Source organism: Vulpes lagopus, chromosome 3 (genome assembly GCF_018345385.1).
Source record: "Vulpes lagopus strain Blue_001 chromosome 3, ASM1834538v1, whole genome shotgun sequence".
NCBI classification, from domain to species: domain Eukaryota; kingdom Metazoa; phylum Chordata; class Mammalia; order Carnivora; family Canidae; genus Vulpes; species Vulpes lagopus.
This window is the reverse complement of record NC_054826.1, coordinates 122,166,726-122,238,053: the sequence shown is the minus strand read 5'-3', so window position 1 is coordinate 122,238,053 and position 71,328 is coordinate 122,166,726. Positions and strand designations below refer to the sequence as shown.

Sequence of the window (71,328 nt, the reverse complement as noted above, 5' to 3'; positions counted from 1 at the left end):
CTCTACTGCTACCCTGCTTGTACTCTCTCTCACTCTATCTGTCAAAATAAAATTTTAATTTTTTTTTAGATTTTATTTATTTATTTATTCATGGAAGATACAAAAAGAAAGGCAGAGATGTAGGCAGAGGGAGAAGCAGACTCCCCGCAGGAGCTTAATGTGGGACTCCATCCCCGGACTGGGATCACGCCTTAAGCCAAAGTCCGACACTCAACCGCTGAGCCACCCAGGCATCCGAAATTAAATAAAATTTAAAAAAAATAAAAATAAAAATAAAGTGGAAATGGTGATCACAGGAGCTTTGCTCTTTTTATTTTTATTCTCTTATAAAGATTTTTATTTATTTATTTATGAGAGACACAAAGAGAGGCAGAGACATAAGCAGGGGTGAAGCAGGCTCCCTGGGGGGAGCCCGATGTGGGACTCGACTCCAGGACCCCGGGATCACGCCCTGAGCTGAGGGCAGATGCTCAACTGCTGAGCCTCCCAGGTTTCCAGCTTTGTTCTTTTTAACTTACACTCTTTGGTATTGTTTTCTGATTATTTTAACCATAACCCCCATGTTATTTTTGTCAAACTAATTTGAAAATAATGCTTTTAACCAGAAAACAAAGTTAGTTGAGAAAAAAAAAAAAAACAGAAAAAGAGGGCTTGGGAACCCCTTCAGAGTCCAAAAGCAGAAGGATCATCTTTGTAATTGTCACATGCTTGTATCAGCATCACAGTTCCAGAATATTCAGAGGACAATGCGTTTTGTTTGTTTTGCTTTTTTTAAAGTAAGCTTTATGACCAACGTGAGGCTTGAACTCATGCTCTACCAACTGAGCCAGTCAGGGGCCCTGGGGACAATGGATTTTGAAGTTTTGTTGCGTGTGTATCAGAGCATCCCCTGAGGGGCTAGGGACTTTATTTTATTTTTTATTTTTTATTTTTTATTTTTTGTTTTTTGGGGGGCTAGGGACTTTAAACGCCAGCAAACCCAGGCCCCTCCTTTTACAACTGAGGAAACAGACTCAGAGAATGGAAGCAAAGAAGTCAGCAACACTTGGCTAATCAGAGGCAGCCCTGGGATTAGAACTCGTGCCCTCCTGGCTGCCAGGAAAACCCTGCGCATCCTTTTCCTGGGGCTGCTGTAACAAAGTACCACAAACTGAGTGGCTTAAAACAACAGAAATGTATTCTTTCACGGTTCTGGAGAATCAAAGCCTGAAGTCAAGGTGTCCACAGGGCCACGCTGTCTCTGAAGGATCCTTCCTTGCTTCTCCTGGCTTCTGGGGGCCAACAGCGATCCTTGCAGTTAGCTCTTCAGCTGGCAGATGCATCACACTGGTTTCTGCCTCCATTGTCAGGTGACATTCTTCCTGTGTGTGTCTGTGTGTCTCTGTGCGAGGTTCCCAGGGATTGGATTTGGAGCTTGTCTTAATTCAATTTGATCTCACCTCAACTTACATCTGCAAAAGATCCAATTTTCATTTCTTTTTTTTTTTTTTGGAAGATTTTATGTATTTATATGAGAGAGAGAGTGAGCAAGAGAATGCAAGCAAGAGGAGCTGCAGAGGCAGAGAGAGGAGCTGGCTCCCCGCCAAGCAGGGAGCCCGATGTGGGACTCAATCCCAGGACCCGAGCATCATGACTTGAGTCGAAGGCAGATGCTTCACCGACTGAACCACCGAGGCACCCACAGACCCAATTTCCAAACAAGGTCACAGTCACAGGTGCCGGGGGTCAAGACTAGAACATATGTTTTTATTTTTTATTTTTTTATAAGATTATTAATTTGAGAGAGATAGACAGAGGGAGAAGCAGGCTCCCTGCTGAGCAGGGAGCCTGACATGGGGCTTGATCCCGGGACCCCAGGATCATGACCTGAGCTGAAGGCAGACACTTAACCAACTGAGCCACCCAGCCATCCCAAACATATCTTTTTAGAAGACACAATTCAACTCACAACACCCTGTTTCAGCAGTACCAAGATGCATCATTGCTCAATAATAACTATTATTAATGATAAATTCAGCCACTGACCACTTGGTACACATAAATACAGCACTAAGTACTCTTTATACATAATCTTATGTGAGTCTTTCCTGACACAGTAGACACTATTATGGCCCCCATCTTACTGATGAGAAAACTGAGACCAGAGAGGTGAAGCAAATTGCCTGGTATCTCGTACAGTCAGTGTGGCAGCTTATAATTTCCAAAAATGGCCACAGCAATGTTTCCAGCCCCACGTGCCTTTCCAGAACCTTATGATTCCCTGTCAAGAAGCAGAATCTGTTTCCTCTCTGTCTGACCTTGTAACTGCTTCAATTCATAGAATATGGGGCGAGGCAAGGGTACTGCCTGGGTGGCACAGTCAGTTGGGCATCCGACTTTTTTTAAAGATTTTATTCAGGGGGTGGCTCAGTCAGTTAAGCATCTGCCTTCAGCTCAGGTGATGATCTCAGGGTCCTGGGATTGAGCCCTGCATCGGGCTCCCTGCTCAGCGGGGAGCCTGCTTCTCCTTCCCCTGCTCCCCCTGCTTGTGCTTGCTTGCTCTCTGTCAAATAAATAATAAAATACAATAAAAAGATTTTATTCACTAATTTGAGAGAATGCGCGGATGAGTAGGGGAAAGGGGCGGATTGAGCCCTGAGTCAGACTCCATGCTCAGTGTAGAGTCTGCTTAAGACTCTCTCTTCTTCTCCTTCTTCCACTGTGCTCTTTCTAAAATAAATAAATAAATCTTTTTAAAAAAATATATGGGGTTGGGGAATCCCTGGGTGGCTCAGCAGCTTAGCGCCTGCCTTTGGCCCAGGGTGTGATCCTGGAGACCTGGGATCAAGTCCCACATCAGGCTCCCTGCATGGAGCCTGCCTCTCTGCATTTCCTGGGTTACCAGTGAGCTCAGGCATCTTTTCAAGTCTGTATAAGGACCATTTCTGGATTGTCTTCTGTGAGTGGATATGTTTCATTGGAGGACATGGATATTTTTTTTTTAAGATTTTATTTATTTATTCATGAGAGACACACACAGAGAGAGGCAGAGACACAGGCACAGGCTCCATGCAGGGAGTCCAACGTGGGACTCCATCCCAGGTCTCCAGGATCACACCCTGGGCCGAAGGTGGCGCTAAACTGCTGAGCCACCAGGGCTGCCCAAGAGGCCATGGATATTTAATGTTTCTTTCTCAGTACACCCCAGTTCCATCCATTCATGGCCACTTATGTTCTGCTGTCCAAAGCCTCTACCCTTTCTGGAGATAACAGGCTGTCTGGCCCCAAGCCTCTTCACCAGTCTCCCATGAGCTCAAATTCACAGCCTTTGACCCAAAGGGAGCCAACAGGTGCATTCTGTTCACTGGGCCATGCTAATGGGGTTAGGGCAGCGCTCATGACGCAAAGAAGGGGCAGCCAGAGAAAATAAGTCTCCATTCCTTGAAGTCTTTTTAAGCTGTTGGGCAGAGAAACTCTGTCTTCCTCTGCATTTGGTTCACGGAGATGAAACACCTGAAGTGGCTATGGAACCCCAGGAAATGAAGACAGCACAGGGAAGGCAAAGAGGGAGCCAGAGGAATGCAGAGATTCGGAGGCTGGATGGTATTATCTGAGCTGCTGGATCCTCCCTCATCCAAAGTCAAACTATGCTTGAACTTCCTGGTGGTGGATAAATGAATACATGTCTTTGTTTTAATTATCCTTATTTTTAAAGAGCTTAAGTGGAGATGGTTGGGTTTTGGGTTTTGGGGCTTTTTTTTGTTTGTTTGTTTCTCACCTTGCAATGCATCCTAATCCATCTTCATGCCAGAAGGAAGAAAACAATTCACGTTCAGCCAAGCTCCTCTGTCTAGCCTGAAGGTGTGCAGGTGTGCTTCTAGGCCCACCCAGGAAAAGTTAAGTGCAATTTTTTTTTTAAATGCTAAACCAAATGGAAGAAATGAGCCCCACTGTTTTGGCGGGGAGTAAGGTGGGCAAAGAAAAGAGAATGCCTGCCTTGGCAGATGCTTGAAGATTTCATGTAAAAAACACAAACACAAAAACAAAAACAAAATAAAAGAGGAGCCTTTGTGATCTGAGCAAACAGCAGGGGCGGCAGGAATGAACAGACATTCTCATCACTTTTGTTTTCTGGCACGGGGGTGGGTGGTCCATGGGCGGAGGCTCTCCTTTGCAGAAAGAACTGCAGCTCTCGCCAGGGGAGCCCCTTCCACATTCTGTGAACAACTGGCTTTGAATTCTGGTTTTTCTTTTCCCAATACAAATGATTAGTCTGTGGTCCCTGGGGTTGGGAGAGAGGATGCTGCCGACAGCTGATAACGCTACTGCCTGCCGATTTGGGGAGCCTGGGGGGCTCAGTCAGTTGAGCACCTGCCTTCGGCTCAGCTCGTGATCCCAGGGTTCTAGGATCAAGCCCCAAGTCAGGCTCCCTGCTCAGCGGGAAATCTGCTTCTCCCTCTGCCTCTGCCGCTCCCCCTGCTTATCTCTCTTTCTCTCCACCAAATAAACAAATAGAATGTTAAACAATGAAACCCACAACACTGCCAGTTTGCCAGGTAGCAAGAGCAGGGAAAGGGTGCAGGGTGAGTGGACAGATCTGAGGACTCCCATTTTCACAGCCTGACTCCCCCACTTGCTAGCTGCTCCAGTTGTTATAACTACAACACAACATACCCCCAGCCTCAGTGCCACAGAGCGACCATGTATTATGCCCTACAGATGCCGTGGGTCGGGAATGCAGACCGAGCGCCCCAGCCCTGGTGGGGCCTGTCTCTGCTCTTCCTTATCTGCAGGGCTGCAGCTGGGAGACATCTGAAGGCTCCCTCACTCCCGTTTGTGCAGTTGAGGCCACTTGTAGCCTGGGCCTCAGTTTCTCTCCACATGGGTCTCTCTGCGTGGTTGGTTTGGGCCTTCACACAGTGTGGCGGCTGGGTTCCAGGGTTGAACATCCTGAGAGAGAGAGAGAGGCAGCTGGAAGTTGTATTACTGTTCATGACCTTGTATTGCAAGTTACCCAGCATCACTTCCCCCATATATATTCTTTTTAATTTACCCATCTTTATTTTTTATTTTTTATTATTTTTAAAGATTTTATTTATTTATTCACAAGAGACACAGAGAGAAAGAGAGAGAGAGAGAGAGAGAGAGGGGCAGAGACACAGGCAGAGGGAGAAGCAGGCTCCATGCAAAGATCCTGATGTGGGACTTGATCCCTGGTCTCCAGGATCAGGCCCTGGGCTGAAGGCGGCACTAATCTGCTGAGCCACCCGGGCTCCCCGAGAGAAGATATTTAAGAGATAGTAGAATGCAATGGTTATGTATATAGAATCTGGGGCCAGGCCATCTGGGTTTGAATCCCAGCTCCTCCTCTCTGAAGCTGTGTGGTTTTGGGGAGGTTACTTCACCTCTCTGGGCCTGTCTTTCCTCCTCTGTAAAAGAGATAATAGAATTTGCCTCATGTGGTTGATGTGAAAATTAAATAAATTAACATATAAATTCTTTGGAACAGTGCTTGACAGGTACTAAGTGCTTAATTCGTGTTAGCTAGTAGCCCTGTGCACATAGTCACATAAATGCAAAGCAAGGGGGCTGTGGGATGTGCTCCAAACTGTTGGTAGTAGAAGCTGATGAAGAGGAACTTCATATTTTGCTCTACATAGATCTGAATTAGTAGAATCTTTCACAAAAATATATTTGTGTATCACTAGGGTAAAAATTTTATTTTTTTAAGATTTTATTTTTTATTTGACACAGAGAGAGAGAGAGAGCAAGTAGGCAGTGCGGCAGGCAGAGGAAGAGGGAGAAGCAGAGTCCCCGCTGAGCAGGGAGCCTGACGTGGGACTCGATCCCAGGACCCTGGGATCATGACCTGACCCGAAGGCAGATGCTCAACCCACTGAGCCACTCAGGTATCCCAGGGTAATAGTTTTACAGCCCCCACCCCCCAATCCCTCACCATGATGTCAATGAACATGCTTCCTTTTGTGGAATATTCTTTCTGTGAGGGACAGGCAGGGTCTAGCATGGTCCAGCCCCCACTCTCGTGCAGTTGGAGAAAGGGAAGCGGCCAGAGATTAAGCTACGTGTCCAGCCTCAAGCTTTGATTCACTGGCCAGCCTGGGGCCCACACCCAGAATCTTGTTACCTCTAACCTCACCCCATCAGCATCTGTGCCACAGAGTTCAGTCCTCAGCATTCCATGGTCTTTTTGCCCTCAGGACATGTTTTCCTCCTTTAGGCTGTGCAAACGGCCCTGTTCTGTCCTCTTGCCAACTCTCAGAAGCAGATAATATTTCCTCGTTTCCCGGATGAGGAAACTGAAGAACAGAATGGTCAAGTAGCATGCCCAAGGGCGCACAGCTAATAAGCAGCAGAGCTGGGTTTCAATCCCACCTCTTTCTAATGTTAAGGCTTGCGTCTTTTTTTAAAAGTTAGATTTCGGGACACCTGGGTGGCTCAGTGGTTGAGCGTCTGCCTTTGGCTCGGGGCATGATCCTGGAATCCCGGGATCGAGTCTCACATTGGGCTCCCTGCGAGGAGCCTGCTTCTCCCTCTGCCTGTGTCTCTGCCTCTTCTCTCTCTGTGTCTCTCGTGAATAAATAAATAAAATGTTTTTTAAAAAGTTAGATTTCATTAGTGTTTTAAATAAGTCACTCCTGGCATCATCTGTCCAAGAAAACCAAAAAGCAGGAGTGCTTTCTGAGGTCTCACAGTGCCAGCATTCAGACCTTGCAGTGGCCTCAGATGCTTGCCTCTGGATCTGCACGGCCCTCTGGGCATTGCTGGCCTGGCCCAACGTCAGTGGTTTTGTCTGGGTCAGAATGTCCCAGCCAAGAGGGCAGAGTCAAGATGAGAAAGGAGCCTTGGACTATGTTGAGCCCCTGGCCTCATCCCATGAAAGAACTCAGGAAGGCCAACAAGTGGAGTATGAACAAGTCAGCATGCAGAGAAGCAGAAACGATGACTCAGCTCCAGGTCATGATTTCCCTCTTCTTTGCCTAAGAGATGAGTCATGGCCTATATACCTTTAATTTTCAGACTTCTAACTCATCCCAGCAGGGAATAGGAAGCAGATGAAGGAAAGCTCCCTGCAGCATCGGCTCGGTCCCAGATGGCCTGAGTTCAAATTCTGTCTCAGCTCTTCAGCCATCATGGGACTTTAGCAAATCACTGAGCCTGCGTTTCCCCACCTGTAAGCTGCAGAGGCCAACCCCTATCTTGCCAGGTTGCTCCGCTTAATCAGTAATGTTTTGAGCGTCTACTCTGTGCCAGGCACGAGGAATATGGTAGTAAACAAAACAGACAAAACTCCTGCCATGGTGAAGCTTACATTCCGGGGAGAAAAAAAACAAAATGATCAGATCATATGTCTGCATTATAATGTCAGCACATAGTAGGGCCTCCACAAAGAGATCTGAATTCCCCCCTCCTTGTAGTTTAGGGAGTAAGCACTGTGTGTTTTGCAGGACTGAACAGCCTCCATTCCTTGCAGGGGATGGGAAGTCATTCCCACAGGGTGCCAGGGCTGGGCTGGGGATTCCCAGCTGCTTGCTCAGTATGTGTGCGTGTGTATCTGTGTGTTTAAGATATTTTTTTATTGAGGGATGCTGGGGGGCTCAGTGGTTGAGCATCTGCCTTCGGCTCAGGACGTGATCCCGGAATCCTGGGATTGAGTCCCCCATCGGGCTGCCTGCATGGAGCCTGCTTCTCCCTCTGCCTGCGTCCCTGCCCCTCTCTTTTTGTCTCTCATGAATAAATTAGTAAAATATTTTTTAAAAATATATTTTTTAGGGATCCCTGGGTGGCGCAGCGGTTTGGCGCCTGCCTTTGGCCCAGGGCGCGATCCTGGAGACCCGGGATCGAGTCCCACGTCAGGCATGGAGCCTGCTTCTCCCTCTGCCTGTATCTCTGCCTCTCTCTCTCTGTGTGTGACTATCATAAATAAATAAAAATTAAAAAAAAAATTTAAAATAAAAAAAAATAAAAATATATTTTTTATTGAGATGAAATTCACATAGCATAAAATTCACCTTAATCATTTTATTTTTAAAGGTTTTATTTATTTCTCTGAGAGAGAGAGCTAGAGAGGGAGCACGAGCAGGGGGAGGGGAAGGACAGAGGAAAAGGGAGCAGCAGACACCCCGCTGAGCAGAGAACCCAATGCTGGGCTCCATCCCAGGCCCCTGGGATCATGGCCTGAGCCAAAGGCAGACGCCTAACTCGCTGAGCCACCTGGGCGCCCCAAAACATTAATCATTTTAAAGTGAACAATTTGGTGATGTTTAGTACGTGCAACGCTATTGTGCAACCATCATCTCCATCTGCTTCCAAGATATTTTCATCACCCCAAAAGGAAACCCCATGCCGGCCAAGCAGTCACTGCCTGTTCCCTGTTCTTCTGTCCTCTGCAACCACTAGTCTGCTAGTGGCAGTGGCAGAGCAGGGTTCAAACCCAGAAAGTCTGTGCTTGTCCTGACCACCTATCACACCTGCCTGCCTGTCATGTTTTGCTTCCTGTCTTGCCTTCCACATATACAGAGCGCCCACTCTCCTGGCTGTTGCCTTCAGGTCTCAGCTTGAGGACCACCTCTTCTAAGAAGCCTTCCATGATCCCCCCTCCTGCTCGTACTGATGGCAGTTCTGTTAGTTTTCCTCATAGCACTTAACAGTTTGCAATTATTTCCTCTGTTGCTGTACATACTTACTATCTGCCTCCACCCCTAGACTATAAGCTTCATGAGGACAGGGGCCCATCTGTCTTGTTTGCTTGGTGCTCCCACTTCTTATCTCAGCACCTGGCTCAGGGGAGGTGCTTAACAAATATTAAGTGCACCTGGAGAGTAGTTGAATAATTAAATAAATGAACCCAACATACAAAACATACTGATGTCATGTTTCCAAAGGCCCGACATACACAAATTACATTGTTTTCCAAATATTAATTAATGAAGCCTTTGGAATCTCCCTGAGGAGTTGGCCACGGGTGCTTCCATGCGGAAGATCCAAGACACAAATAGAGTGAAATGATTTATTCTGGGTCACTGATGACTCAGTGTCTGGGAATAGACACATACTCCAAAACCTTTGCTCTAATTAGTCAAGGTAATTATTAGGCACAATAATTAGGCACAAATGACCTCAGCCAGGCTGTTTTGTAACCTCCGGAATTTAAGACCTGTACTAATTTTGTTTTAATGACAGTATTTGTTGTGGCTTGCCACCCCCAAACCTTTTCTTCTTTTTCTGAGTGAGCAAACATGTGTCTCAAAACACAATCTTTTTGGAGCATCTGGCTGGCTTCGTCGGTGGAGCATGTGACTCTTGATCTCGGGGTTGTGAGTTCCAGCCCCACATTGGGTGTAGAGATGATGTCAAAAAAAATTCAAAAGAGGGACACCTGGGTGACTCAGTGGTTGAGCATCTGCCTTTGGTTCAGGACATGATCCTGGGGTCCTGGGATCGAGTCCCACATCGGGCTCCCCACAGGGAGGCTGCTTCTGTCTCTGCCTCTCTCTGTATCTCTCATGAATAAATAAATAAAATCTTTAAAAAAAATCAAAACACACAATCTTTTCAATAAGAGAAGCTTTTCCTCACCCACTCATCACATTCGGGAGTTGTACCTCAAATAACCTCCCTCTGATACAGCTTTTGCTTTTGTGGGATCTTGAGGTTTGGGTTATTGTAAGGGATGGATTCTGGCCGGTGAGAAACTCCTCTCCTGGCTCTTGGGCTTGTGGAGTCAATATTTACCGCGCCCCCTACGGGGAGCAGAGCTCTATGCACCAGGCTAGAGCCAACGGGTGAGAAAACTCCCACCCCGGGGGCAAAAAAAAATTCTTTGGGCATTTCTGGCAGCGCCAGGAGGGTTTGCAGCATTTTCATTGTTTCTTTATCTAACTCTTGCCCACTCATCATAGCCAGATTTCCCATGATCTTTCTCTATATAAAGCACTGCATTGCATGAGTTTATTACTCAAAGGCGACCTATGGGGAATGTACTATCATGAGTGCTCCTATTAACCCCTACATTTTACAGATGGAGAAACTGAGGCACGGGGGCTTAAGCCACTTGCCCAAATTCACACAGCTGGAAGGTGAGTGACAGTGGCAGGTTGTGAACCCAGCTACCAGAATCACCGCTCTTACCCCACTTTGCTGGACTCACTGTCCGAACATTCTGGACTGTCCAGAAAGGTCCCCAAATTCTCAGACATTCATTGCACCTCCCCACTTCTATATTCACACAACAAAGATTCTCTAGGGGGCTCTCTGGTTGTCCGCAGGGCCCCGGGGAGGCAAAGAGCAGGGATACGGAGATGAACCAGAGCAAATCCTTGCCCCAGAGTTGGGGCGGTTGTGGAGGGAGGACCGTGACTTTGGAGTCAGACCCTGATCTCAAATCCTGGCTTGGTTAGTAATTAAGGTTGCCAGGTTTAGCAAATAAAAGTATAGGTCACACGGTTACATTTGAATTTCAGACAAACAGTGAATAATTTCTCAGTATAATTATGTTGTGTGCCATGTCTTGTTGCGTTTCGTCTGGCGACCTTACAGGTAATTAATTGCTGTGTGGCCTTGGGTGCTTCACTCCATCTCTCTGATCTCAGATTCCCTGTGTTCCCAAGGAGGTTACCGATCCCCATTGTACAGGGCTGCTTTTTATTTTATTTTATTTTATTTTATTTTATTTTATTTTATTTTATTTTATTTTATTATTTATTCATGAGAGATAGGGCTAGCCCTGAGAAGTAAGAAAGGGTATTTATGTTAGCACTCTGAAGGCTGCGGGCCTCCTAACTGGACTGTTTCCGTAGGCAGCCCATTCCCAGCTGCTCCGTGCAATAGCTGCAATAGAGGGGACTTTTCTTTTCTTTTTTAAGATTTTATTTATTTATTCATGAGAGACACAGAGAGAGGCAGAGACACAGGCAGAGGGAGAAGTAGGCTCCCTGCAGGGAGCCCAGTGTGGAACTCGATCTTAAGACCCTGGGATGACGACCTGAGCCCAAGGCAGATGCTCAACCACTGAGCCACCCAGGTGTCCCTAGGGGATTTTGAAAACTAGTTCAGGCCACTGCCTCGAGGTTCCCAAGGCTCCTAGGCTGAAACTAAGTCATCTGGGTGCAACCAACATCCCCAGGCTGTAGGTGGCAGCCGGGTTGACCTAGGATTGTTCTCTCAACCTTCGCTCTCCTCTCCCCTCCAGTGCCGCGTGCCCGGTATCCTAAATCCGGAGGTGAAGGAGGAGGGAAAATGCCTGGGGATTTAATCCAGTTCTCTCCAGCCTCCTGTACCCACTGCCTCTCAGCTACCCTGGCCCCACACAACCACCACCTCCTGCCTGCACAATCCTGATAACGTCCTTGCTGGACTCTCAGCTTCACCATTAAAACTAACTATAGCAGAGTTTTTAATATAAAAAATTTCAAGAGTAGAGAGAATCACGGCGCCTGGCTGGCTTGATGAAGCATGCAACTCTTGATCTCAGGGTCATGAGTTCGAGCCTCACGTTGGGTGTAGCACTTACTTATTAAAAGAAAGAAAGAAAGAAAGAAAGAAAGAAAGAAAGAAAGAAAGAAAGAAAGAAAAACAGAAATAGAGAAAATAGAATAATGAAGCCAATTTCCACAATGATTCGCGTATCAGCTCGCAGCCAAACCTTGTTTTACCCTCTCCTTAGCTCCCTGGAGTTTGTAATTCCTCCTCCCTGGATTTTTTCTTTTATTTTGGACATTTTCACACTCAGGATAATCTGACTTTTCACCAGCGCCACCAACCCCCCCCCCCCCCCCCCCCCCCCCGCCCCATGTATTGTTTATCGTGGCAGAAACTTTATTCCAAGATTCCTTCGGGGATTTGCTTTTGAATCCAAAGTCTTGCTACTCAAAACCAGTTCAGAGCCATTGGGGGAAAACAACCAGCCTCTTTTGCGAATCTTGCAAATCAAAAGCCTTGGCTTTCAAGATTATTATCTCTGCCATGAATTTCAAAAGCCTGTTTAGGAACTGGTGAAAGCCAAGAATTTGGCTCCTTGGCGCTTTCTTTTTTTGAATTGGTTTGGGTCAAGCCTCTCCAAGGGGTGTGTATCCAGAATGATCCAGGCCTCAACCTCAATGCTGGGTTTTGTGGAGAGAGGGGTCACAGGATTTCTTTTAAAAAGAGAACAAACATAGCATTGCTGCATGTGCAGAAAAATGCTCCTCGTTGCTATTTTTGTTGTTGTTAGAGTAATTTTAGTGAATTTAAATGATTTCTCAGAATGCTCACAGATGTGATGTCCATTCCCTCGTTTTCCCTTATGATTTTAAGCTCTTCAACTACAATTTCTCCTCATTTAAACTTTCATGAAAAACCAAACTCTCAACTCTGGAGCAGTTACCTTCTGTTGAGTTAAGGCACCATCCTAGGTATTTCTGGAGAGTGGCTTCCCAGGGCTGTACCAGGACGCACTTGCAAACCAGCGGCCTGGCTATCACCTAAAGCCCCGTGTCATTTGAAAGCCTGATGCTTGGGGCGCCTGGGTGGCTCCGTGGTTGAGCATCTACCTTTGGCTCAGATCATGATCCCAGGATCCCAGGATAGAGTCCTGCATTGGGCTCCCCACAGGGAGCCTGCATTTCCCTCTGTATCTCTGCCTCTCTCTGTGCCTCTCTCTAGTAAGTAAATAAGATCTTAAAAAAGGAAAGAAAAGAAAAGTCTGATGCTCCTGCTTTGCCTCGCATCATCTGACCTCCTGTCATAAGAGCTGGCATTAATGTTGAAGTTTATCATCTGTTTAAAAAAAAAAAAAGAAAAGTAAGATTTTTCTTTCCAGGCAAATCCACTGAAATTCCTCAATGTTTTCCAACACCAAAAGTCTCCCAGAATCAGGACTTAAACAGGATAATTCAGGCTCAGACACGATACACAGTGTCGGGGAAGGAAGGATGGTTAGTGGTGAAAGCCACTTACTGAGAATAGAATCCCTGGTGTTTATCCTCAGCTCAGCCAACAGCTTCCCTGGTGACCCCACATGCCACAGTGGGGCTCTCTTTCCAAACGGGCAGTTTTCCTGATGACAAAATCGGAATAGCCTGATGTCCTTATAGCTAGAGGCAAAAATCCTTGAATTTTTTTTTTAGGTGGCCCAAATTATCATGATTGGGTGTGATATATTTTTTTTAACAAACTTTTAGAAGAGTTTATTATTTTGGTTTTTTTTTAAGACTTTATTTTTTATTTATTCATGAGAGACACAGAGAGAAAGGCAGAGACACAGGCAGAGGGAAAAGCAGGCTCCCTGCGGGGAGCCCGATGTGGGACTCGATCCCAGGACCCTGGAATCAGGACCTGAGCCAAAGGCAGACGCTCAACCACTGAGCCACCCAGGTGCCCCAGAATAGTTTTCTTAAAAAAAAAGATTTTATTTATTTATTTATTTATTTATTTATTTATTTATTTATTTGAGAGTGACAGAGCATGAGCAGGAGGCAGGGACAGAGGAAGAAGCAGACTCCATGCCGTGAGGCTCAATCTGGGACCCCAGGATCATGACCTGAGCTGAAGGCAGACGTTTAACTGAGCCACCCGGGCGCCCCTATTATTATGATTTCTCACTGTTTCTGTGAGCTTCAGTCCTCTGGTAGATGCAGTGTATGTCAGGTTTCTCCACTCTAAAGTGTCTGATTTGAATAGACAGTTGCATCAATTGCCTCTTCCCTTTGGCCACGTGGTTATAAATCTAATGCTAGTTTTTGTGACATAGATCTATTCAAAGGAAGACTAGTTTTAACACACTTGATTTAGATTCACCCTTTAAAAATGTGGGGGACGGGGCACCTGGCTGGTTTGGAGGAGCATGCCACTCTTAATCTCAGGGTCATGAGTTCGAGCCCCACGTTGTAGATTACTTAAAAATAAATACGCCTAAATTTTTTTTATTGATTTGTTTTTTTAAGTTTTACTTACTTACTTATTTTTAGTAACCTTTAAACCCAACTTGGGGCTTGAACTCATAACCCTGAGATCAAGAGTCATACATTCCACAGACTATGACAGTCAGGCATCCCTGGGTTCACACTTTAAATAAAGACCTTTTATTTTTTTCAGATAGAAGACATTGAGTTGCGTTAAAAGTATCACACTGAAGCAATTTGCACAGATTTTTATTTATTATTATTTTAAAGATTTTATTCATGAGACACACACAGAGAGGTAGAGACACAGGCAGAGGGAGAAGCAGGCTTCCTGTGGGAGATTTTACACAGATTTTTAAACAAATATTTAATATCCGCTGTTGGTGAGTATATAGAGAAACAGGCATTTCACTCGCTGTCCAGGGTGAGAGTGGAGATGGAGAGGACATTCAGCAATTCACCTGCAAAGGCTTGAAATATGCCACTCTAACCCTTTGATTCTATGTTTAGAAATTTATATGAAGAAAATAAATATGTATGCAAAACTTTGGTCAACAGAAAACCCAACCTAGCTCATTGCAATATTATTTGTAGTAACCAAAAACTGGAAATTAGCTCTGTGCCCCAAATAAGAAATTAGTTGCTTTCTTTCTTTCTTTCTTTCTTTCTTTCTTTCTTTCTTTCTTTCTTTCTTCTTTCTTTCCTTTTTCCTTTCTTTTCTTTCTTTCTTTCTTTCTTTCTTTCTTTCTTTCTTTCTTTCTTTCTTTCCTTTTCTTTTCTTTCTTTCGAAATTAGCTTTAAATTTGATGACATGGGCATCTGCATGGCTCAGTCAGTTAAGCGGCCAGCTCAGGGTTTCAGCTCAGGTCATAATCTCTGGGTCTTAGGATGGAGTCCCGCGTGGGCTCCGTGCTCAGCAGGAGTCTGCTTGAGTCTCTCTTCCTCCCTCTGTACTCCTCTCCCTGTGCACTCTCTCTCTCTCAAATAAATAATAAATCTTTAAAAAAATACAAACCTCATTAGGGAGTTATCGGAATCAAATAAGTGAATACCAAGGCCTTGCCATAAATATTAAAACATGTGGAATCGGGCAGCCCCAGTGGCCCAGCAGTTTAGAGCCGCCTTCGGCCTGGGGTGTGATCCTGGAGACCCAGGATCGAGCCCCATGTCGGGTTCCCTGAATGGAGCCTGCTTCTCCCTCTGCCTGTGTCTCTGCCCCTCTCTGTGTCTGTCATGAATAAATAAATAAAATAAAAAAAAAAACATGTGGAATCATATGTTTGGCAGGGGGACCCTTATGAGAAAGGTTATTATTGACATTAACTTGTTCTTGGCCACAAGGAGATACCCATCCCGGTCCTCTTGTGTGAGAGGGGTCATATGACCAGCTCTGGCCAACAGATTATCATCAGAAGTGATGTGTCACTTCCTATCTGAGGCAGCAAAAAGCCTCTGCAAGAGTCTCCAGGCTTCATCTTCCCCTTTGTGGAGGGCGGGGTCACAAGACAGAAGTCGCCTACATCCCTGAGTCACAGAGCATCAACCCGTGGAGGGGAGCAGCTGTGGATTGTTGCTTGGACCCAGAGTAGGCTGTGCCTGGGCCAGAGACAAACTTTTGTGGGGTTAGCTCATTAGATGTTTTTATTGTTGTTTGGTCATCGACAACAGCATAACTTATCCCATTATAACATAACTGAGTGCTTCCAGACAATAACCCAGACCATGTATTTGGACAATACAGGGCACTGCCGCTCATATCCTTTGTCCCACCACTCATGCTGGCGGATTTTTTTTTTAAGACTTTTTATTTATTTGACAGAGAGGGAGAGAGAGAGAGAGAGAGACAGAGAGAGAGAGAGAGAGAGCACAAGCAAGGGGAGTAGCAGAGGGAGAGGGAGAAGCAGGCTCTTTGCTGAACAAGAAGCCCAAAGTGGGGCTCGATTCCAGGACCCTAGGATCATGACCTGAGCCAAAGGCAGGCACTTAACCGACTGAGCCACCCAGGCACCCCTAATTTTTTTTTAAATGAAATATAACTGGCGTTTGACATATAACAGTGTATTAGATTCAGGTGCATGACATGATAATTGAATATTTGTATGTGTTGTTAAATAATCACCACAGTAAATTTAGTTAACATCCATCACCACATTTTTTTCCCTTGTGAATAGAACTTTTAAGATTTACTCTTTCAGCAACTGTCAAACGTACAATACAGTATTATTAACTATACTCCCCGTGCTATACAAGGGGAGTTGTTTTTTTTTTTTTTTAAGGTATTATTTTTAAGTAATTTCTGCACCCAAAGTGGGGCTCCAATTGCATGACTCTGAGATCAAGAGTCGCAAACTTTACCAACTGAGCCGGCCAGGCCTCCCAAGTGCTGTTTTTTAAAGAAGGAAGGAAAATGTCCTTGTGAGGGGCTCCTGGGTGGCTCAGTAGATTAAGTGTCTGCCTTCGGCTTGGGTCATGATCTCAGGGTCCTAGAATTGAGCCCCACATTGGGCTCTCTGCTCAGGGGGGACCCTGCTTCTCCCTCTCCCTACACCCCCCCCCCCCGTTCTCGCTCGTGCACTCTTTCAAATAAATAAATAAAATCTTTTTAAAACAAAAAGAAAGAGAGAAAGAAAGAAAAAGAAAGAAAAAGAAAGAAAGAAAGAAAGAAAGAAAGAAAGAAAGAAAGAAAGAAAGAAAGAAAGAAAGGATTCTAAAAAAAAAAAAAAGAAAGAAAAAAGGATTCTGACTTGCCAGGCCATGGTTAACGTTCCCTCATTTGGGTGGAACCAGAGAATTTGCACATTTGCACCTGTTCCTTGTGGTGGGCAGCCTCTGAGGGGGTCCCCCAAAGATCCATGCCCTTGTGTAATCGCTTTCCTATGGTGTGGGTTGGATCCACTGACTTGCCTCCAATGAATAGAATACAGCAGAAGTGATGGATGTCACCTCCAAGAGTAGGTTATGAAAAACGGTCACTTCTGTCTTGGGCACCGTCTTTCTCTCTTCTTCTGCTGAAAGAAACCAGTTGCCAGCTCCAGAGCCGCTCCCTGGAGACTTAATTAACATGACTATCACCCAAACTGTTTCCTTTCCCAAAGGGGATTACAATAGAATCCCCTTGTAATCCCTCCTTCTGGTCCTTCTCTGGCTTTCCCCTCACCCCTGAGCAACCTTTGGTCTGTTTTCTGTGACTATAGATAAGTTTGCATTTTCTGTAAAGGGCATGAATCATAAAGCACGGACTCTTTTTTTATCTGGCTTCTTCCACTCAGCATAATTATTTTGAGAGTCATCCATGTTGTGCCGTGTACCGAGGGCTCATCCCTTCTCATTGCTACACAGCAGTCCGCTCTATGGCTGGACTTTTTATGGTCTGTTTATCCTTCCACCTGTTGAGGGGCACTTGAGTTGCTCCTAGTTTTTGCCTGTTGCAAACGGGGCGGGGGGGGGATATGAACTTGTATGTATAGCGTGGGCATAGGCTTTTTTTTTTTTTTTAAGATTTATTGATTTATTTATTTGACAGAGAGTGAGAGAGCACAAGCGAGGGAGCAGCGGAGGGAGAGAGAGAAGCAGGCTTCCCACTGAGCAGGAAGCCCTGATGATGCTGGGCTCCATCCCAGGACCCCCCCCCCCCCCATCAGGACCTGAACCTAAGGCAGATGCTTAACTGACTGAGCCACCCAGACACCCCAGGCTTTCTTTTTACTTTGGTAAATACCTAGGAGTGGGATGGTGGGGGTCTTATTGTAAGTATATGTTGAATTTTATTCTATTTTTTGAAGTTTACTTATTTATTTTATTTATTTATTTATTTTAAAAAATATTTTATCTATTCATGAGAGACACAGAAGGTAGAGACATAGGCAGGCTCCCTGCACGGAGCCTGATGCGGGACTCGATCCCAGAACTCTGGAATCATGCCCTAGGTCAAAGGCAGGCGCTCAACTGCTGAGCCACCCAGGCAGCCCCTATTTATTTACTTTAAAAGTAACCTCTATACGAGTAGAGAGGACTTAAATCTCAAATTCATTACCCCGAGATCAAGAGTCGGATGCTCTACCAACAGAGTCAGCCAGGCAGGGCCCTCATATGTTGAATTTTAAAAGAAACTCTTGGCTTATTTTTCAAAGTGACTGTACCATTTTACAGTCCCACGAGCACTCTATAGGATGTTTAACGACCCTGGCAGCAACCCAGTAAATACCAGAGGTCCCAGTCACTGTGACACCTGACTCCCACCAACCCTCTTTCCAGATGCTCCTTGGAATGAGGCCATACCGCCACATTTGAGAACTGCTAGACCAGAGGCATTTTAGTTCCAGTGGTAGGAACCCCCATTTGTGAACAATGGAAGAAAGCTTGTGAACCCCTATTTCTGAATGGAGTTCATACCTCAAAGCCTGAAACACAAGATGGTGGCAAGAGCAGGAGATATCCTCTAGGGGGTACATCTTGGCTTGACTTTGCATTTTGTGGTTCCTTGGGTTCTGAAAAGACCCAACTGCTCTTTTTTTTTTTTTTTTTTTTTTTTTTTTTTAAGATTTTATTTATTTATCCATGAGAGACCCACAGAGAGAGAGGCAGAGACACAGGCAGAGGGAGAAGCAGGCTCCATGCAGGGAGCCCGATGCGGGACTCAATTCCAGGACCCTGGGATCATGACCTGAGCCAAAGGCAGATGCTCAACCGCTTAGCCACCCAGGTGCCCCACCAACTGGTCTTTATTTAGAGAACCAGGGTTTATGTGTAGTGGAGAAACGCCACGTGTCGGTTGGAACTTAAGAGTCAGGACCCATTTGCTTTCTATTCTTAACTTTCTCTCTGGCCCTGGAGCCTCCCAGAGCCTCCCTGGGGTAAAAATAAGTGTTGTTCGGTAATCCTGAGCTGAAAGGTGGTACTTAAGTCAAAAGTACACCTGAACTCAGCTAATTTGCTCTAATCACCTATACCAGCCAAAGATGGGGTACATCATTATGATGCAACATCATTATGATGCAACCACAACCACGCATTGCAGTACAAAGCCATCAAATTCTATTGTGATTTCTAAGAAAACCCTTCATCTCAGGCCCCCTATCAAACTGGATTGTGCATCAGAATCCCCCGGAGGGCTCGTTAAAGCACAGACTGCCTGGCCCCACCCGAGAGATTCTGATTTCAGCAGCCTGGAGAGATGCCTGAGAATCTACATTTCTAACAAGTTCCCAGTTGGCACAGCTGCTGCCAGAGCCACTCTCTGAGACCTGCTTCCTTGTTGGAAGCTTTTGTTTGTCAATGGAAAGTCCAGCTAAGGCAGTGATCTTCAACTGAGGTGATTTTGCCACACGGGGGGACAAAAATCTGGAGATATTTGTGATTGCCCTAACTGGCATAGTAGGGCTGTGCTACTGGTGGGTGAAAGCCAGGGATGCTGGTCAACGTCAGTGCATGAGACACCCCCCCACAAGAATTATTTGACCCAGAATATCAACAGTGCCCAGGCTGAGAAGCTCTGAACTGTCGAAGAATGCATAAAGAAATTAGAAGATTATTATTATAAGGATTAAATATTATGCAGCCATTAGGGAGAATGTTCCTTAGAACTTTTTAAAATTTGGGCAACTGGGGCCCCTGGGTTGCTCAGTGGTTGAGTGTCTGCCTTTGGCTCAGGGCATGATCCTGGAGTTGCAGGATCAAGTCCCACATCGGGTTCCCCATGGGGAGCCTACTTCTCCCTCTGCCTGTGTCTCTGCCTCTCTCTCTCTGTGTTTCTCTCATGAATGAATAAATAAAATCTTAAAAAAATAAAATAAAATTTGGGCAACTGATTATGATATGTGGGGGGAGATAAAAGGAGTACAACTCAACGTATCAGTGGTTTTGTTCATTTTCTTCATATCATATTGCTTCCTAGAATTTTCTCATTTATGTGTTTAGTTATATATCATCTGTGTCCATTTACTAGGACAGAAGCTCCTGGTGTACTTTAGCAAAGGGTTGGGATACATGACTGGGGAAACCCCATGTCATGTAAGTAAAATCAGCGATGTGCTGGTAGGCTGTTAATAACTGACTCCCTGAAAAGAAAATCTCCCATTTGTCGCATTTGCTGATTTTCAGGGTGTAAACATGCCCACTGTGGCTACCTCATGATGTTACCGGGGGACGAGCTGGATAGATGGATACAACTGGATTGCTAAACCCTGAGGAGCCAGCTCTAGCAAAACACTGGAAATAATTATATGAATATAAAAGACTGGAAGGAAAAATGCCAAAGGGCTAATGGTAGTGCCCTGTGATCATGCATATATAAAAAACCAAGAAGCTCCAGCTTGATAGGAAATGAATTTGAGGGGATGGCTCCTGGGCTGGGGTTATGTCCTTTGAGGAGGAATAAATAGAATAACCCAGCCATTAATATGACTCAGCTCCCAGTTTCTGGTCTCCACCCAAATTCTAAATTTATGATTGAGAGAATCAGTTGACATAATCTTCTGTCAATTTTGGCCGGAGGTGGGGGTGGAGGGAGGATGCATATAAATATTCGGGGCGGGATCCCTGGATGGCGCGTGCCTTTGGCCCGGGTCGCGATCCTGGAGACCCGGGATCGAGTCCTGCATCGGGCTCTCGGTGCAGGGGGCCTGCTTCTCCCTCTGCCTGTGTGTCTGCCTCTCTCTCTCTCTCTCTCTGTGTGACTATCATAAATTAAAAAAAAAAAAAAAATTCGGGGCATGGGAGGGGCCCTACATGGGTACAGGTGAAATTTGGGTGTAGTAGAAAATCATGGGGTCAGGGGAGACTCTGCTATGAACTGGCTGGTCAGGGAGGGCTGCTCAGAGGAGGTGACCAGTTACCGGATAGAGACTGGGACTGTGTCATGAGAACAGCCAGTGAGGACCTTCCCACTTATCATGCAGCAAGTGCCTCCAGAGCCCCGGCACCGCTGGGAGCTTGTTAGAAACTCACCCACTCGAGGCCCACGGCAGCTGCACACAACCATACTCTGCACTGGGACGAGATCGCCCAGGGAGCTGCATGAGAATCTGGGAGCTGCGGATTGAATTTGAGAGGCTGACTTCCTGTTTCAGGATGCTGGCTGTGGCTGGACTGCGTAGACATCTGGCCCCAGAGAGAAGCTGGTTCTCTCCTGACACCCCTGTGGCCAACCTGACCTTTGTTTCTGTCTTCAGAGCTGTGCTGTTTTGAAACAGATTTTAGGAGGGGCGCCTGGGTGGCTCAGTGGTTGAGTATCTGCCTTGGGCTCAGGGTGTGATCCAGGGGTCCCTGCGGGGAGCCTGCCTCTCTGTGTCTCTCATGAATGAATAAATAAAATCTTAAAACAAACAAACAAACAAACAAACAAACAGATTTTAGGGAAAACCAAGGAATCACCTAGCACACAGAAGCTGGAGGCCTGAGAAACAGTCCATCACAAGGCTCCTTTCACGGTGACATCGTCACCGAGCCAAAGCATGCCTCCAGCCCAAGCCCCGGGCACCACCTGCCAAGCTGTGGCAAGTCGGGCAGGCCATGGGCAGTGTTTCTGAAAATGCATTTAATTGCCTATGATTCACTCTTCAGATAGAAGTCAGAAGGACAGATTATTCTTAACCTGACTACTATGTTATAATTGGCAGCAATTTGCAGCTACAGTTTTAGGCTGAGGATTGGCCTTGCATGGAATATGCTGTTGTTATGGGGAAACATTTCATAAAAAGTGGGGAAGAGCAAAGAGAAAGCCCAAACAGCAACCTCAGATTGCCCCCAACTACAGAATGCTGCCTTTATGCAGCATGGGGCAGATTACCATGAGTTTTACCTGCTGTAACGAGTAATGAATTGTGTTTCGCTGTTGGTGTGGAGACTTAGCTACAGCAGCTTATGTAAACTAGAAAGTTTTTCCTCCACTTACAAAAAAAAAAAAAAAAAAAAAAGTTTAGAGGTAGTCTGAGGACATCCACAAATGCATCAGACTTCCTCCTTTTTGTTCCACCATTCACCTCATGTGGCTTCCTTCCTTAAGGTTACCTCATGGCCATAGATGGCTGCTGCAGCCCTGACCATCTTGTCCAAGTTCCAGGGCCCAGGAAGGAGGAAGTAGCAAGAGCAAGAGACCAAGCTAAGTCACTTCCTTCTAAATAGCTTTCCTGGAAGCCCCACCCAATGACTTCCTCTTATTATTTCATCATCCTCCCTCGTTGCAAAGAGGGCTGGGAAATGTAGTCCTCGAGCTGGGCACACTGCCCACTGGAATACAATTTAGGCTCTGTTAGCAAAAATCAACTGTGGAATGCATATTGGGAAGGGCGCTAGCCAGCTCTGTTTATATTCTCCAATTCTGTGCTCAATTTTGAGAGACCCTTTGGAGAATCCACAATTTCCCCCACGAGGCCTGTGATTCTGTGGCACTTTTTCTGTGTCACGGACAACACAGTAGCAGTATTTTCTACTGCTTTTTAAGACAGGGGGAATTTGCCTTGCCCAAGGTAAGTGGCATTTTTTTTTAAAGATTTTATCCATTTATTCATGAAAGACACACACACACACACACAGAGAGAGAGAGGCAGAGACACAGGCAGAGGGAGAAGCAGGCTCCATGCGGGGATCCTGACATGGGACTTGATCCTGGGCCTCCAGGATCACGCCCTGGGCCAAAGGCAGCGCTAAACTGCTGAGCCAACCGGGCTGCCCACGTAAACTGCATTTTTATAGCAAGGCAGGGAGAATGTAGAAGTCTTCCAATTTTTGTGAAAAATCTCCTTCTTCAAAATGTAACTTTGTTTTCTGTGTTTCTGTTGAAAACAAGAGTTTTGGGAGAAACATGTCCCTTCTATTCACTGAGGGAGGTGAGTTGCGACCAGATTTGATCATGAGCTTGTCCATCCTGCCCCAGGAAAGGTAGGAATGGGGATCAGAGCACATCTCTTCCACTCTCAGTTCTCCACCTCCCAGAACAGCAGATGGTTGTTTTCTATGCATGCGGATTATGAGATGGGAGTGGAGTGGGTCCACCGCCAGGAAGCCACACCGCCTTCGGAGTCTTCGGAGGGAGACAGGGACAGTCAAAGAAAGCATCTCACCCTCAGCGGGGAGCTGAACGCAGCATTGGGGGCAAACTTATATGTCAACATTGGTCTCAAACTTGAACAGGTATCATATATTAAAACACACAAAAACATCACTCTTGAATAATTCCTTTTTTTTTTTTTTTTTTTTAAATTTTGTGTATTTATTCATGCGACACACAGACAGAGGCAGAGGTAAGCAGAGGGAGAAGCAGGCTCCATGCAGGGAGCCTGATGCCGGACTCGATCCCAGGACCCCAGGATCGGGCCCTGAGCTGAAGGCAGATGCTCAACCACTGAGCCACCCAGGGGTCAAATGTTAATTCCTTTTTTCTTTTTTTAAAGATTGCTCTTGTATAAATGTATATGTTGTTAAGCGTCAAATAAAAGATGTTTGATTTTATCTTGTTATTTTTATTGGCCTTTTGTGCTCACAGTGTTGTCTTTTCTCATGGCTTTTGACTCTTACCATTGAGTTTAACTTTGACTTTTCCTGGCAACAATTAATCTACGGGGCTCATTTGTACTGCCTACTGTGATGAATGCCTGCATTCTATATCATGAGAAGCTGTGGGTATCACGCACTCTCTCAACATTTCTGTGCAGTAGTCCAGTAGGGGAGGGAAAAAATGGGCTGCCATTTCAGTTTTAATTCATTTATTGTTAATAAATAGTTTTGGGAGTGTGGAAAGCCTTCCTAGGCCTGATGCAAAACTCAGAAGCTATAAAGTCAAAGATTTAATCATTTAAAAAATTTCCAAGGCAAAAAAAAAACAAAACAAAACAAAAAAAAAATTTCCAAGGCAAGGAAATGGGAAAAGGATAGACAAAATAAAAAACCGATGACAGAGGCACCTGGGTGGCTCAGTAGTTGAGTGTCTGCCTTCAGCCCAGGGCCTGATCCCGGAGTCCTGGGATCGAGTCCCGCATTGGGCTCCCTGCATGGAGCCTGCCTCTCCTTCTGCCTGTATCTCTGCCTCCCTCTCTGTGTCTCTCATGAATAAATAAATAAAACCTTAAAACAAAAAAACAACCAATGACAACCTGGGAAACTGGACCGATCAAAGTATAACCCTAAGGAGATACCTTTTTTTTTTCTCATTTGATCAGCAAAGTGCAAAGGGTTGTTTTTTTTTTTTTTTAAATACTATTAACAAAACTATGGAAAAAGAGCACCCTCATGTACTTCTTGTCAGAAGGGCATTTTCTAAGTCTTATATAAGATTTTTAATTATTAATACCTTTGACTGAAAAATACTATTTCTAAGGATACAGATTTGCATATGCACACATGTACATACATGCAAGGATGTTCAGTGCAGCACATTTATATGGGGAGGTTCATTACAGCGTTATTTATAATCACCAAGGACTGGTTACACCCTAAATTTCTATCAACAGGGCATCTATTAAATACTTAATCAGTGCAATGAAATATTTTACAGTATTTTTTTTAAAGATTTTATTTAGGGATCCCTGGGTGGCTCAGCGGTTTAGCGCCTGCCTTTGGCCCAGGGCATGATCCTGGAGTCCTGGGATTGAGTCCCACATTGGGCTCCCTGCATGGAGCCTGCTTCTCTCTCTGCTTCTCTCTCTCTCTCTCTCTCTCATGAATAAATAAATAAAATATTTAAAAGAAAAAAAAATAAAAGATTTTATTTATTTATTCATGAGAGACACACACACAGAAAGAGAGAGGCAGAGACACAGGCAGAGGGAGAAGCAGGCTCCATGTAGGGAGCCTGACTTGGGATTCGATCCCGGGACTCCAGGACTAAGCCCTGGGCTGAAGGCAGGGGCTACACCGCTGAGCCACCCAGGTGTCCCTATTTCACAGTATTTTAAAATAATTTATGTACTGACATGGAACAATGTTCAAATTATGTTAAGGGAAAAAGTTTGTGATAGTACTCTAAGATGATCATCTTATTATCCCTTAAAGGTAGACATACATGTATGTAGTGAAACATACTCACAAACGTGTAGACAACATTTCCAAAGGCTACAAGTTATTTCTTTTTTTTTTTTTTTTAAGATTTTATTTATTTATTCATGAGAGACACAGAGAGAGAGAGAGAGAGACAGAGACACAGGCAGGGGGAGAAGCAGGCTCCCTGCGGGGACCCCGATATGGGACTTGGTCCTGAGACTCGTGTATCACACCCTGGGCTGAAGGCAGGCACTCAACCTCTGAGCCACCCGGGTGTCCCCAAGTTATTTCTTGAGTATAGAATTGAGGAGGATCTGGGATGAAGTAGGTGACATGACTTTTACTCTTTACTGTGCAATTGGACTTTTTCAGTTGAAACACAGAGTCGTTTCATAGTACTAATAATAACAGGACCAGTGAATACAGAATACAGTGCTTTTACCAGGTGATTCTTCATCATGGGATGTGTATGAAAGAAATAATTGAAGATGGGCAAAGACAAATATACAAAGATACTGAGTACATGTACTACATGTTGTAGTTCTAGAACGCTGCAGTCAAATGCTCTTTCGTGGTGAACAGATAAATACATTACGACGAACCTACCCCATGGGGTGTTATGTGACTGCTAATAAGGAGAAAAGAATGGGGCACCTGGGTGGCTCAGTGGTTGAGCCTCTGCCTTCAGCCCAGGGCCTGATCCTGGAGACCCAGGAGAGAGACTCATTTCAGACCTTGGCAGGTCAGGTTAAAAATGAAAGTACAGAGGCCCCTGGCTGGCTCAGTTGGTGGAGCACACGACTCCTGATCTCAAGGTCATGAGTTCCAGACCTACATTGGGTATGGAGCCTCCTTAAAATTAAAAAAATAAATAAATAAATAAAAAATAAAAGGGAAGAAGAAAGTATACATTAACCCACATTTTCTTGAGTCTTCAAACGCTATTACTTTAAATGGATTGAAGTGAAGTTTCCAGAGCTTTGCTGAGAGACGTCATATGCCCTTTGGTTTGTCCAGACCTCCCCATTCCAAGGTTGGAGGCTAACCTAGGAGCACTTTCTCAGGCCCCTAGGGTGCTAGTCTTTATTGAATAATTTTGTGGACTGATATGGCACTCAGCCTTTTTCTCATTTAGTCTCATTTAATCCTGAAAGCAAACCCGAGGACTTTCTATTACTAACTTCATTTATGATGCTCAAAGAGTCTCAGTAAATTTGCCCAAGGTCACTCAGATAGGAAGCGCTTATAAAATTTACAAAGCCAAGCTAGGTGGTACTATGTCACCAACAGTAAGAAAGAAAACGTGGTTCACATCAAGCCAGATTAGGGGTGCCTGGGTGGCTCAGTGGTTGAGCGTCAGCCTTTGGCTCAGGGTGTGATCCCTGGGTCCTGAGATTGAGTCCCCACATCATGCTCCCTGCAGAGAGCCTGCTTCTCCCTCTGCCTGTGTCTCTGCCTCTCTCTCTCTCTCTGTGTCTCATGAATAAATAAATAAAATCCTTAAAAATAAACACCAGAAATTAAAAAAAAAAAAAAGTCAAGCTGGATTATTCCTGGTTCTTTAAGCCTTTTTCCACCTCTTAGCTCTGAATCCACATGTCCTTCTGCTTGGAGGGGCCTCTGCCTTCCAGGAGTCTTGTCTGTGCACCATGGCCTAGCAAAAATGCTTCCTACCTCAGGAAGCCTTCCATGATTCCTTCCACTGGGAAGTACCCTTTCATACTCCTTATGATTCTTACTTTCTGCCCTCATGGCATTTAGGCACATGCTGCTTTTCACAGTGGCCCCTGATAAACCTCATTCCACAGCTCCTGCAGGTTGAGCACCCACCAGGTATTGATGCGTAATAACGTGTCTTAGGTTTTATAAAGGGCAGTTTAGAATGAAAGTGACCAGTAGCTTGGTGTCCAGTCATTTCTCTGTGTGTGTGTGTTTCTTATGGTGGGGGAGAGATGGGGAGAGCGAGGGAGGGAGGAGAGAGACTCATTTCAGACCTTGGCAGGTCTCAGAAAAATCTCTATGCACATACATTCAGATTAAACCTCCTTTAAAAAAGTTTTTTTTATTTACCTATTTGAGAGAGAAAGAACGAGAGAGCGAGCTGTAGAGGGAGAGGGAGAAGCAGGTTCCCCGCAGATCAGGGACCCAGACCCAGGGCTGGATCCCTGGACTCCCGCATCATGCTTAACCACCTCTTAGCTCTGAATCCACATGTCCTTCTGCTTGGAGGGGCCTCTCCCTTCCAGGAGTCTTGTCTGTGCACCATGGCCTAGCTAGGCCACCCCACCCTGGGTGCCTCCCCCCCGCCCTTTTTGCCATAAAAATAACAGATTTTCAGATGTTTTTCTATTGCAATCATTATTGGAAAAAAAATTCTTTTCATAAATAGAATCAGCAGGTGATGCTTTTGCAGCGCTCGTACAAAACTGCAAACTCCCAGGCTGTGTGCCTGATACCGGATGGACAAAGTGCACTGTCTGCTGCTCCCCTCTGGTTGCCCGAAGAACTTGGGGTTCCCCCATCACCCCTCCTTTTGCCTGGCATGTCCTTTCGGCGGTGGCCTCCAACCAACCGCCTGTCTTCCTAAACCCTACGTGTGCATCTTTTGAAGAAGATTGCCAAGATCCTGCCCTCGGAGAAGTTTCTTTTCGGTGACAAGGGACCCGTAAGTAAACATGCCGACAGGGAGTCATTTCAGGTGGTGACACGGGGATGCGAAGAGATACAAGCAGGCAACAGAAGTGCGGAGGGCTCTGCTTTAACAAAGCCGGCGTGACGACGACTGTGCGCTTGCAGGACACCTGAGCAGAGCCGGGGAACGGAAGGGGAGGAAGATTCCGGTGAGAGAGAGCGACAGCCGTGAGTGCAAAGGCCCTGAGGCCGAGAAGGGGTCGGTGTCGGCGCAGGGAAGGAGGCGGCCCCGCCCCGCCCCGCGGGCGTCAGCGCCTCGTCCTGCACCGGGCCGGCCGTGCTGGGTCACTGCCCGCGGGCGTGGCCGCCTCCCCGGGGCCCCGAGCCGCCGCGGGCGGGCTAGCGGGAGGCGGGGGCCGGCGCGGGAGGCAGGCGGCAGCACGTGGCTCCGGGGAGCGCTCCCGGGACGCCCATCCGGGAGAGCGGGCATTGCCTCCGGCCTCGGCGCCCCGAGGGGTGCGGCAGGCGGACTGGCGCCCCCGACGCCGGGTCGCGGCCCCCGGGCCCGGGAAGCGCCCGAAAAGCCCCTGCGGGGCGCGGTCCCCGGTCCCCGGTCCAGGTCACGTGGCCCCCGACTCGGGGCCCCGCGGTGGGGGCGGCATGCGAGTGCGCATGCGTCCCGCTCGTCCCCCGCCCCTCCCCCCTGCCCGCGTCGGCCCGGACGCAACCACCGTCAGCCCCGCCTCCTCTTCCATCCTTCCTGACACACACTCCGTCCCCCCGCCCATTGGTTACGTCAGGCAGACAGGCCGGCGGGCCAATCGCGGCGCGGCGTCGCGAGACCGGCACGCGGAACCGGTGTCATCGGACCAATGAGGGCCTCGGAGCGGGCGCGCCCCAATCGGGCGGGGGAGCCGCGGCCGGTGGGCGGTGCTTCTCCAGTCAGCATGTGGGCGGGGGAGGGCGGGGACCAGCAGCCGCAGAGGCGTCGACGGCGGCGGCGACGACGACGCTCCTCAGTCTCCGGGGTGGGCTCGGCGGCGCAGGCCGGGCTGCGCGGCGGGTCGGCGGGCAGCGGCGGCGGCCCGAGCGGGGGCCGCGGCGCCATGGGCGGGCGGTAGACGGGCTCGGGGCGGCGGCGACCTTCGGCGGGGCCCGGGGGCGGGGAGGCCCGGGGCGGGGGCCGTCCCGGACAGCGCGGGGCCGCGGGGCGGGGCTCGCAGGCCGTCGGGGTGCAGGAGGCCCGGGCCGCCGCGAGGAGCCGCCGCTGGGCCCCGCCGCCGGGCCGCTCGACGACGACGCTCCCGCGGGCGCCCCGCCTGAGGAGGACGCGGCGGCGGCGGCGGCGAGGCCGCGGGAGGCCGCGGAGGATGGAGGAGCGGAAGGAGGAGGGCGAGGCCGAGATCCAGGAGCACGGGCCGGAGCACTGGTTCTCCAAGTGGGAGCGGCAGTGCCTGGCCGAGGCCGAGCAGGACGAGCAGCTGCCCCCCGAGCTGCAGGAGGAGGCGGCGGCCGCCGCGCAGCCCGAGCACAAGCAGCAGAAGCTGTGGCACCTCTTCCAGAACTCGGCCACCGCCGTGGCCCAGCTCTACAAAGGTGAGGCCCGCCGCCGCCATCTTGCCGCCGCCCCGCCGCCCCGCCGCGCCGCCGCGCCGCCGCCGCCGCCGCCCCGGGGCCAGCCGGCCGGCGGGGACCCCGAGCGCGGCCGCCCCTGCCGCCGGGCCGCCGCCGCGCCGCCCGCCCCGCCGCCGCCGCCGCCGCCGCCCCGGCGCCCCCTCCCCACAAGATGGCGGCCGGGGGGCGGGGCGGCGGCGCTGGCTGGGCGGCGGGGGGCGCCCCCTCGGTGGGGCCGCTCTCGGGGTGCGCCCGCGGCTGCGGCGCGGCAGCCGGCGCCCCCGGGCCGGGAGGGCAGGGGAGGGGCCTCCGCTCACAAAATGGCGAAGGGAGGCTGCGGGGCCGGCCCATTGTGCCCGGAGCCGGCCTCGGGGCGGGGACTGACAGGGGGCGCCTCCCTCGGCGGCGGCGGCGGCGGCGGCGGGCGGGCCCGGGGCTGCTCCTCCGGGAGCGACCCCCTTCCCGCCGCCCCTGCCCCCCCACAGACTGAGGGATCCCGAAGCCCGGGGACAAAATGGCGAAACCTAATATGGCCGTTCCGGAGTCCCTGACGCGAGTAACATCTCCGTCTCTCTGTCTCTCTGTGTGTGTCTTTTGTGTTTTTCGTGTGTGTGTGTGTGTGTGTGTGTGTGTGTCTGGCCTCCCCCCCGCTCTTTCAGACCGAGTGTGTCAGCAGCCAGGACTTTCTCTCTGGGTCCCCTTCCAAAACGCGGCCACCGCCGTCACCAACCTCTACAAAGGTAAAGATCACCTTGCGGCGGCGGCGGGGAAGGGCGGCCGCGCCAGGGCCTGGGCCCCGCGTGCTCAGGGTGGTTGTCCCCCCGCGCGGGCCTGCGCAGCCCTGGCGGTGCGCGGTGCGCGGTGCGCGGTGCCCGCAGGACCGTGCCGCTGGGCCGCCGGGTGCCTGCTGCTCAGCCGTGGGGGAGGGGCGGGGGGGCGTTGGACCCGGTCCCCGCCTCCCGCGGGCACGTTTGGCACGGGCGGGGGGTGGTGGTGGGGGCTCCTGAAGGCGCTGCCCTGCGTGGGACCGGGCGCTCCGCCCCCAATGTCGGCAGTGCGGAGGTTGGGAAGCCCTGAGCTGAGGGGAGGAGAGGGAGAGGGGGCCCCCAGGGAGCAGAGGACTTGACGTGCCACCCTCCAGCCTCCGGAGGAGAGGCGCGAGCCAGGCAGCTCAGACCCAGGCGCTAGCGTAGCGCCTAAGGGTGTCGGAAACTTAGCTGCTGGGAATAGTCCGTGCGCACGTTGACCTACTGCTCTTCCCCAGCAACTTCAAATATTTGCTTTCCGAACTACCGCATACCTGACCGCGTATCGTTGGCAGGAAACGTGTGATCAGAGTTTGCGTTGGTAGATTTGTGTTCTGTGGTAGTGTTTTTCTGGATCCCCTCCCTTCCCCATGACCTGAAGATCTGTAAGTAAACGTTCCTGTTGACTGCGTGCTCTGTCAGAATCCACGGCTTTAGATTTGGGGTCTCTGTGATTTTGAAGATTTTTCAGGATTTGGATTTGATGTTCTTTGGGGCAAGGTTTCTATGGAGAAAGGATTTTAATTTGACTCTTAATCTTAGTAAAAATGTAATTAAACACTTTTAGAGGTGGAGAAAGCTGCGCATAGCAGTAATGGACTTTGTGCGTTTCGGAATTAATCAAAACGGGTTGAAACACGGGCTGGGGAAGCAACTTGGTTCTCAGATTCTTTCTTTTGCATAAGAACGTGCAAATGATGGCAGCATTTTATAGGGAAAGTATCCCTTATTGTGAGATGTCCTGGGTAGAATTTGCAGTTTTTTGGGACAGTAATTTGAAAACGTTCGCTGAAGCCAGTGAATAGAATGTTGATTTTAGAGAAGGAGGAACTCAGTCTAGGCCTGCGAGAAAAGGGAAACACAGATGGTGCCCCAGTGGTCAACTCTGATTTTATGTAGCCGAGTTCCTCAAATTTTGACTCAAGCAAATTTTAACATCTGTCACTGTTTGAGGGTCTTCAGCATTATTTGGAATGGCTCTTGGTTTTATCCATAGAATTTTGAAATAGTACTTAAAACACGTTTTAAAGACGATTTCTTGGGAGTATAATTTGGATACTGTGTAATCACCCTTGTAACAATCATAACTTGAATTTGACAAATGTGTACTGTAAAGGCAGAGCATCTACCTCCAGCTCAACCCAAGCTCCTGGCACCACTGGTCTGGTTGCCATATGTATGGCTTCCCATTTCCATAAGGTCATGAATAGAGCCTTACGGCACAACCTTTTGTCCCTGGCTTCATCCGCTTCCCATGTTTTAGAGATTGATCCATGGAGTTCATGCTGCGCGTGTTGATGAGCAGTTCAGTGTCCATTCTATTCTGGCCCTCTCCCCCACCCCAGTCTTTTTTTTTTTTTTCCTCATCTGAGTAGCATTCTGTTGTGTGTGGGGGGGTGCTAAATTTGTTTGTTGCAGTTGCTTTTTGCTTGAAGGGGATGGGGATGGCACCATTTTTGGTGTCTTCTGTATGCCTCTCTTTCATTAAGGCCGTACAGAAATATGAATGTGGTTCAGATTTTCTGTTGGTTTTTGGTGCTGCTATGTAGTGTTATAATGTTTCTTGACTAAAGCAGACAGTTTTGTGTAGCGCTGCATATAAGAAGATGGGTTCAGAAACTGAACTCGCAAAAAATCCCAAATTGGATTGCTTGATTTGAAATTGCTTTTTATAATTCACTTTCGTTGCTCAGAAAATTTAATGAGAGGGAACATTCATTTTTTTAAAAAATGAAAAATCACACGCTGTTCTTGTTACTGCAGGTGTGCTAGAGTGTCAGAACTGGCTTTATTTTATACCCTGTTTTTGTAAAAGTAAATAGCATCCTTTTTTAATACCTGGCAGGAAAGGTAAATTGTGGTTTGTGGAATTTGGTAGTGTAGCAACATACTCTTACCTGATTGAAGGAGAGGAGATAATGCTCTGCAGATCCTCACATTCCTCTTTTTTGGGGTGAAGCCTTTGGAGAACAGAAATACAGCTGTAGGAATAATTAGATACGTTAAATAGAACCAGTACAATTAGTTAGAGTGCTACTGTCACTAGTGTGTGTAGCATTAAGTAGCGGTAAATCTAAACGATTTTTCGTAGCTCTGGTTAAATATTTAGATGTAATTTATAAGGGGGGAGATTGGGAGAGATCTCTTGAGGTGGGCAGTGCTTCTGTATCTTGTCTGATTAAACACTTACCTGGTAAGCTAAAAATGGCTTATTTTGCAGGCTGGGAAGAGGTTGGCACTTTTATCAGGTTCTTGATGACTCTTAATAGGCACACATGGGAAGTTCAGAATGGAGGTAAAAAAAAAAAGCCTGGCTGATGGCCCCTTTTGATTGCTCATGGGCTTTTGATAAATCAAATACTCGCATGGTTTGGCTGGAAGGATTCAGAGGAGAGTGAGTTGTCCTCTCAGTGTGGACAGAATTCAGCAAAATGGAGTGTGTGTGGTTCCTTCTACTCCCTGTTGTAGGGCCAGACTTTGGTATGCTCTTTTGGAAAGGGGAGGAAAAAGTCTTGGTTGCTGGTTCTTGTTTCTCCCTTGATTGGGTGGTGTGTGTGTGTGTGTGTGTGTGTGTGTGTGTGTGTGTGTGTTTAGTTTTCAGTTTATGTTCTATTCCAGGCCTGGTATATTTTTTGATACGTGCAGTTGAAGAGAGGGTGAGAAGTTACTAGCCCTGGATTCATGCTTACCTGGGAAATACTTGGTCACACAGTGGTTTGCTTCTTAAAGCCCCCTCCTTGCATTTTCCTCGGGTGCCAGTTGTAATTGCTGTGTCCTGACTCCTTAGGAAATTATTCTCCTTATTTAATGCTAACTTTTTTCTTCTTGGGATTCCTTGTTCAGAACAGAGGTTGGTCTGGTGGTTGTCTTCTGGCATAAGGTTATCCTAGGAAGCCCAGTGGTCAGCCTGAGCTGGGTGGTGGTGCCGCCTTAGCTCTTTAGCAGTGTCCTTAAGCCAGCACTTGAGCGGACCCCGCAGGTCACTTCTCAGCACTTCCCTAATGGTTCTTTCAGGTTTCTTATTTTTTTTTTTTTTCTGGTTTGACTTTTGTTTTATGCTAAGTTCCATTTCTTTGCCTCCTCTTTGTTATTTATTTATCTAATAAATTTTATTTATTCATGAGAGAGACCCAGAGAGAGGCAGAGACACAGGCTGGGGGAGAAGCAGGCTCCCTGCAGGGAGCCTGATGTGGGACTGGATCCCGGGACTCTTCCCGGGACTCTCAGGATCACGCCCTGAGCCAAAGGCAGACGCTCAACCACTGAGCCACCCAGCTGTCCCCATCTTTGCCTCCATTTTAAATTACTAATATTTGTGAACATGTCTTTGTTTTTATTTAATTTTTTTGAATAGCTCTACATTCAGTGTGGGATTTGAACTGTGGGATTTGAACTCCTGACCCTGAGATCAAGAATCACAAGCTTTGCCAACTGAACCAGCCAGACACCCCTGTGTCTACTGTTAAAATCTGCATTTGAAACCTCCGTTTCAGGCTGAGTACTACCACGTGTATTGAGGGCTTTCTCTTGAGATTTGTGTGAAGAATGTTTCTGGGTCTCTTTGCGAGCATTACGTGCCCAGGGATCATCTGTACTCTGGCAGTGCTTGAAGAAGGCCAGCATTGTTAGAATGGCATCTCCTCCTAGGTTGTATGAGTTCTCTGGTTTTGGTCTGTCGTGACTGAGCTGTGTGTGGTTGTGGAGGCCTATAATGGAGCATGATACTGCACCACGGTGCTCCTTCATTCTTTCTGACAGGACTGGGGAGAAGTTACCCCACCTTAGAGAGCAAGGTCTGAGTTGAGTGCTGGGTCTGGTGAATAGTCCAAGGGCTTACCTTGCTGTGGTTGAAGTTGTTTTCCAGGTGTTTCTGGCCATGGGCAGTCCCTAAGATAAAGGGAAGCAATCCTAGATTATGTTTTGTCTTCGCATTGTTTCTTGTGTTGAAACAGGCTTTGTAGTGTGGTGCTTTCCTCCTTCGTGCTTCCCTAAGAGGGCTAACTTTAAATAGAGTTGACAGGTGAGAAAGATGGTATGACGCCCTTTCAGTCCTTATTTCTGGGATCTCTTGATGCCAGTTCCCTTCATGACCTGCTGTCTCACTTCATTGTGGCCATCTCAGACCTGTATGTAAAGTGAAACTGAGCAGGATATACTGAAAATTCGTGGGCCCTATGGGGAGTGAGAGACATAGAAATGAATGTTCAGAAAAGGTGTGTTCCACTTGAGACAAATAGTGGAATTTCATCGCCTTAAAATCTGATTTTCTGCAGCGGGTTTGTGACTCCTGTAAAAAAAAACATTACTGAGCTTTGAGACTTTGTTCTAAACACCTTAGTATGGATTACAATTAGAAACCCTGGGTCTTAAGTTGTATTCTTTAATTTTTACCATAAGGAGCAGTGGCCTCTGTCATTCGCAGCATCGTTTATAGATTGTGAATTCTTATGGAAGACAATCGTTTTCTTCTGTATAACTTTTCTGTAAAGGATGTTTTGATGGCAGGTAAGTCAGACAGGCCTCAGTTTTTTAATAATCACCTCAGGTGGTCCCCTCTCTTTGAACACGGACTGGTTCCTGTCTAACTTAAAGGTCGAGGATAGGATTGACTGAATTCAGTGGTTCAAACTGTCCTCCTCTATAGCTCTCCGTGCTGTGTGCGCACACATGCATGTGCATGTATGAGCTTTGCTTTGGGATTTGTTTCAGTACGTTGGCAACTTGCGTCTTAGGGTCACTGCTGACACTTCGAAGAGCCTGGTTGCTGCTCTTCCAGGAACTACCAGCAAATGACTTCCATAGTCTCTTGGCCAGAATTGGGTCACATGCCTACTCAGAACAGGTATCATAGCCACTGTTTGGGGCTATGCAGATAAGATTAACTAAACCACACGTTCCACCCTTTTGAGTGAATGTGGAGGAAGCTCACCCCAGAGCTATCCAAACAAACTTGGTGTACGTTTAGGAGAGGGAGGGTGAGGATTGGATGCCAAGCATATTGGGTTGCTACAGTTCTTCCCTGGCTCTTGTCCTTTGTTGTGTGTGCTAGGTGAAAATAATTACCTAAGGAGCTAGAAGTTGGTGCCCATTTTCGGGTACTTGCTTTGTCGGGGAGTACTTGTGAGAGTACTTGAATCGTTTTCTGCAAATAGTTGGAAAGTGGTTTTATTTTGCCTACAATTCAGATCTTTGTTTTTAATGGAACATTGTTAATACTTCTCCGCATAGACTGGATGACTAGTTAGTGCAGATTGAATTTCTGAGTTCAAGTATTTTGTAGTTGTTGGTATTATTCTTTGGAGATGCTGCTTTGTCTTTTTTTTTTTTTTTTTTTTATTCTTGAGAGATAGAAGGAGAGACAGAGCCAGAGACACAGGCAGAGACAGAGCCAGAGGGAGAAGCAGGCTCCATGCACCGGGAGCCTGACGTGGGACTCGATCCCGGGTCTCCAGGATCGCGCCCTGGGCCAAAGGCAGGCGCCAAACCGCTGCGCCACCCAGGGATCCCGGAGATGCTGCTTTGATCTAGCAATGTGCTCTTACAATTTATAGGTCCTGTAAGGAGGATGGGAGATGGTTTCTCATTTGTTTGGGAAGAACTGTGTTGTAGAAGGAACTGTCACTTAACCTAATTTCGGGCAAGGCCCTTTGAGCCTCAGTTCTAGTTCCTTGTTTAAGAAGTTGGGATGTCTGCTCTGGACTCACATAAGGTCTGTGAGTATCAAAAAGCTGTAAACAGCGAAATTGGATTAATCTCGTCTTGTGTATCATGTAAGAAAGCTCTGTATTTGGTCTTCATCTCAGAAATCAGGTGATTCTGTGCCTGTCTGTTGTCCCTTGTCAGTGGTGAGAGGATTAGACTTCTAAAAATCTGGAATTCCATTCCAGCTGCTTATATAAAAACAGTTTTTTAAAAACATAGGAAACGTGGGATATCTACTCTAACTTGTCTGCATCAGTTTCTTTCTTGAATAAGGAAATGAATGTGTTGTATTTAAAGGTTAGATTGACATTTTGATGCCCTTGAGGTTTGCCTAACCTTCGAGCTTATGGCCCAGTGGCTTTGGTTTCAGTATAAAATAGTGGCTTTGGCTTCAGTAAAATAGTTTTGGACGTTAAGACTGTCCCCACAGTTTCTGTGCTTTGCTTTTCTAGAATTTGGATGTCTCTTTGTCAAGGTTCAGATTGTTTTCACAGCAGTCTTTGGCTGAGAGCCTTCAGAAAGCCATCATTGTGCATGTTTATTGTGCTGCTGCTCACTAAATCAGCCTGTGATTACACTAAAATTTAGCCTTATCATGCCCGAGATTCTACAATAAGTATTTACATCTCTCCTGTTTAGTTCAGAGTATGATAGGAGTATTTTATTTCCAACCAAGTAACTTATTTTCTTAAAAAGATTTTATTTATTCATTTATGATAGATACGGGTAGAGAGAGACAGAGGCAGAGACACAGGGGAGAAGCAGGCTCCCAGCAAGGAGCCCGATGTGGATCCCTCCTGGGACCCCAGGATCACGCCCTGAGCCAAAGGCAGATGCTCAACCACTGAGCCACCCAGGCGTCCCCCAAGTAACTGTTTAAAGTCCTAAACATATAAGGACTTTATTTGAAATCCTTTAGTGTCAACATAAGATTTTCTGTTTAGGGAAATAACTGAGATTGGATTAATCTGGGTGGTAAGGTAATTGGGTTTGGCTTTCAGGATATGCTGTTAATGGTATAAAACCAAATTACGCTCAGGCAGTGCAATAGCAGGTACCTGAATATGTTAAATGTCGTATCTGCTTTTCTCTTCCTGTACCTTCTAATCTGTAAAAGTCGGTGTTTGTGGAATGCCTGATACTTAGTTTGTTCTTGGTTGATTCTGATGTTGAGACTTGCTCAGAATTTCTGAGGTGAAATGATTGGTCAGTTATGTGAAAGAGTTTTTTTTAGTTGTGTCAGGTCACAACTTACTTAGGTAAGTCTTTCATCTAAGCCAGTGAATATTGCATTTTCCAACTTTGTTCAAATCTGTGATTGAAGCATCGCCCTCCCTTGGGGCACTTGGCTGGCTTCAGTCAGTAGAGCATATGACTCTTGATTTCAAGGTCATGAGGTCAAGCCCCACCTTGGGGCGTGGAGCCTGCTTTAAAAAGAAAGCCTCAGGGACGCGCCTGGGTGGCTCAGCATTGGTTGTCTGCCTACCTTTGGCCCAGGGCATGATCCTGGAGTCCCGGGAGGGATCCTGCATGGAGCCTGCTCCTCCCTCTGCCTGTCTTTCTGTCTCTCATGAATGAATAAATAAAATCTTAAAAAAAAAAAAGCCTCAGGCCCTTGCACATCTGATTTTTGGGACTGTGTCCTCCAGTCAAAACAAACCAAAATGTAACCAACTTTCTTCCCTGGGTTGTCAGTTTTTTAATAATCACCTCAGGTGGTCCCCTCTCTTTGGCTCTGGAGATTTTTGTATTCTTAAAGATTCTAATTATTTGACAGAGAGGGGGCACAAATGGTGGAGTGGCAGGTCCTGGGATCATGAACTGAGCTGAAGGCAGACACATAACTGAGCCACCGAGTTGCCACTGGCTCTTAAGTTTTGTATCTGGTTGAGGGAGAAGATTTTGCTGTCAGGTTTCCCAGGTGTGCATTTACATGTTTGCTTCATCCTGCTTTGCACTGTGCTAGCCAGCGTCAGATTTGTTTCTTGTTTCTTGTTCCTTTTATGCTTCCAGCATTTCCCTTCTGTACTTTTAGTTCTGGGCCTTACTTCCATTTGGTTCTTGAAAAATAGTTACCATGGTCATTCTGTTTGAAACCCATGTCTCCACTATGTGAGTTTGAATGGAACAGTTCTTTTAGGTAGAGCAGGTTTGTAGAAACCTGGTTGCTTCGAGGTTCACACTTCACATTTCTTTCTGTGGTGCTAGGCTTTCTGTGGGATAGCCTTAGGTTTTGCTCAGTTTTGGTTTCTCTTAAAATGCTTCCAGCTCTTTTAGAATCCCTCTTCTAGATACAGCTTTTACCAAGGTCATATTAAAAGTTTATCTACTTCAGGTTGGCGTTCTCTAAGTCTTTTTTATTTTTTTTATTTTTTTTAAATTTTTTTTAAAATTTTTTTTTGTTCCCTAAGTCTTTAAGAGACTGGAAAGATTTATATTCATACATGTTATCTACCTTTTTAAAAAAATATTTGAGAAAGTGAGAAGAGGAGCACAAATGGGTGGGGAGAGGGAGAGGACGAAGCCGACTCCCCACTGAGCACAGACTCTTGAGATTCATGACCTGAGCTAAGGCAGCAGTGGACTTCACCAGTTGAGCCACCTAGGGTGCCCCAGTGTTACTTACTTTTAAAATGGAATTCACAAAGAAAAAAAAAATGGAGTTCACACTTGCTTTGTTTATGGTGAAATGTGAAATCAGAAGCCTTTTCACATTGTAACGTGGCCATTGTTCTAGTAATAAGACACTAGAGAAATTACTTCATTCCCAAGCTGCTTTTTATATCTTTCAAAAAAGAATAATCTACTTCTCAAAGTTGTGATGGAGTGGACTATTTTTAAGAGTGCTCCTCTGGACAACTTCCATTTTTTTGGCTTGGAACATTTTTTAGCAGTAAGGACTGATCATCTAAGGCGTAGGCTTTGTGATAAATAAAGTTCTACTCTTGTCCTCTTGCAGTCTTATTGAATAATGCACCTTCGTGCAGCTCAGGGGTCTCTATTGGATTGTTGTTTTCTTTCTGGAACACAGTTCTTTATTGGTTATTGCTGTCCCTTCAGAGTCTCTTGATGGAGTTTTTTTTTACTTTTTTTTTTTTTTTTTTTTTTTTAAGATTTTACTTATTCATCAGAGAGAGAGAGAGGCAGAGACACAGATGGAGGGAGAAGCAGGCTCCATGCAGGCAGCCTGATGTGGGACTCCATCCCGGGTCTCCAGGATCATGCCCTGGCCTGAAGGTAGCGCTAAACCACTGAGCCACCCAGGCTGCCCAGATTTTTAAAAAAATTTATTTATTGTATTCATGAGAGACAGGCAGAGACGTAGGCAGAGGGAGAAGCAGGCTCCCCATGAAGAGCCTGATAACGGGACTCCTCTGGATCCAGAGACCCCGGGATCACGCCCTGAGCCACCCAGGCATCCCTGATTTAGATGTTTTAGGCAAGGAATTAAGAAATCATGGCCAAGAAAAGAAGTAGAATGATTCTTCTAACCAAAGAATTCTTGTTCTTATAAAAGGCCCAGAGATAAAGGAACCGTCTTCTTTAATGTCATTAAAGGTATACTTGTGAGTTTCTGCAAGCCTGGCAATTAAACTAAAAGTAGATGGCAGTGGACTTGAATTTCCCAGTAGGTCAGGGGTCATTTATTGAAAACTTGGGTTCAGTATACATGGGTAGTATTTTTTTACAGGGAGACTGGGAGGCCAGTCTGAGATTTTTGAGGCAAGGTCTTTTTGGGAATTGAATTATGGGAAACTGTTGGGAACTAGAAGCAGAAAGAGTATACCTAAGGAAGTGAATGAAGCCTTTTCTATTTGTACTGTGCTCTTTGGTTTGGTGTTGAAGTAGTCAATTAATTTTTCCTCCTGATTTCTAAAATGTTTGCTTCTGCCTTCATTGTGTTCCCACATCTTGGTGCTGAACCTTTTGGGAGGAGCGCATCCTGAAAATGCACGTGGCAAATGCACGCGGCCTGAGTGATCAATCTGTAATGTTTAGTCATCTGTTGAAATATGTTCCTACTTAGAATTAATTGTAAGAATTATCTTTTGTGAAGGTGATAGAGCTCAGTGGTTAAGAAATACTGACTCTGGAGCAAAATACCAGCTCTTGTATGTATTCTGTGACCTTGCTTGAGTTGCTCAGTGCTTAGTTCCTATTTCCTCATTGCATTGGGGGACCCCAGTACCATTTGCAAGGTCTTCTTTTTATTTACATAAGCAATCTCTATGCCCATTGTGGGGCTCTAACTCATGACCCCAAAATCAAGAGATGCATTTCTGCCACTGAGCAAGCCAGGTACTCCTCAAAGTGTTCCTAACTACTGTTTGTGGAGTGTAGTACTAATACACATTTAATAATTTACCCGTCATTAGTATTAATTACTAAACAGGCTGGCTTAATTAGATTATGTTTAGCAAGATTTTTATTTTTTTATTTTACTTATTTTTTTTGTTTAGCAAGATTTTTAAGGGATAATTAGCATTTTAAAAATGGTAACTTGGCTAACAAAGTAGTCCTGCTTTCTATTCAAATTACTGTTTTTGTAGGGCATCCAGCTGGCTCATTCAGAAGAGCATGTGGCTCTTGCTCTTGGGATCGTGAGTTCAAGCCCCACCTTGGGTGTAGAGATTATTTAAATAAACCTAAAAAATAATTATTTTTTAATAATTTAAGAATGAGGCAGACGCTTTAAGACTATGTGATGTGTTAACTCTGAATTTAGGCCATTAAGACTAAATGCCATGTATAACATTTCAAATACGGATGAGGTACAGAACCCCATACATTTTGGTTAACTTGTAAAATGATTTTCTTTTAGAAGAGAATGCAGGGTGGCTCTACTGATCATCATGTATCTTTTTTCTTCTCTTTTTCTAACAGAAAGCGTGGATACTCATCAGCGAAGTTTTGATATTGGAATTCAGATTGGCTATCAGCGACGCAATAAGGATGTGTTGGCTTGGGTTAAAAAGCGCAGAAGAACTATTCGTAGAGAAGATTTGATCAGCTTCCTGTGTGGAAAAGTTCCTCCACCACGAAACTCTAGAGCTCCCCCAAGACTGACTGTAGTGTCCCCTAACCGAGCTACTTCAACGGAAACTAGCTCATCTGTAGAGACTGATTTGCAACCCTTCCGGGAAGCCATAGCTCTGCATGGTAAAGCCGTTTAAACATATTTCTTTGGAAAAATGGTTAAGAGTGTGCCTGTGGACCCATTTTCACATTTAGATTTAGGTCCAGATATATTGTCTGTGTTTTGTCTAATACAGTAACTACGTGCTCTAGAAATGTTTAAGTAGAATGTAAGCTAAGAATTTATGTGGGCGATTTTTGAATGTTAGCTAGCCCATCCTAAAAAATGTTTTTAGAAGGCTAGTTTGAGCTTATCGGTGTCACAATAACAGAATCTTTTGCAACATTGATTAGACCTTACTGCTTTATACTTACTATTGTACATGTTTTCTTGATATTTTGAGTCAAAGAGGAAGTTCTTATGTCTTAAGAATTCTGTTAGTTTCTGACTGCCCAGATAGCCTCGTCAGTGGCAGGCAAGTGAGGCACCATAGTTGTTGAGCAAGCGGTTCTTGTGGGAACTCCCATTGACACTCAGTTATTGAGTGTGCCTGTAAAGAATGAGAGTTGATGACCCAAGAGGGAATGGATAGATGTAAAGAATAAGCGACTTTTCTTTACGTCTGTTGTCCCTTAGGTCCTTGTTTTGATAGGACTGTCAGGACAGTCCATCACCATCTCCCAGGCCAGATCTGCCATAAGAAGGTCTTCTTGTTTAAGGGCTATATGTATTATTGGAGAAGCCTTGGGCATGTGTAGTCAACAAGTCTGTTGTTCGTCCCTCTCTAATACAGATTTACAAGTAGAGGTGGGAGAGGCACTTACATGACATTTAGTACTGCTGTAAAAATAACAACAAAGTAATGAGACTTAGTTGGAACTGAACAGAAAACATGGATGGTGCAGGTGACTAAGAGGAGAGAAGTAATTAGTTGGGTTAGGAGGCCTTGACGGAACATTCCTGGGCCATAGTATAGGGTCATCTAAACACTAAGTAATCTGGTATTAAAAAGATGGGATATATATGCACAGAGCTTCTATATCTTTGAAGCTTTAATGCTTGTACAGATTCTTGTTCTCTTTGGCAGACCTTGATTCTTTACCTAAAACCCTAATCAGAACATGGGGTTGGAAGAAGTGTTTTTTTCCTCCTGACAGTTTGATAAGTTAAAAATGCTAGCATTTATTGCAAGAAGTCCCTCCTATGTGTACTTAAGACTGCTGGCTGTTTCTAATGCAGGGAATAGTCAATGCCATTAGAACTTGTTAAACTCCGGCAAAAATGAGGTTGATGTGTTCTTACTCGGTTACAGAGTTCACATCTTTTACCATTAAGTTTGGAACAAATAACTGGAAGCGTGTGTAGTGTCAGGTAACTGGCCTGTCCAAGCACGGTTGGGTTGGGATGTGGTTGTCTCTAAGCATTCTGATTTTCCTTCTCGTCAAGTGCATTTAAGATTCATTCCATACCTCTCTCATTAAAGTTTCTTTTTTCTATTTTATACTACACTTTAGAAGATAGTTTTAAGTCTTAGAAATGCCACTCCTGTTATAAAATCTTAGTGTAGTTATATATGTTGTAAAAAGGGCCAGGTCTTATCTCCACCAACTCCTCCCCCCCCTTTTTTTTGACTGATAAGCTTGTGATTTGTTATTATCCTGAATTTTTGGAGTTTTAGTAATATAGTTTTAAGAATAGACTATTTATGATCTTGATTTACATTTAAATTGTGAAGTTTGAGAAAGTTTAATTATAAAGCTATGTAGAAAAAGTAATCTTTCTCTTCAATAGACTTAACAAGTAGTGCCAGTCCAGGATATACTGGAGATTCTTTGTACTCCTGAGGTTCCTACACTGAGATTTTTAGTTAAAACACTGTTGTGGTCAGGTAATATGGCCCCTTGAAAGAGTATATAGAACATAAATTACACTGAGTTTTGTGCTGTTGTGGTTTTAGAGAACGTCAGTGTATTGAGGAAAATGCTAGTCTGGTTTGAGTTATTTGAATGATTTCTAGTGATAGAGCATTGTTCACTAAATTGTAAGGCAGATTAATGACCAACTTTGTAACAGTGTCCTCATAATCTGAGTTAATTGGATAGTCTGTAAATTGAAGTGAAAACTGTGCAGATGATCTTCTAAAAATGTATATGGTGACATCTTGAGTAGGGTACATTCTTGTCAGAATTTAGTTTTGCATATAATTGCTTAGCTGGATCTGTGAAATGTTACTGAAGTCCAATTGAAGTTCTTAGGTGGATCTACATTGGAAGAGAGTCTAAATCCATGAAGTTTTGGACTACCAAGTGGGGGGGGGGGGGATAGGAAGAGAGTTGCATGAAGAACTTTGAGGCAAACTTCTTAGTTTATAATCAGCAAACATGAATGTAGGAGGTCACATTATCCTATCCCTTTTTATGAGAGGACAGTGTTCTGCATAATTTTTCTTCATCAGCTCCTAAATATTCAACCTATACCACACACATCTATATACACCTAAAATAGGCATTTTATTTGAAGAAAAATGGCAAACGTGTAAGATACTGGTAGAGTGTTTATTTCCCATAGACACAGAAGGTGTGATAATGAGTAAGATCTTCTGAGATCCTCCTCAGCCTCGGACTCAACACAATTTCAGTCATACATACATTAATAGTTGTCAAACAATTTCAGTCAAATCTGTTGGTTACGGAGGCTTATAAAATATAATCTGTTGCTTTATTTTGGCACTGGTCTGTGGTATAGGTTGCTTTTTTCCCCCTGTGTACCATGGAATCTAGTTATCTGGATATTAAACTCCCCAAGAAGTCAGAGAAAAAGACATAAGCATGCACTAAGCTGATTTTTTTTTTATCCTTGCCTCGTTAATTCTTGTCTTAAAATAAGAACACCAAGCAGTTACCAAGTGCTGAATTCTTACCTGCCACCTTGTTTTTAATGTACCAGATTTTAGATGGACCTAAAATCTTCTGGACCATTTTGTGGTTCTCCGTCTCCCTTTCTGATGATGCCTTTTTAGGCATCCTTTCTCATTTGGGGCCTTGCTTTCCTTTGTATGCTCTTTCAGCCTCTGATCTTTCCTCAGGCTCTTTCACTGACTTCGGTTACACTCCCCAGGTCTTGAGCCCTAGCCTCCTCCTGCAGGACCCCATACTTGGAGTTTAATCCCTGTCTCTGGCTGTGGGTGCTGTCCTCCAGTGTCCTCTGGCGGACTTCCACTCTCCAGCATTCCCGCAGGCATCCATCTCACACAGGGTTTCACACGGGACTCCCCTTCTTTCCCTTCGGGGCCCACTGCAGGTGCCTGTCTTTTCCTCATTGAGCCATTCAGATACATACATGGCAGATTCTGTGCTGTCTCTGGGAATGTATCAGTGAAGAGCTAGTGCTTCCATTTCTGTTGAGGCCAACACATACTTTGATGATTTATTTTAATATCATGAATGTGGTATGTGTAAAACAATCTAGGGGCAGAAAGGGACATTTTACTGTGCAGCCTGGCTGTGTGCTGAGAGAAAGAAGGCTCTTTGGGAGAGGTGAGCCCTGTTCTCTTGGAATAATCTCCTTTCTGCTCATGCTTCCTGGCCCTGAGGTGAACCTGTCTTCAGGCCTTGTTTCCTGGGGCCACTGGAGTAGTAGTCTTTTTCGATCTTGTCACTTCAATGAAAAACAACTTTCGTTTACAGCTAATAGTTTGTTGAAGTCAGAACTTAGCATGGCATTGCGAAGCCCTTCTGACTGGGTCTTGACCTTGGCCCAGGTACCTTAACCATACTGTGCTCTAAGGAATATCTCTATACTCTATCCCAGTTCTATCCCCCTATCTTCTCATACCTAAAGACTGATCAAGCGCCTCTTCCAAAACAAAACTTTCTTCCAGTTCTCCCTTCTGAAGCCTGGCTTGATGGTTTCCCCTTAGGCTTTGTTTCTGTGGCTATCCCCACAAATGGATTGGGGCTCCCTGAGGGCAGGGCCTTGTCTTAAAGCTCCTGGCTTTCACAGAACCTGGCAGAGAGAACCTGATGTGGGTATGTCCTGAGGTGAACAGCGTTCTGAGGTCTGTTACGTGAGTGGATACGACACAGTGGGGGCAGAGAATATTTAGGATGGAAGAGTTGGAGGATCACAGATCTGGGATGATGGCAGTGAGGGTAGAGTGAATGGTGTGTACCTTAGGAGAGCTGCAAAAGAAAAACTGAGACTGAACAGGGGGCTTGAGGGTATGTACCGTTACAGCTATGTTAGTGTTTGCTTTGTGCCAGCACTCTACTGAGGAGGTTCTCATTTAATCCAGTGCTTGTCTTGAGTTACTGCTATTTTGTTGATGAAGAAAGGGGCTTACTTGGCTTTGATGGAATAGATTAGTGAGTGGTAGAAAAGATACTGCGCACCTGCCTGTCTCCAGAGTGCATGCTCTTAGCCACTGTGCCTCCACATTTGTACATTTGTGGTCCCTCCCCTGTGGGTCTGAGGGTGGGGTGGGAAAGGTCTCTAGGCTTATTTTTCTTCTCTATAAAGACATCAGAAAATAAATTTTGTCTCGGGTTTTTTTGTTGTAAGTGAATCTCATTGAGTAGGCTTGATGATGAATAGTTCGTGACCTGCTATGTTTCTGGTTTACTTTATAGAAGAGTAGTTAAGACTTTTTGTAGGTAGGCTCCATTCCCAGTATCCCCTTGGGCAAGACGGTTGACTTTTCCAAGGCCATCTGCTCCCTTGTGGAAGGCCATATACTGTGTAAGGTGTTAGATTAAATGAGAAACTAAGCAAAGTACCTTACCTATCCTTTCACAACACTGTTTTTTACCTTGAGAGAGAAGTGGGACTTCTGTTTAGTTCTAAATCCTGTGAGTGCCCTCCTTGCCTCTGGGTGGTATTTCACTGCAGAGTAGACCTGGAGCTCAGGTAGCCTCTGAGGATACTTTCCCCCTCCCTTTTCAGTAAGGATGGCTTTTTAAATTGTGTGTATCACTCTAGAGGGGAAGTATAATGTGTAAAACTTACTGTTACTTAACATTACTTGCTGGAATCGGAAGCTTTTTTCATTTTTCTTTCATTTTTCTTGTTGATATTAAACCAGTGAAGTTGGTGCTACTCTTTCTGCTGGATGGACAGAGATTCCCAGTTGATTTGCCCAAGCTAGTGTTGTGTCTAGAAAGCCTTAGATTGAAGTCTGGTCTCATTTTGAATTTTGTTCTGGGGGTGGGGTTGGGTGAAAAGGGGCCCAGAGTAGGAATGGGACATGTATTCATGGACAGGAAGAGAGACCAGGCTGGGCAAGGCAGACTTCACTCCTATCATCCCATAGGTGATCTTTGTAGGTTCCCGGCCCTGATACAGACTGCTCTGTGCAGATCAGAAACATCTGATTTTAGTTCCAAAAGTCATTTTGATGACATTCTTCACTGAGGTATTAGGAACTAACCTCCCTGAGCCTAGGTTTGTCCATTCTGTAAATTCTATCCATTCACACTCTGGGGTGGGGGTGGGAGTGGGGGGTGGTGGGCTAACCTGCAAGGCCTGTAGGCCTCGTGGTAACTGCTGTCATTGGCATTTGCTTTAGGATCTCACCTTGCCCAGTTTGAAGTTCCTTTCATGTTTAAATTAGCAGGTTTTAAAAAGGCAGTGAGCTGTACCCATCACTCATTGGTAGAAGTCCTGAAAGAGGCCAGGCCAGCTCTAATGGGAAATTTCAGACACAGGAGAGAAACAGGAAAGTTTGTTGTTTTAAAGAAAGCACTTAGTTAAGACATCAGCTCCTTTGATTTGAATTTTGATATATGAACCATTTTTAGTTAAAAACCCTCCCTTTTGGTGGATGTGGTGTTATTGAGTTCTGATTTCTGTCTGCAGTTCAAATCCTTTTCATTCTGTAGCCTTTTCTATTGCCCAGCATTTGCTGAACACTGAATACTAAGCACTATTAGAGGCTAGTGATAGGGCCTGTGGTACAAAGATGAGTTCCATAATATTTTTGAGGAGCTTCTAGCCTGATAGAATTCTCTTAGAGTATTTGAAGTATATAAATACACACAGTCAGTTGGAGACACAGAGTACCATTGCCCTAGGAATTTAATAGACTCCGTTTCTGGCTCCTCTTTTTTGCCTCACAAAGTCTTTTCTGGGCTACATACATGGTGATCCTTATTCTCTTGAATCATTAAATTGCTTGATAGATTCTTGAATCTGAAGGAACTGAATATAGGGCTTTTTCAGAATAATGTAAAAGATCAGATAGGAATTTTTATCTAGGAAAAATGTGTAAGGCAAATTCCTAAGTTGTCATTCATTGTATAACACTGGTACCTTCTTCTAGTGTTCATGAAAACCTGTAGATTCCAGGAAGTCTGAATCCATAGGGTGTTCGTTTTCTTAGCACAGGTTTTTGGAGCTTTTGTTAATTTGTCAGAAAACATTCTTGAGCCTGTGTGCACCAGAGCAACAGAAAAGAGAAGAAATTTCGGTGAGAACAAGGTTTCTGATAGAATTTGCCAGATACCTGAGGTCCAGTACATTTAAGAAGTTAAGTATTTGCTTGATTCTGTTTCTTCTCCTGTCCTTATCACTCTTTTTCCCCTTCCATATATAGAGCTAAATATTTAGAAACAGATTTTGATAGCTAACACAGATGTTTAGGTTAAGTATTTTTAAACTGATGGTATAGTATACAGGAAACTCCTTGTAACTTTCTGTTGACAGAGGACTAACTGGAACTGACCTTTGGGGGATTTTGATCCATCCATCTGTCGAAGTCCTTCCGAATTCTCCTCTTGTCTGTCCATACTCCTAGTGCAGAGTGTGAACACCATAGTAGAGACTTAATAAAAAGCGTGTTGAATGTTGCAGTCTGCATCTTCCTGAAATAACAGAACTATCTATACAGAGTTTACTTAACACTAATATATTTTTAAAAACATGCTTGGAAATTAAGATGTTAAGAGATTAATGCACCAAAGCAGTCTCATCACTTAATTGCTTAAAATTGATTATTTCAAAGAATCTTTAAAATTCCTCTGAAGGCTGGAATTTCTAAATTATGCCCTTTGTTCAAGCCAGCTTTTGAGAACAAGAAAAATGAAGGGAATTAACACAGCATTAAAATTTTTGATGAAAAGTTGGCATTTTCTGTATATTAAGATTAGATATTAGCTGCGGAAGTTTCTGGGGGTAGGACTTACTAAAGCTACCATAGGAAATTGTTTTTGAACTTGCGGTAAAATTTTGTCGGACGTTTTTTCATTGATGTGAAAAGGAGTCCATGTAGCCATGCCTCATCATTTTACTCACCTAGTACTGGTAGTTATGAAACATTTTAATGTTTGAGTTTAATTTTTCCACTAGTTTTCTGATTTTATAAATACCAGTTTCTTGGAAAGTTTGAAAATTTCCGAAAAGTAAAAAATTCGGTATCTTGTTATCCCACTATATAGAGATAACTACAGTTAAATGTTTGGTGCATTTTCTTTCAGTCTTTTTTTCAATGTATAAATATTAAAACTATTTCATAGTCGAGATCATATTGCATATATGGTACTGTATCTTGCTTTTTTCATTTTAACGTCGTGAGCATTTTTTCCCTTGGCATTAAAACTGTCTTTGAAAAATTTGAAAGCATTGGGCTGTCAGCATAACTGAAAATGTTTTCTTGGTATGACACATGTATCTTTGTAACTGGTTTGATTTAGTGTGCTTTACTTCAATAAAAATTCAGTATTACAATTTGCATATTGGGGTGGGGAGTGGTATCTACTTCAAATTATTAAAATCTTAGTAGAAATCCTTTTTCAAAGATTTGAACTCCTTCCCTGGTTCATTTGAAACACAACATTTACACACAAGTGCTTGCTTGCTTAAAACCTCAGAATACCACTTTGTGCAAAGGGAGCATCCCCCACTTGAATAGCCCAATTCATTTGAAATGCAAGAATGCCAGTTTCCTGGGGTTCCAGTCAGGAAGTTACCACTTCGTTCAAATTGTGGGGATTTCAGATCCCCTCTTTTCATAACTGGAGATGAGAAAACTGGTGGAGCAGATCTGGCCCTGGGTCCTGAGCCTGTGCTGAGTGGATGGATCGTGGATCGACAGTAAGGACAAGTTTGCGTTTTCTCCTCCCGGGCTGGCCCTCTGCCCTCCTAGGCTGAAGGGCATTGGGGGATTAGACAGTGTAGATGAAGCACCCAGGCCACAGGCTGCTGGTGGACGGAGGAAGGGAGGTGGACCATTCTGCACTTGCTCTTTCTATGCCTGTGTGTGACCTGACTCTGTGCTGGCAAACTGGAATGACATGTAATTAATTCTGAAAACAGGATTTTCTTACTATCTCAAGCATGAACTTGATATGAAAATAATAGTTATGTGCTACTTTTAACAATTGACCATGTAACCTAGATTCCTATATAACCTGGACTGTGACTTTGTTTTAGCTCCAGTGGGAGCATTCTTTTCAAAGTATGATGAAATCATCCTAATCTTTTTTTTTTTTTCCTATTCCTGGACTAATCATTTAAAATGGATGCGGAAACTTTAAAACTGAGTTTATCTTGTGTTAAGCAATTGAGACTTTTCTGTCTAATCATACTACTTGTTCTGCTTTTGTCAATTGATATTCCCATAGTCCTTTTGAAAAAGTGTGTTTTGGTAGAAATTAAGTTGTATGCCCTTGGGCCGTACAACTTAGTTTTTAGCTCTGAAGCATGTTCAGACTCTCTGTATTTGTATAGGCCTGATTGTTCATGTGGCTTAGCTAAGGTTTCCTGAAGCATCTTCCAGTAGCTGTCATTGGTTTATAAAATAAAATTTGGGCTGTTTAAAATACATATTTTTTGGTTGTTAATCTTAATTTTTTTTTTTTTTTGACACGGAAAGTCTTTTAGGGGAAGATTTTAGATAAACTTTGAAAAGAATTTTCACTGTTGAGAGTAGATAGAAAGCAGGTAATGTTGCACAGTATGACTTGACTTCAGCTGTCAAACCAAGCCCCTAGTCCTACACCCAATAGAAAAAGATTGATTTTCTAGCAGTTACTGGGGAATTTTCAAATTGACTAAATTGATAATTTAATATCTCTTCTTATTCATGGAGAATAGCAGTGGAAACAATAGAAATACTTGCTTGATATGCCTGTTCACTTCTGGTGGAGTATTGTGTTGGCCTTGGGTATTTGTCCTTAGGTGCTAAACATGATGCTATGTTCACAAGAGGGGTTCTGGGGTGTGGGAGGTTGTTGAATTCTCTTGATGGTTTCAAATGGTAAAGGGGATCCTCAGTTTAATTACTGAAGTAAATAGCCTGATTTTGTGCCGAGGGCCCAAACTTTGCAGTGTAATTATGTATGTTAGGACATCCTGCATTCTGAAACCACTATGAAAAGGTTGTTTTAAGTTCATGGACACTTTTTAGTAGTTTGTTGCAGGCTGCTAGGTTAGAAAAAAGCACAGCTCTCCCTCAAACTGTGGTGGAGAGCTGGAAAAAAAAATGCTAGTAATTTGGGAAGAATTGAGGTTTTTAAAAAACTTGATGGTAGAGATTTAAGAGATGAGCCACCTGGGTTTGTTTCCTAGCGTTGGAGAGATGAACATCAGGAGCTTTGGGTTTTGGTGGATTTCAAAATGGGCAGGACTTTGAAGCACATCCCTGTTAGCAGAATTCGGTGATTGCTGTGTGCCAGGCACCGTGTGCTTTAGGTAGAGTTGAACCGACCCCAGTGATGGGAAGAGACAGGATCGTATGGCGCTGTAGACAGTGTGCTCGAGGCGGGTCTTTCCCTTCTTTTTATGTTTAGTAAACCTGTGTGGGCTGAGGAGGAAGTGCAGTTACTTTTTGATGTTACACTGGAGATGTCCAACAGTCAGAGATGCGGCTGGGGCCCTTGAGCTCAGGAGAAATGCCTGCTCTCGTGGAAAACGAGGCCTTGTAGGTAAGCTAAGGGGTCCAGGACACCACCCTGGGTGATGCCAACCTGTCAGGGCAGAAGAGAAGCCTGCAGAGGCCACTGAGGAAGGAGCGGGCAGGCTGGAGAACAGGAAGCGGAGAGTTTCAAGCAGGAGGGAAGAGGAGCCAGCAAGAGACTTGAGAGAGGTAGGAGAACCTGGAGAGAAGCCTCAGTGGGGAGGAGGCTCCTGAGGCCCTAGAGGCCTCAGTCTGCAGGAGCTGACTCGGTCGGAAGGGGAGGTGCAGGCTCGGTCCTCAGAAGGAGCCACAGGTCCTTTGCTTCTGGCAGTGCATGTCTGCCCACCTGATGGGAGCGCAGAGGGCAGGAAGGGAGAGTAACTGTTAGATTGTGTTTGAGTTTGGGTCCCAGCTGTTGCTCAGGAGTTGTGTGACCTTGGGTCACTTGCTCAACCTTTTCAGCCTTGGTTTCTTATCTGCAAAACTGGTAATACAAATGTTGAGGGATGATTTTGAGTCTGAAATTTTAAAAGTACTTAGCGTAGTAGCACCTGACATAGGAAGTGTTCCAAGATGACTGCCTTTGTCATATATATATACGCATATATGTATACATATATGTCATAAGTATATATATTCTAAATAGGCACCAGCCTTGGAACAGTTTAGAGCTGAAAAGGGACCTGTTCAGCCTTCCTCTGACCATCAGTGGAGAGGGAGGACCCATCTTCCACTGGAAGAGCAGTAAGAGGGTTGATTGGTGCCAGGTAGGCCACTTGAGAACAGTTCAGAAGAGGTGTGGGCTGTAGAACATGGTCAGCCTAAGGGAGGCTGTGGACCTGAGAATGTTCACGGAGTATTTGTAGAGTAAGAACGATGTCCAAGGGAATTTATTAAAGAGATTTTGATGTAGAAAGCAGAGACTTTCTTCTCGAGTTAATGATCAAATTTAAATCACATTTACAGAGCATAAAATTAGGGGCCCCTACCAAGCCAACCTCTAAGCCTATTTTAAAATCTAAGATAATTATGGTTTTGGTCTTTGGGAACATTGGTTATACTAGATCATATTCTATACATTTAGTCCAACAATAACAAGATTTCCTGTGAGACTAGAATAACATAAGGGGAAGTTCATAAGGCAAGACCCACTGTCCAGGTTGGGAGGTTTTCAAACTTACCACTATGGTTAATGTTTCCTGGCCTCACTGGTGCCCCTCACAGGTTTATCCTGTACGTTTCAGCGTGGAACATATGTTAGCCTCTGTAACTATTCTAAGGAATAAGTGTCCAACAATGAGTGCTGGGTTTATTCTGGGTTTAATTCAACCTTGAAAGCACAAGCAGCATTGTGCTCCCTCCTTCTCTGAGGGATTATATATGATAATAAATTAGGCTGTCCTAAGGAGTACCAACCAAATACAGTCCAGACCTTGCTGATCATCTTGATTTGTCCAAGGACAGACTAATTTTATATTTGATGTCCCAGCATACTTTTTAATAGTGACCCCTTAGGGGCTCAAGAGTGCTCTGTTTTAGATGATAAGTTAAAAAGTCACCTTATTTGGAGGGGTAGTTGGAACAAGCCCCCTCCCTGCCCAAGACCTGGAAATGATTGCTCCCCCCGCCCCATGTGTGTGCATACACAACACTGGAGGGGCCTGTTGGGGATGGTAACCAGATAGCAAAAGTGTCCTGTTTAAAAGCAGGCATCTGCTATCTTCAGCCATAAACTACAAGTAGTATATATGTATATACGTCCCGCAGAGTAGGTGGGAGTGTTTTGTGATATATGTGAATGCCCTAGTATGGTGCTTTGCGACACAGTGTGCTTCCAATTGGTTATTTACCAATATCTACAACATTATTTGTATTACTAAGAGAATATCTCCATATGTCCAAAGCCCAGCAGTCTGTTTTTCCAGAAGAAAGCATAACTGCTCCCTGGTGACCCCTTAGGAAAGCAGGCTGACCTCCTTTGACCCTGTGAAACATTGAGAGTAAAGTGGGTTGCTTTCAAGAGGGTTACAGAATCGAGCAACTCTAAAACCTGTTTTCTTCTTCCTAGGTCTTAGTGGTGCAATGGCTAGTATAAGCGTGCGTTCGAGTACCCCAGGCTCTCCTACACATGTAAGCAGTGGATCGAATGCTAGTCGAAGGAGAAATGGACTCCATGATGTCGATTTGAACACTTTCATATCAGAAGAAATGGCACTCCACTTGGACAATGGTGGAACTAGAAAGCGTACCTCAGCCCAGTGTGGCGATGTCATTACAGACTCACCAACCCATAAACGCAACAGAATGATCTAAACTGCAGACATTTTCACACCCACCATGCTGCTTGAAAGCCACTTGATCCTCAACATATACTATTATTGCAAAGGAAACATGAGGCCATCTTCCCTTGTTCACTGTTTAAGACAAGTGAATTCTATAGTGGTTGCCATAAAAGGAAGTTCTAGGTATTTACAGTAGATGCCTCTTGTAACTATGGCTTTCTTAAAACTATAATCCTAGCAGAGGACATCAGATATCGTGTAGTCATTAGCAAGATCATCATAGGCAAACATATATCCGTTCCAAGGCTAAAAGTGACCTTAACTGTATTTATTCTCAAAGGGAAAGGAAATATCAGATGTTTATTTGGTTTATAGAATGCTTTTTTTTTTCTTTTTTCTTTCTTTTTTTTTTGGTCCATTTCCTGCTGTGTTGAGTATTTTGCTTCAACAGTATTGCCAGGTTCCTAAAATTATCTCAAACCCATGATTTGGCTTCCTCGTCAAATCTGCAGGCTTCCATTTTTTGCAGCAGCACTGTACCATGCACCTGGTCTCTATGTAGTCAGTGTGCAGCTTCTAACGATTGGACTGTGCCCTGTTTTTAGTTTTCCAAGCAGTTTCTAATTCTGGTGATTGTGTGATGTAAAGAGGTGCTATGATGGTCATGCAATTAATACTTAATATTGAATCAATACACAGAACTTTATCGGATTCACTTTGTGTGTGTTAGCGCTCTAAAAGTAGCAATATTATTGAATTGTCCCCAGATTGACCCTGTAGGCTTAAAATACTCCCGTTTTTAAGACAAGTACTACTTCCATGCAGGGTACTGTTCCTTATGGTAAATGTAAACATGTAGACTGCATTCAAGGGGGACCTGAAGTAGAGAGGTCATGACCTTTGAGGATGGGCTTCCTTTTTGGTTCAGTATTAGCAAGAGGGCGATGGATGGTGGGGGAGGGTAGGGATTCCAGTCTTTTGTGTCCTGTTCCACATTTTTTTTATGAATGCCCTACTTTGTGCAGTTTCCGTTGGAATGGTGGGAGATAAAGGTCTTATCTGCTAATAATGTGATCACAACTTAAGTAGCAACAGCCCACTCTGCAGTCCCTCTCCCCTAACAATTGCAGTTTGGAATCTTATTCTGGAAGAGATGGAATCGCATGGAGGCTCTCTAGATGTTAGGTAGACCTAAATAAAGGTTCCAAGTAGATCCTCTGTTGAGTCCCTATAAGACCTCTTGTAGCCACAATGTTTTAGAGCATGTTTGATTGTTTCCTCTTCATTTTTAATATCTTGAACTGAATGATAGTCTTTTTTAGAAGAAGAACTGATGTCAGCCTGCCAGGTACTGTAATTTATTCTATCATATTATTATATTATATATCAAGTAGGACAGTGAAAATGTTTCCTTGCAAACTTGTAGTCCAGTATCAGTTAACTTCCTGTTTTTATCCTGAAAAGACCATTGCAAATCAGTGTAAGGGTTTTTTCCAGTAATTAACTTACAGCACTTTGTTGAAGTTTGCAATTCCTTCAGCCATTTAATAATAATCTTTCTGTGAAGAAATGTTGCTAAGTTAACCATAATATTCATTGGGTGGGAGGTGAATGGAATGTCACAGATGTGTGAGCTGAAGTTCTGTGCTTGTTATAGATCTAGCCCTTAGTTAAAAACAAGTCAATTCCATACTTAAACTAGGAATGAAAGTGAGGTGTTTTCTAAATTTTTGCGAAAGTGAATCAGTTTTTGTTTGAATATAATAGGAAGAATTACAGCAATCTGTCATTTTACCTAAAACAGACAAGCCTGTGTATTATGAATACTTTCAAGCTTCCCTTTGGAATATGCCCAGAAATGCATTTGGAGTTATCTTTGTTTTTTCTGTCGTTGTAAATTTAGATTCTGGAATTGGCGTTTGGTGGTGTGAAGCGTTGCTCACAAGTGGCCAGAACTCCTCTTCCTAAAGGATTTTGAGATTGAGGAACACCTGTATAACCTCCCCTCTATGCCTTGGTTCTCGTCCCTCCCTCTGAGTTGAATAACCATTTTTTAATTTTTTTTGTTTTTGTTTTAGTTGGTGCTCTGACGCTTAATCTCAGTACCCTTTACTCTTGATTGTCAAATTTTGATAAAACATGTGCCATTTTCTTTGGTAAGAGAAAGCAGGTCTCATGTCTGCCAGAACACGATTTATATGCCTTATTGGCTCCATTAAACTTTTAAAAAACTTTAGCACTCGTTACTTTTTTCCACTGCATTTAACCTCAAATGCTATTTGTCAACCTCCTCATAACTCCTCCACCTGCTCTGTCTCCTGGCTCTCTCCCGCGACCCCCCTCCCCCCACCCCCCAGCACAAAATAACCCTAAGATCTAGGAGTAGAAAGGGAAATGATTTCTCATAGGAATACTTAGTTCTGACTGCTAGATTTTTGAAACCTTTGTGCCATTTTAGATGCAAACAAATCATGGAAGATTGCATATTGTGTGGTACCTTTTTTTAATAACTTTTTTTTCTTCAGTCTCTTGAGAACATTGTAGGCTGAATTTTAAAACTTAACAGTTTACTTTGGGGGAATGGAACCTCCCTTTATCTTTTAAGCTAGATTCTCAGATTTTTTTAGACATCACAGCTCGTTAGATCTGTTCCTGTCACCCTAACTTGGCATGAGTGGGTTGAGTTCATCCTTCTGCTGCAGTGTTCTGAGCATGGCTGAAGCATTAAAAACTTAATTATAATGTTTAGTACCTTATAGAGCAAAATTAATGGAAAGCATTTGGCTGAATCTAAAGACCCACAGTCAAATTCTTCAATGTGGTTTATTTACCCAACCTGGAGTAGTGGTACACACCTTAAATCATTCAATGAATAAATCATTTAAAAAACCGAAAAACTATGGGGCTTGTCTGCAGTTTTGTTTTGGTCATCACATCTGAATTTTTTGATGTAATCAAGTGCAGGCTTTTAGATTAGAACCATCCTTCTTAATTTTTTCCCCCCTCCCTAGGGGCTATTGGAACACATTAAACTTGACTATGTCTTTCCCCGTAAGCAGTGAAAGCAGGGCGGCTTCTTCCTTTGAGAGTCAAGGGGTGCAGCCGAAGCCCAAAGAGGGTGAGCCAACCTCAGTGCAGTGAAGGTGCAAGACGCCAAGGGATGATTTTGGAAATGGAGCTGGGGATCTAGTTGGGAACACGGGCTGCGTAGGCAGAAAAGTATTATGAATGAATCACTGAATTTTTGGCATGATTTTTTTGAGGGATGTTGAGACAGTATATTTACCTCCTTGCATTTGATTTCATATTGTTTGTTAGAGCCTGCCAACCTCATGAGAGTGACTACCTAGGTGTCTAGTCACAGGCTTGGGGGGGCTCTTCAGAGATCCATTCCACTCTCTGGGTAGGGAGAGGGGCGGTGACTCGAAAGGTTCTGCCAGAGGAGCCCTCCCTTGTTTATCGTAAAGGTAAAAGAAATGGAAGGTTCATCTGTCTAATTTAGTTAAAGGTGGTGGTGCTGGTCAGATGTCCATTGTACCTCCTCCCCCCCTCCCTGAAAGCAGTTACCACTCTGTTCATGGCCACCTTGCAGACTCCTTACTGTAATGTTTCTGCGGTGTGTAATGTCTGACATTTTGAGAGACCAGCAGGCCCATGTCCCCAGGCCTGCCGTCCTGTCACTCCACATGTTGCACTGATGCGTGTGACGCGCTGAGATCCGGATTTAACTGCTGCTACATACCTGCATGTTCTCTGTGAAGTTCAGCAGACGGCAGGTAGGACAGGTTTGGAGGGTCCAACACGAACCGGGCCGGGTCCTTGGTAAAACCGAGGAGTCTCACTGATGGCTGTTCTGAGTTTCTGAGGGCGTCTTGTTGCATTTGTATGGCATTAATGTTCTGAAGAAACACTATAAAACTCCCCACCAAAGTCCAGCCACACCTGTTTACAGTGTATACAGATCTTCGCTGCGTCAGAGTCTATATAGGAGGTTTTATGACTCAGTGGTACTCCTTGAATGGATGAGCCTTTCGCTTCTGGTAATTAGTGGTAGTGTAGTAGGGAACTTCATAGTGTCTTTCACTTTCTGTAGGACAAATTTCTGCAGGTAAGATGGGTCCTCCCAGAGGACCTTCTGTAAAATGCCGGTTAATGAAAGCATCCACTTGGTTCTCCCTACATCTGAGCCGGTGTTGGCTATCTGTACCATTTAAAGGCGGGGATGATCTCACCATTTTCATTTGCTTTTTTAACCCCCTTATGTGAAGGAAGAATCTTTGCTCGAAAGCCTGTGGATTTGAGTGCTGACTCCACCACTAATGGGTGTGAGAACCTGGGTAAGTTTGCCTCCCTGGGCTGGTTTTGTCATCTGTGAAATAGGTATATATCAAGAAGAAAAAGAATGGTATAAAGCTCAATGAGTCAAATTCCTTGGGCGCATTTCCGTCTGCATCTATAATCTGCCTCCACATCGGGGGAGCCCCTGAGCGCTCTGGGTTGGGGCTGATCATTTTTGCACATAAAAACTCACATTTTTGTAAAGAGAATTAAAATGTTGGACATGAGTATAAAGGTCCTTTTAGTTTGTCCTCCCCAAAGGTAAAAACTGAATTGTTCTGGAGAAAACCTTCCTAATGTTTGTCTTTCATGTGTGCAGCCATTAAAAATGTGCAATGTTGATTGATGGTTACTTAGGACTTAGCACTGAGCGCTGGGTAATACACTTTGGGGATGTAAATCACTGTGGGAAATGAACTGGAGTCTCCAATCTTGGAAATGGACTGATTTCACCGTGTTCCAATGCAGTTTAAAACCAGAGGGGTAGGTATTAGACACATGGGGAAGCTTTCGTGCTGTGTGAAGTGGTTCCTTTTCAGAGCAAAAGTTGTCCACACGAGAATGTGCCCCTATTTTCAGACAGAGTGCCTACCCAAGGAGATGCCACGGGCCAGCAAATACAGGTCTACAAAAATGTAGACCCATTTTTTTTTAATTTAAATATTTATTTCAATGAAGGCATGAGGAATATATCCATCATTAAACAAAATTGCTAGACAATATCCCAACATCATTTAGGTATTAATTATTTAATCCTCACTGGTTTTTGTTTTTGAGAGAGAAAGAAGGAGAGAGAGCTAGGGGAGGGACAGAGGACATGGAGAGAATCTTAAGCTCAATACTTCGCACAGAGCCCAATGCAGGGGCCACGGGCCAGCAAATACAGGCCTCACATCACTGGTCTTTAACTCCGATGAGGGAGGTGTGCGCCTTTTGAATCTGGGTTGAAGGGGTGTTTGCTGTGTGTCACAAAAGCTCTTGGTGAAGACCTCTGTCACAGCACAAGTTAGGGCCGTGGCCCTGCTTTGTTTTAGCGTTGGATGTGTCACTCTGAGCCGCCTTAAGTGTCCAGGGCTCCGATCACTTATAGACCTGCCCCCGAGAGCTCCGGGATTCTTAGGTTGTATCCAGCTTCGGCAGTGGGGAGGCTCAGCTGACTGAGGAAGATGGCTCGGGTAACTCGGGAACCGCCAGTTCTCTGGGTTGCTTTCAGCACCTGGGCCAGTGGACTCAGGCTCGCGTCCTCCATAAATCCAAATCCACCAAGGTATGTGCCACTAATGACAAGATATGAGGGAGCATCTCAGACCATTGATACTCCTTAGGGGTGCTGGTGCCACGGCTGAGATTCCTGGTGGGGGGGGGGGGTTACAGGGGAGCACCTTACCAACAGTCCCTGAGTGCCATGGGAAGAGATGGATGGCTTCCCCCAAAGAGAATCTTGTAACTCCAATGGCAGGGTTGGTGTCAAGGTGGATCTCAAAATTGGTAACTACCAAGAGGTTCTGGTTTGCTGTTGGAGGCTTAGGTTAACACAAACATGGAATTGTGCTTGCTTCCACTTGTATCTGTACATTAAGGCTTGTCTCTTGCCCATGTCTCTGTTTGTCGGCTGTTCGGATGGTGATCCACAGTCCTTGGAGACCGACTGTGGATGTAGACCCATACACACTATTACTAAGAGAGCTGAGAGGGCCGTTCCCCTCTGTCTCTGCACTCCACAGTTTCTTGCTATCTCCTTAGATTGCTGTTTGTGATCCTACTACATCCATTTCACAACCAGATTGGAAACCCTGGCTCTCTGGGCATCTGTGGCTGGCACAGTTTGGTACCCAGACAGTAGGGGAAAAAAGGTGGCTTATGATTTTCTAGGTTTTCATGAAAAGGCCCTGCTTTTCCTCTTGGACTTTCACGGTACCTCTAGAAGCAGGGTGTGGTGGTTAAGAGCTGGACTTCAGGGTCAGTGAGGTGGAGGCGTCCCTGCCAGGGCTCTGGGGCAGGGGTAGATGCCAGCTGGGGCGTCTGGCACATGGTGAGCACAGCACCCGTTAGGCGCTAAGTGTGCTCCCCGCCCTCTGTGTGCCTGCATAAAATTCCCTTGTTGGAGGGCTCTCCCCGCGTTCTGCTCTAAGCCTGCAGCTTCACTGTCCCCCGTTCCTCCCTTTTCTCAGATTGCATGGTTCTCAGGCTGCCCGCACATCAGAGTCCGCCCCACCCAGGCTGTACCCAAGGCAAACTAGAGGTGCTCCTCGGCATGGGATGCAGGTGCCAGCGATTCCCAAGCTCCACACTGCACGAGGGCTTTGGTGCTTTCTGCAGACCACGTAGGAGGGAATGTTGCTGGGGCCCTTGCCCAGGGTGTTTACTGGGCAGGTGGCCAGTGACATTGGACTCTACTATCCCCGAGGCGGAGGGCAGCTGGTGTTGTCAGGACTCTGGCCCTCACCTCAGGCTGCCTGCCCATCCACCTTCAGTCCCTCGAGCTTGCAGGAAGTCTGGACATGACCAGCGCGTTCCTCCGGGGCAGGGTGCTTTCCGGGGCTTGGCAGGAGGAAGTCTGCACCCACAGGGCTTTGGGGCGTGGTGAACCATGGCTCACCAGGAGTGACCTGGAAGGTGTGCCCCCATGATGACTCCTGCACCTGGTTGGGAATATGTCAGCTTGGGAGGGGTTTAAAATAGATTTCCGGGGCACACTACCCACATCCCTCAAACACAGAGATCTGGGATGGGGACAGGGTAACTGGAAGAGAATAAAACAAAAATGGCTCCCAAGGCCTGCCGCCCGGTTACCTGTTGACACTTGAAAGATGACATGGGTAGTACGTACACTTGGGGGGAGTTGGGACAGGAAGGTCCCAGGTGAAGCTGCTTCCGCTGCTGAGCAGCCTCCTGGGTGCCTGTGTGTGCAGCTGGGCCTGGAGTCGGGTGACCGCAGCTGAGCGGGGAGCTGGACCTTTGCCCCCTCTCAACCCGGAACCGTGTTGCAGGGACCTGTCCCTGTGCCGGGATAGCAGGGCGGGGTGTGCCCACCACACCCCTGCACACCCTAAGTCTCCCTACCTTGTCTGGAGGTACTAGGTGTCCTTTATGAAACATTGTTATGTGTGTCCTGGCATATACATCTGCCTGAAAAACAGTACACGGAAGGGACCCTTACCCGCCTGTGCAGACTGCATCCTGCGCCCCCAAAGTTGCTTGGAGAACATCCACCCTCCTCCCCATCGACCAGATGGGGAGCTGAGACTTTAGTGACTCCTGGCTGCTGCCCTGTGCAGGGCCTGTGGCCACTGCCTGGAGGGCCAAGAGCTCGGTGCTTACGATGTCCCCCATTTTGGCAAGTTCTTGAGCAGCCCTGCCTCAGTTTCCCTGTCTGTAAAGAGGGTCGCGAGGAGGAACCGAGGTAATGCCAGAATGGGCGGGTCCCTGGCACGTGGTGGAGTAGTTAATCCTGGCACCGTGGCCATGAGACTGGGTGCTCTGCAGTTTGTCCATTGCCCTCCCGAAGTGGTGGGCTGGAAGCTGCCCCAGCGAGAGGCGCTCTGGAGGAGGAGGGGGTGCGCTGAGGTCAGCGGCCAGTGTAGGTGCAGCCAGTGTCCCCCGGAACAGTTTAGGTGACACCCCTGGGGTTGGCACGGACCCACCTCAAAGGGCAGGAACTGTCTGTTCCCAGTGTTGCAAGGCCCTGACCTCGACCTCAACCCGCCCACAACGCAGGACCAGGGGGGCTCCCACAGAGCTGCCTCTGCTGGGACCTGACCTGCCCAAAGAAATCTGCCAAGTCAGGGCTGCCTCCCTCCGTCCATCACGCGTGGGCTTCCCTCCAGCGGCAGAAGCCAGAGCGCAGACAGATGTCCCAGGCACGGGTAGCTGGCCAGTGGGGTCACCGGCCCAATGATTGCAGTCCTGCAATCCTGCGAGGCTCCCGGCCCAGCGGGGGGTGGGGAGTGCTGCGCCTCGGAGTGCTGCAGGGGCGGTCAGTTGTTTCCAGGCCCCCAGTGTGGAGCTGACTGGCCCTCTTTGAGGCCGGGAAGGACTGAGCTTGGGCCACATGTGCTGGCACCTGGGCTGGCCTTCCCACCGGGTGCCAGCAGGGAGGATTTCCCGTCCTGGGCGTGACCCGGCAGGGCCTGGTGTCCACCCAGCTGGAACCTTCGGCACAGGCCTCTCCGTCCTTTAAACACTCAATTCAGGGGCTCTATCAGATGCAGTTCTCTGGCTTACGTCTGCCCCCGAGCTGCCCTTCTGCCCACTTTTTGAAAAGGCTGTCCTCTTTTCAGTTCATTTCCACGTCCCCTCATGGGAGAGGCCCCTGACCTTCCACTCATGCATTGTTGTCTCTGGTCATTGTTTCCCATTCCGTCTTGAGATTTTATTTACTTATTTATTTATTTTATTTACTGGACTGCTTTTGTTTGGCGTCTGTCTTTCCCGCAGGCCGTGTGTGCTCTGGCTTGTCCCTGCGTCCGTTCGGGAAATAGACAATCAGTAAGTAGTGGTTGGAAGGATGAGGCCATCTCTGCCAAGAAAGGGTCAGGGAATGGCCAAACCAGGATCCTACCCCAGATCTGTCTGGCTTCTTTCCTGTCTCGGCGCGCTCGGGTTCAAAAATTCACTGGGACTGGGGAGGTCCCCTTAACCGAGCCTCAGTTTACTCTTCTGTGAAGTAGGGATGACAAAGGTGACTGCCTGACAATGCTGTGAGCATCTGTACATCATTCAGCGCGTTCTTGGCGTGTGTTCCACAGCCCCTGATGTTGGGGGTCTGGCCAGGGACCCAAAGAGATGCCCGTGTGACCTGCCTGACCCTGGTCAACCCCCATGAACTTGGGTTGAGTTTGAGACCCTGTCACTTGCACGCCAGCTCATGACGCAAGCAGAGGCTGAAATCTTGTCCCACTCCCCTTTGAGCCAAGCACCCCGCAAAGGCCTGACCCCCACAGGGGGACCCCCTGGTTGCCCTTGAGCAGCTCCCTAAGGCTGGGAGCCCTGCATTCTCCTGCCATGACTCACTTCCTGTTTGGGCCTGGAATTTGGAAGACTGAGAAACTGCTCAGCGAGCTCCATGGTAACAGCTGGGCCCGCCCACCAGAGCCTTAAAGGGACTGTCCTCCTGGGCCAGGGCTCCTCGGGGGTGGGGGTGGAGGTGGGTCCCTGGTGGTGGGTCGGGTGTTGCTGAAGTTAGGATTTGAGCCCAGCAAGTCTGCTGCCAGGTTCCACAGCCCCCCTCTTTGCCCCTAAGAACCCTCCTCCCCTGCTGCGATGCCCCATCCAGTGGCCGGGCCAGTTGGGAAGGGCCAAGCTTGCAGCCTATCTTGTCCTTCGTCACCTCTCCCTCTCCCATGAGGCTGGGTAACAATATCCCAGGCTGATGGTAACAGTCCCACCAGATCCCGCTTGTCGGGGGAGGCACACACTCTGGACGCTGCCGGGGACAGGTGAGTGGAGCTGGCACCCCAGAGATAGCTGTGGATTGCAGGCTGCAGGTCCCCTTCAGGACACTCACAGTCAGGTGTTTGTCCCTCTGAGGCCCTGTGCACGAGGCTGACCTGGGCCTTCCTTGGTCAGGGCCTCAGGAGAATGTGTGGGTGGATGCCTTCCTAGGGTCCTTCAGAAGCTGCTGCCTGGTTCCCTGGGCCTCACCTTGTCCACCTGTGAAATGGCTTTGGGGTCTGGGATACCGGGCAGTCAGGGGTCTGAAACTTGCAGATACATGTCCTCAGGGTTCAGACCCTGCCGCTCCACCTCCACCTCCCTCTGTGTCCCAGGCTGTACCACATGGGGTGCCGGCCTTGCCCTGGGCCTGGCCTGCCTAGGTTCCCGCTGTGGCTGCAGTTCTTCCCTTAGCCTTTGGCAGAAGGTAAACCGCGGCTACGACCATGCAGGCTCCGGCCTCTCTGTGTGCTGCCAGCTGGGGACCAGACAGAGGAACGGACCCTGCCAGTACTGCAGGAATTGATGTGATGGGCACAGGAGAGGGGCCAGGCCACCCTCATACCCCCATTTTTCAACGGTTTTTGGGTGCTTTATGTGCAAATCCCATCATCCCATCGTAAGCTTACCAACCCCCGATTCCTGCATGGAAGGACCTGTTTTGCCATTGGAGAAGTTATGCCTCAGAGAGGTTGAGGGACTTGTTGGGGAGGTGCCCACCTGCAACTCAAACTTTTGTTTTTCTAAAAAGTCTGGACTCTCTTCTCCCGTGTGACTTTCCTTACCTGAAAAAGGGCACAATCCGGATTTCCTTTGAACAGGAGACCCAGTGGGCAGTGTGACGTTGGCATCATTTTACATGCTTTACTTTTTTTTATTCACTCCAGTGAAATGATGATGTTTTGTGGTCTCAGCATAGAGAAACATCGTTTCTTTTTCCATGCAGTCATACTTTTTATTATGAGAAAGGAATTCTGGGGCAGCCCGGGTGGCTCAGCGGTTTAGCTCCGCCTTCAGTCCAGGGTGTGATCCTGGATACCCGGGATCGAGTCCCACGTTGGGCTCCCTGCGTGGAGCCTGCTTCTCCCTTTGCCTGTGTCTCTGCCTCTCTTTCTCTCTCTCTCTGTGTCTCTAATGAATAAATGAAATCTTAAAACACAAAAGAATGGAATTCTTGGGGTGCCTGGGTTGCTCAGCTGGTTGGGCATCCGCCTTCAGCTCAGGTCCTGATCTCAGGGTCCTGCAATCCAGCCCTGCTTGGGGCTCCTTGCTCAGTGGGGAGCCTGCTTCTCCTCTCCCTACCACTCTCCCTGCTTGTGCTCGCTCTCTTTCTTTCAAATAAATGAAATCATATATATATATATAATGGAATTCTTTATTAAAATTGGTGGTTTAGAATATTAGAAGCACACTATTTAAGGAAATAGAACACCTCCAAAGGCCTTTAAAAAAGTAACACTGATGCACAGTCTCCAGACGTAGCCTGCCTGATGTGAACCCCGGCTCGACCAGGGACGAGCTGTGTGACCTTGAGCAAACCCACTTAACCTGTCTGTGCCTCCGTGTCCTCACCTATAAGACGTGGACAATGGTAGTTTCTGTTTCAAGTTATTAGAAGGCTTAGGTGAGTTTAGTGAGTCATAAACTCCTTAGGATGGCATTTGCCATATAGTTAATACAGAGCTCGACATGAAGCAGAGCCAGTGGCCTCTGTCTCCCAAGCCCCAATCCTGGTTCTTTTGCAGAGGCAACCTCATATTGGTAGCCATCCTTCTACCCCAGGAGTCCACAGACTACAGCCTGAGGGCCAAATCCAGCCCACTGCCTGTTTTTGTAGTTTTATTTAGAGTTGTGTGTTTTGCATTACTGTCCAGGGCTGCTTTGGCGCTATGAGGGCAAAGGCTCCTTATGGTTCGCTGAGTCCCGAAGGTATGGACTGTCTGGTCCTTTATAGAAAGCTTTTGCTGCCTTCTGCTCCCGGAGCATGTCCTGTGATTTTTAAAAAATTTATTAATATTTTATTTGAGTGAGAGCAGGAACGGGGCGGGGGTCTCAAGAGGGAGCCAGGAGGAGAGGGAGAAGCAGACCCTCCACTGAGCAGGGAGCCCAATGCAGGGCTGGATCCCAGGACCCTGGGACCAGAACCCAAACCCAAGGCAGACATTTAACCAACTGAGCCACAGAAGTAGCCCACATGCGCTATGATTGATTGATTGATTGATTTTTAAAAGATTTTATTCATTCATGAGAGACACAGAGAGGCAAAGAGACACAGGCAGAGGGAGAAGCAGGCTCCATGCGGAGAGCCCAATGTGGGACTTGACCCCAGGACCCCAGGATCACGCCCTGAGTGGGAGGCAGATGCTCAACCACTGAGCCACCCAGGTGCCCCAGGGCCAATATTTTTAAAATAAAAGCTTGGGGGGGGTGCCCACGTGGCTCATTTGGTTAAGCATCTGATAGGAGCTCAGTGTGATCTCAGGGTCAAGACCCAGCTCAGCGGGCAGTCTTGGCCCTCTGTCCCTCCCCTTGCTTGTGCTCTCTCACTCACCCTTTCTCAAAATCTTTTTTTTTAAAGTTTAAAATAAAAGCTTGATTGTAAGCAAACATCACCGATAGAAATAAAAATTGAAAAAGGAAAAAGGAACTGTGACAAGGATGACAAATTTAATCTGTGTATATCTCCATGGTTACCTACATACACGTGTGCAATACGCACATACGCGAATAAGGAGTATGTCCAAAAAGGAGAAATGGACCCAAAGACATGAACAGGGAGTTTTCAGAAGCAGAAATACAAGTGACCAATCAATATTATGAATCAAAAGTTCAACCTTAAAAAAAAAAAAAAGTTCAACCTTACTTTGTGAAATTCAGATTTGAAAAGGAACCTCTGTGTTCTGACTTCCACTTTTGAAAAGAAAATTTGCTACCAGCTCGCCCCGGGAAGCCTGATAGGATGGGGCCTGGCACGCTGCTCCTGATGGTCACCTGGCTGTCAGGCTGAAAAGGAGGTTGGCCGTCTATAGGAGGATCTTTTTTTTTTTTTTTTTTTTAATTTTTTATTTATTTATGATAGTCACAGAGAGAGAGAGAGAGGCGCAGAGACACAGGCAGAGGGAGAAGCAGGCTCCATGCACCAGGAGCCTGACGTGGGATTCGATCCCAGGTCTCCAGGATCGCGCCCTGGGCCAAAGGCAAGCGCCAAACCACTGCGCCACCCAGGGATCCCTATAGGAGGATCTTTAAAATCATTCCTAGTCTCTTGTCCTCTAAGCTCCATTCTAAGTATTAATCCCAACAGGGGGAAAACCAACTGTAAAAGGCGTTTCTTAAGCAACAATACAAAGTGCAGTATTTGGATTAACAAGACCCCATAAACCTAACGATTGGGAACTGAGCAAACATACCGGCTTCACCAGGCTGCTATTTATAAATATATGGAGCGTGCTGTTTGACGGTTATTTCAAGAAACGGGGGAATGCTCTTCATACAGTAAATGTGTACAGCATGGTCTTAATTGGACTAGAACGGCGCCAGGCAGCAGGTTTTCAATACGCGTCAGCTACTCTTCATTATGAAGGATTTCAAACCCTCAAGTGACCATTCATTCATTCATTCATTCATTCATTCATTCATTCATGTAATTCACTGGCCGGGTGACGTGCATCTGAGCGTCTCCCCGGGTCGGTGAGCCAGCCAGCTAGCCGGGGAGGGCTGTGAGGCGCGTCCCTGGCTTCCCTCCTCCCCAACTCGCTGGCTCCCTGGGCCTTCCACTGGCTCTGTTTCTGGCTGGGCACTGCCATCTAGAGGCCCCGGGCCCACAGGACAGCTGCCCCTTGCAGGTCCCTTGCAGCCCCTCACACCGACTCTGGGCACAGCTGCCCAGACCCTCTCTCACTGCACATGCGCTGCCTGGGAGAGCTGCTTGTCTGCTGGAAGCCTCGGAGAACGTCACCGCGAGGAAGACACCCTCCAGTTCCCTTCTGGCAAGATCTTTGTATGGATCAAGGAAGCCTTGGGGGCATGTTTCTTAAAATGTGGTCATTGAACCTGCATTAGTGTCGGTAGGTGGGGACCCTGATAGTAGAGACCCAGGGCCCATCCCATTGCCCCTGAATCAGACCTCCTGGGGGGGGGGGGAGGCAGGGATACTGAATGTTTAGAATTCTACCTCCCCTCCAACCCCCCCCAAGTGATTCTGATACAGGCTGAAGTTGAAGAGCCATCCACCCAGACCAGTGATATTTTATAACGAAATGGGGCTGGGGCTGGCGGCTTGGTGCTGAGCCTTTGACTTTCTCCTTTGAAACATACACATAGGGACGCCTGGGTGGTTGCGCACCTGCCTTTGGCTCAGGTCCTGATCCCGGGATCCCGGGATCGAGTACGTTGGGGAGCCTGCCTCTTCCTCTGCCTGTGTCTCTGCTTCTCATGAATAAATAAAATCTTAAAAAGAAACACATAGATAAATTGTTTAAGAGGTTCACTGTTTTTTTTTTTTTAAAGATTTATTTATTTATTCAGAGAGAGCAAGCGAGAGAGAGAGAGAGAGAGAGAGAGAGAGGCAGAAACACAGGCAGAAGGAGAAGCAGGCTCCATGCAGGGAGCCCGACGTGGGACTCGATTCCAGGTTTCCAGGATCACACCCCGGGCTTCAGGTGGCGCTAAACCGCTGCGCCACTGGGGCTGCCCCTTCCTTGACTATTTTAAGGTTTCTTTTTATTTTTTTATTTTTTTTTAATTTTTATTTATTTATGATAGTCATACAGAGAGAGAGAGAGAGAGAGGGCAGAGACACAGGCAGAGGGAGAAACGGGCTCCATGCACCGGGAGCCCGACGTGGGATTCGATCCCGGGTCTCCAGGATCGCGCCCTGGGCCAAAGGCAGGCGCCAAACCACTGCGCCACCCAGGGATCCCTTAAGGTTTCTTTTTAAATTAAAAATTACCTTCCCCCCCTTTTTTAGTGATCTCTACAACCAGTGTAGGGCTTGAGCTCATGACCCTAAGATCAAGAGTCACATGCTTCTCTGACAGAGCTAGCCAAACTCACCTCCCCAAAGACTCTTTTTTTTTTTTTTAAGAGTATTTTTAGTTTTACAGCAAAATCAAGAGGAGGTACGGAGATTTCTCACACACACCCTACCCCACCCCTGATGCTCAGCCTCCCGCACTATCCACCCCACCAGAGCGGGACGTTTGTTACGGTCGATGAACCTACACTGACTGCATCATCACCCAAACTTACAGTTTGCATACGAGTTCACCTAGGTGGTGGACCTTCCATGGGTTTGGCCACGTGTATAATGACGTGTATCCGTCATTATGGCATCATACAGACTCATTTCACCGCCCTGAATATCTCCACGGGCTTCACCTATTCATCAGCCTCTGACGACCACAGTGATCCTTTTACTGTCTCCGAACTTTTGCCTTTTCCAGAGTGTCCTGTAGTTGGAGACACACAGTATGTAGCCTTTGCAGCCTGGCTTGTTTCACTTGGTGATGTGCATTGAACCTTCCTCCTTGTCTTTTCATGGCTTGAAAGTTCCTTTCTTAGTGATGAATAACATCCCATTGCCTGGATGTACCACAGTTTGTGAATAAAGCTGCTGCAAACAGCCATGTGCAGGATTTTGTGTGGACATAAGCATTCAGCTCCTCTGGGTAAATACCAAGGGATGCAATTGCTGGATCACGTGGTAGGAGTATGGTTAGTGGTGTCGGAAACTGCCAGATTCTCTTCCAAAGTCGCTGTTCCATTTTTTGTTCCTGTGAATGAACAAGGGTGCCAGCTGTTCCACGTCCTTGCCAGTATTTCATGTTTTTGGTGTTCAGATTTTGGCCATTCTAACAGGTATGTGCTGGTATCTCACTATTGTTATAATTTGATATGCCTGATGATATGTGATGAGGAACATCTTTTCTTTTATAAAGATTTTATGGGGGATCCCTGGGTGGCCCAGCAGTTTAGCACCTGCCTTCGGCCCTGGGCGAGGTCCTGGAGTCCCGGGATCGAGTCCCACATTAGGCAGAGACACAGGCAGAGGGAGAAGCAGGCTCCCTGCGGGGAGCCCGATGTGGGACTCAACCCAGGGAATCCGGGATCATGACCTGAGCTGAAGGCAGGTGCTCAACAGCTGAGCCCCCCAGTCACCCCAGGAGCATCTTTTCATATGCTTATTTGCCATCTGTATATCTTCTTTGGTGAGGTTTCTCTTAAGTTCTTTGGCCCTTTTTAAAATCAGGTTGTTTCTTTACTCTTGAATATTTTCTTTTTTTTTAATTTTTATTTTTAAATAAAATAGTTTTTATTTTTAAGTAATCTCCACACCCAGCGTGGGACTGGAACTCATAATCCTGAGATCAAGAGTCGTAGTCTCCACGGAATCAGCCACCTAAGTGCTCCCTTATTGTTGAATTTTAAGAGCTCTTTGTCTCTTTTGGATAACTGTCCTTTATCAGATATGTCCTTTGTAATATTTTCTCTCAGTGTGTGGCTTGTCTTTTAATTCTCTCACTCTTTTATTAAAAAATATTTTATTTATTTATTCATGAGAGACACACAGAGAGAGGCAGAGACACAGGCAGAGGGAGAAGCAGGCCCCATGCAGGGAACCAGATATGGGAGTCGATCCCGGGACCCCAGGATCACGCCCTGAGCTGAAGGCAGACGCTCAACCACTGAGCCACCCAAGTGCCCCTCAAACTTTAAAAGTGCAGTATCTCTGTGGCAGAGAAGAATAAGCAGAATAGCAAAAAATAGGTTTCCTCCTTTTCTAGGGGATGTAGGTGAATGAACCAGCCCCGCCTCACATCCCAGGGGGTTTGCTAGCAATGGATGGATCCCGCTATCCAGGGCTCACTGTGGCCATGTCTGCAGCACCTGACACCCTTCACAAAAATTAACCCAAGTTTTTTTTGTAACCACAGACTTATATGTAAAATGTAAAACTATCAAACTCCCAGAAGATAGCAGAGGGGAACCCAGATAGATGACCTTGGGCATGGTGATGACTTTTTACTTTAGTTTTATATTAATGATTTTCAGATACAATACCAAAAGCACGATCCGTGAAGGAAATAATTGATAAACCGGTCTTCATTAAAAATCAAAAATTTCAAAAAAAAAATCAAAAATTTCTGTCCCACAGGGGCATCTGGGTGCCTTAGCTGAACATCCGACTCTTGAGTTTTGGCTCAAGTCATGATCTCAATGTTGTGGGATCGAGCCCCACATCAGGCTCCACACTCAGTGGGGAGTCTGCTTGTCCCTCTCCCTCCACTCTTGCTCGCTCTCAAGTATAAAAAATATTGAAAAAAAAATTCTGCTCTACAAAAAACAATATCAAGAAAATTAAAAGACATGGGACACCTGGATGGCTCAGTGGTTGAGCATCTGCCTTTGGTTCAGGTCATGATCCTGGGGTCCTGAGATCGAGTCCCCGCAGGGAGCCTGCTTCTCCCTCTGCCTATGTCTCTGCCTCTCTCTGTGTGTGTCTTTCGTGAATAAATAAATAAAATCTTAAAAAAGATTCTATTTGATAAAATAAGCAATGATTTGAGCGTAAAAGAGTAGAATTGTCAGTGCACTGTTTTTGTAAAATTTCTGTCTTCTGAGCAACATAGAAGAGTTAATTACTAACACCTTATCAATGCCAGGTGCATGAGGAAAAGTATCACAAAATAGGATTTTGCTGTGACCTGGGTCAAGTCACTAACTTCTAAGTCTTCTCATCCATACAAGAGAATGAACAACTGTACCTTACTGTAGCAAAGGCTGCTCATTATCTCCCAGGATACTTTCTCCCTCTGTTTTTAGCTGGGGCACATAGCTGCACGGAATAATGACTACACTTCCCAGCCTCCCTTGCAGCTACAGCCGTATAACTGCGTAGCCATGTGACCAAGTTCTGGCCAATGGGGCAGAGATAAAAGTGGAATAGTAAACTTCTGGGGAGTGTTGCCTTTCTCTTCTTTCCTCCATCGCCTGAGCTTGATTACAGGTGTAATGGCTGGAGCTGGAGCAGCCCTCTGGAATATGAGGTCCTTGTAGGAATGAAGAATGGAGGGCATGCATAAAAGACCCTGAAGAAAGTTATTTCCCTGACACCATGGAACTGCCACACCAGTCCTGGATCACTTCGTCTCAGACTTTTATATCACAGGAAAGTAAATGTCATCTCATTTAGGTTACTGTCATTTTAGGTTTCTATTACCTATAAACTGAACTTAAGTCTTTTTTTTTTTTTAAAGATTTTATTTATTTATTCATGAGAGACACACAGAGAGAGAGAGGCAGAGATACAGGCAGGGGGAGAAGCAGGCTCCATGCAGGAAGTCCCATGTGGGACTCGATCCCGGGACTCCAGGATCACATCCTGGGCTAAAGGCAGACACTTAACCGCTGAGCCACCCAGTTGTCCCTGAACTTATTATTATTATTTTTTAATATTTTATTTATTCATGAGAGACAGAAAGAG

General features: G+C 46.0%; 1 protein-coding gene across 1 annotated transcript; it reads left to right on the top strand.

The window, feature by feature from the left end:
• The first annotated feature begins 28,654 nt into the window (after positions 1-28,654).
• C3H16orf72 (chromosome 3 C16orf72 homolog) lies at positions 28,655-55,969 on the top strand. Its single transcript, XM_041747239.1, has 4 exons — positions 28,655-29,078; positions 29,756-29,836; positions 40,709-40,984; positions 52,859-55,969. Exons 1-4 carry the CDS (start codon positions 28,853-28,855, stop codon positions 53,101-53,103), a joined length of 828 nt encoding a protein of 275 aa, XP_041603173.1. The 5' UTR covers positions 28,655-28,852; the 3' UTR covers positions 53,104-55,969.
• Positions 55,970-71,328: the final 15,359 nt, after the last annotated feature.

Bases quoted from the DNA above. Each gene is read 5' to 3' on its own strand.
- C3H16orf72 (XM_041747239.1), top strand. From the start codon at position 28,853: ATGGAGGAGCGGAAGGAGGAGGGCGAGGCCGAGATCCAGGAGCACGGG. The intron at 29,079-29,755 runs GTGAGGCCCGCC...CCGCTCTTTCAG, and splicing joins CGTGGCCCAGCTCTACAAAG to ACCGAGTGTGTCAGCAGCCA. The intron at 40,985-52,858 runs GTAAAGCCGTTT...TCTTCTTCCTAG, and splicing joins GGAAGCCATAGCTCTGCATG to GTCTTAGTGGTGCAATGGCT.